General features: G+C 36.1%; 1 pseudogene; it reads right to left on the bottom strand.

Annotated features, from left to right (window-relative positions):
- Nucleotides 1–29,178: 29,178 nt before the first annotated feature.
- LOC105882964 (high mobility group protein B1 pseudogene) lies at nucleotides 29,179–29,804 on the bottom strand (annotated as a pseudogene).
- Nucleotides 29,805–72,089: the final 42,285 nt, after the last annotated feature.

The following is a 72,089-nucleotide window of genomic DNA, read 5'->3' on the forward strand; positions in this document are numbered from 1 at the left end:
GTCTCAGTGGTCAATGAAGGGTGAGGAGGAGGAGACCCAGCAGGGGGGTTCCATCCTGTACATCCCACTTTATCTTTTATCTGTTTATTAATTAGGGTTCTAGTACACAAAATTATCCTTTAAACAAGCATCTCTGCTGTTCAAAAGGTTGAAATCACTGTAAATCCTTGAAACCAAATCATAACCTGTGGTTGGCTACTTCCAGCATTGGGCAAGTCACTACCTAATGAGGCTACTACGTCTTTGGACCACTCTAAGGTGCGGAGTTCTGCCTATAATGGTTTGATAGTCATGGACTTAAACATCAGGCTCACCATCCCTAGATTGTAGCAAAGGAAATACTTTAGTTGTTTTATGCCCACTAATATTGGACAAATGAAGAAGTAAACATAGGACAGGAGTATTATAGATTATTGAACGTTATATACTCTGATTTATATTCCCTACGAACTCATGTTGACATCAGTGTTTATCAGACTGACACTGAGTATACCCCCAGTAAACATGTGTTGTGAGAACTAATGAAAGAACGCCTCTTTTCCACTATCTTCAACTAGTTGGAAATTTATCATATGTCACTCAGCCAAAATTGTTGTTTTCCTGTCACATGGACATAAGAGACTGTTGAAAATACCTCATGTAGTCATGACTATAACTATGAATTTGCATGTTCTTAGTGAAAATATGCTGCCTCCTACTGATGATGTCTAAGTGATCAGAATGTAACTTCATTAATAATTCTCTTTCTGAAATATCTACATTCTATATCTACTGGTGGATAATATTAACATAAGACCCTATTTTCTTCTGTTGTATTGATAATTTAGAGATTGTCAATGGCCAGGTTTCTGACTTCTCTCTGGTTCCTCATGCTGCTTTAGGATATTGAAAATGTGTTGCAACAGGTCATAAGACTCATCTATCTATCGATCTCTTTTTATGGCTTAAAACAATGTCACTTGCATATGATTTAAGTGACTTGGCTATTGTGATAGGGCTCATCAGTCTCAGCTTGCCTCTACCCACATGGCATTGGCCAGGCTCACTCATGTGTTCCTGGTTAGTTGGCAAGTTGGGTAGGGGAAATTGGACCTGGATAGTCTTACTCACATGTCTAGCACTGGGCTGAAGGTGTCAGCTAGGTTACTATGGCCGCTCTTGCAGGCTGGCTTGGCTTCTTTGTATGATGGCTACATTCTAAGAAGACAAGCATAGACATTGCAAGGCCTCTTGAGGCCTGGGTTCAGAAGTAGCACTGTTATTCATGCTGCACTCTGATGGTGAAAGCAAGTCACAGGCCAGCTCAGATTCAAGGGGTTGGAAAATGAACTCTTCTTCTTGATGGGAATTGCAAATAATTTGTGGTGATGTTTAATCTATGACAGTGGACATAGATATTTCTTGTTCCTCTTTTTCTCTTTCCATGTTATTCATTCCTTTTAGATAATGAAATGGATGAGGTTTTTGTTGGTTGTTGTTTGTTTATTATTATTTCCTTGATTTGTCTTTCTTTTTGAAGTTCATGTTAGAACAGAGCTTACTTCATTAAAGCATGTCGTCTGTGATTAATCTGTGTGGCCATGGACTGATAGTTTCAGAGACTCATTCAGAGCACCAAATGCCTTTTATAGAGTGAACATACACCCTGGTAATCCTGAGACAGTCCCAATTTATGTCTGTAGTCCAAGATTCTGTCCAGTTTAACCTTTGTTTCATCCTCTTTCACTCTCAGATGTGGTGAGTTTTGAACAACAAATACTTGTTACAATCTATCTTGAGTTTTTATGACTTTATGAATAGTTTTGTTCTTACTTTTTCAGAGCAAACATAATTTTATTGGATAATATATGTTGACAAAATATGAATTAAGTATATCAGTTATCTTAATATCTATTCAAGGTATTTATTCCAGACAATGGACCTATTACTTTCTTAACCTTCTTGCTTTTAACAAATTAAAATGAACTCTTTTGGGTCTTTCTAAAAGAAAAACACAGATTATATGAGACATTCTTATACTATTTATATGGTTTTAAGAAACACCTTTGTGGGCATTTTGAGTAAAAGTCCATTTTTTTCATATATTATACATGTTCTTTAATATGTATATATAGATTGATTTTGTGTTGGAGAGCCACCTCTCCCTCTTAAAGACCTTTGATTGAGATTTTATGCCATAAAATGATATTTATATTTTCTCTAAATCTTCTCAAAACAACTGAGGGTATGCTGATCCCTAATCTTTTTTACTCAGGTATCAATGAACTTAAGATGATATTTTTATATTTTTTACCGTATTTCCAATTCCAAGTATTTCTCTGGTTGTCAAAATCTATTCCAAGTAAAAGTTACTTTTCTTAATTTCACTACCTTCTGTAAATTATCATCAAGGAGTAAAATTAGTATATGTGAAGTAAAATTAGTATATGTTATTCTCTGCTTTAAATTAATGAGTCCTTCACTTGATGTCTGGATAGCATCAAATCAGATTCAAGGTCCAGAGTATGTAAGGTAATGCTTGCACTTAAGTAATATATATAATATTAAAATATATAAATTATTCCCTTGCATTTAAAAATGCATAAATTATTTGATTCCTCCCTCACAATGGCATACTCAATAGTTATGGTTTCATCTGGGCATTTGTTTCCTCCAGAAGCTTTGTCTTTCAATCTAGAGCAACCAAGGTTAGGAATCACTAGGTAATGTAGTTCTTCACTGTCTTGTCTTTCAATCTATCCCGTTGCATTAGTAGTTTATATTTGAGATGGGACTGGTAGAGTGGGAAAATGGTTACTCCAAAGATGGCAAATAACTTGATATAAAAAGGGGCAAAAGTCTTCAACACTTCTCAGAAAGAGACATGCAAATGACCTTTTACCATATGAAAAGATGCCCTAACTGGCTAAGGAAAATATAAACTCTAACCATAGAAGTATGGCATTTCATAGTCACCACATTGGTAAGAGTTATGAAGTTCGGCAGTTTCAAACCATCCCTTGCCAGGAAGCCTGTGTCTATGAGAGTAGGCTAACTGCATAACAAACAAACCCAACAAGAATATAATGGTTCAGGAAATACAGAAATGCTTTTCTTGTTTACATAAAAACCAAAAAAGATACCCTAATTTTCAAATGTTAGGGACCCAGTCTCCTTTCATCACATACCTCTGTCATTTTCAGGATGTGGCTTCTAAGACCATCCTGAAGCGGTTTCCTGTTGGCCAACAAGAAGAGGGAAGAAGTTTAGAGAGATTTACAGCTGGAAGGATTGTGTAGGCCAGGTTCAGGAGACACAATCTCTGCTGACTAAATCCCATTGCACAACATGTAGCCTCCTCTAATGGAAAGGGAGGCTGCCAAATGTGGTTTATCTGTGTGTACCGGAAGAAGAGGAAATAGGTAGTTAATCTCCATCACATTGGGTAAATCATTAGAACTACTTTCACAAAAAGATTTGGCATGGTCTAGTAAAGCTGGATTTGTACACAGCCCATCATTCCCTCTTGCATTTTTGTGCATCCGCAGACATGGATGAGAATGTTATATATTTACAAAATTATAGTATATTATATGTTATGATAGATAATAACCTAAATGTCCATCAACTTTATATAAATAAATAAATTATAGTATAGCCTTACAATTAAACATTATACAGAAGTAAAAAATAATAAATCACAGCTATTTTCAACATGTGGATAAATCTCAGAAGACACACAAATACATAAAACCCAAGCAAAAACGTGATTCTATTTTGAAAATCTTTTTATTTTTTAAGGTGGATAAAAGTAAATTTTATTTTTTGATTTTTTTAAATTGACCAATAATATCCATTTTATAAAGTGATCAATAGTAAAAACAAAATTTGGTTCTGGGGTACAAATCTATATGGAAAAACCATGAAGATAAACACAGGTGTAGAACAGGATGGGATGAGGAGGAAAGCAAAGCATCTCTCATAAGTAAGAAAAAGTACTGTTATTTTCTTTAAACAGGGTGCTGGATATATGGGTGCATATTATACCTTTATTCTTTAATCTTTGTATTTTACATATACTTTGTAAGTGTTGTTTTACAGTTACTCAATATTTACTTTATAAAAGCAGTATTTAATTAAAAAGTTATGGGTCTTAAAAACCACATTTATTAACAGATCACACAAATAAAGTGTCTACGTTTGTCAATCTATGGAAATGGGCCCTGTCTTCAGTGAGTATTTTATACATTCACAGGCATCTCTGTTCTGAAGGTTAATAACAACTGTCAATTTAACCATCATATTTTAATTTAATGCAATTACTCTTACACAAGTTAGCATCAGAGTCACCTTGCTATTAGAACTGTGTCCTTGTTTGACCATGAACTTGACTTTGATTAAAATCATCTCCTTATCACAGTAAGCCAACAGCATGTCTCTTACTTCCCTTTCATTTCATATTGCTTTACTTTAGTAGTAACCAGATTTTTCTCTAGAAAATTGTTTTTACATTTCCACTAAAACATTTTTCTTGTTTCCCCTCATTATAATAATTATATTGGCAAAACTATAATTATTATCTCCAGTATAGAATTTTAGCAAACAAAATCAATTTGAATTTTAATATATTTTGATATCTTTGTACTTTAACTGTAAAATTTAATATGATGTCTTGTTTTTAACAGCATGTTACTATATTATTTCTGCCACTAAATGGCATCATTTCTTCCATACAATCTCTCATTTGTCATGGTGAAATACTTTTCCTCCAATTAATTATTAATACAATTTTAGCATGAAGAGAGTCTGTTTTATACCACACAATTTTATAACAACTGCAGTCTCATGAAAATAATCTTTTCAGAAAACTAAAAATATTTTAGTGCATAGTAAATTATGCAGTCTTCCTAATTACAGACACTTTTTAGAAAACATCATACTAAAGAAAATTATAAATTAGGTGACAATAATTTTCTAGAACAGAAAATATATCCCTCATGTTTTAGCTGTCCTTGCTCTTAGTTTAGATATTTAAAATAACAGATATTTGAGAATTCAATTTAAAACTCTTTCTTTACTTCAATAAATAAAAAGGGGGAGGGAATTCTGCTAGTATTTCTTAGGTTATTTGTATTTATGAGAACTTAAAATTGCAAATAAATAAACAAATAAATAAAATTGCTACCTTAAGATGCTTCTAAGAGGACATTAAGTTACATGAGGGGGAGGAGGCAGTGACTTGTAAGAAAGGATAGATAGATGCATAGATAGATAAATAGATAGATGTTCTTATTTTGATTTTAGAGTGTTACCAGTCTGTAAAGGAATCAAGTGGGCTAGAAGACTTACTTCACTGTAGGAAGTTCCAATCACTCACCCCAAAATGTCAGGTCTACACCCAGTAGCATTGGGCGGCAAGATGATGAGAGACATTCAAATGCAGAGAAACAAAAGAGATCCAGTTAGCTCTGTGTCAATACCCCATTAACAGCCAGAGACAGCCTTGGGGAGCTATAAAGTTGCTTTGGTCAAGGAATACCCTGCACAGCCATGCCAGACTAATCCTGAAAATATTTATTCATATCTCTTAGTTGCAAAGTCAAATCAGTTTTTTGAGAGCCCTCCTTAACTGGACACAGCCTAGCACTACCAGGTGACCAAGTCAGCCTGAAAACCCTGGGCAGCCCAGGGTCTCTCAACTGGGTATAGAATACAACCATACTGATTTTGAGTGAGAAAAAGTCGAGGCTGGCACCTCACTGCCTGTGGCCATCATATGGAACACTGAGCTTGAGTTCCACTTTGACCCACCATCTCATCTCCTAGGGAAAAGTTCTGTGAAGAGTGATACCATCCTGGGAGATTTCCTCTGCAGCCTCCTGCTCTCCCAGGTTGCTATAATCTCTAGCAAGACCTCAGGAAAACACATGGAGTTTCTGCCCAGAGAGTAGGATGTCTTAGGAGACGCTCAGAGCAGAACTTACTAGCTTGTGACATTTTCTGAGCAATGTAAATGCTCTAAAAGTCTCCAGAAGCCAGAAAACACTATGACTGATGACCCTTCAAAAAGTTGCTTTTTCTCTAAGACTGGCCTAGAAGAGAGCTCCCTGTATCTACTGTGGGCCATAATTTTTTCGAATCAATCTTGAGAAAAGACAAAGAAAAGGTTGACTTGCCTTCAGATGCAACTTCTTGCTGTCTAGGTAATCTAGTCCTGTATGTCACCCATATGAAACAAATAAAGAAGACCATCTTCTTGCCTTTCCTCATACACACTTCTGAATAAGGGACAGAAGATTTTAGTAGGTATATGGAGACAGAACATACAGACTAGTTACACTTAAAAAGCCTTGGGTTCCTGCATCCTTATCCTATGTGATGCATGAACTTTTAACTTTTCCAAAGTTCATTTTCACCCTCTCTTATGCCTCAGGCTATAGAACATATTTTCAGCAAAGGGATATTTACATGATTCTTTGGATATGTGTCATTGTCCTCACTGCACATAGAAAATAATTTAAATGCTTCTGAAAGGTATGGCCCAGGGCACTAATTCCCTACTTATCATATTCACCTGCCTATAAGAGACCAGCACAGGCTGGTCTCGTTAATTTATGATTTTAATAAATGCAAACTACAATAAAGTGTTTTGGGTCTTGTAAGTTCGGCTGTTTCTGTTGATTATCCATTTATATATTATGTTGTAAACTACATGATTTCTGGAAGTAATGCTATTATACGTACACAACCTTCATTCGTCAGTGAGATGTCACATGACCAAGTACTTAATTTGTATGGCCCAAGAGATGCTGAAGGTTTAAGTAGTGAGAAACAGAAAAATAAAATGAAATTCAACCCTGGTTTGACCAAACTGACATTAGATGGCAATATTTCAGTACAGTTGCTAGATATATATCAATTTCTTGCTCTGTCTAGATGCATTGGTAAAGGTCATTTGCGTTTACTTACACATCTATGCAGGGTCCCCTGTGGTTTTGTGATACTCTTTTATATGAACTGTAAGCTCTATTTGTAGCATTCTTTAATTGCACATTTTACTCTGTTCATATTCTTCCTTCCTTTCTTTTATTATTGAGCATTTGCCATTAAATTTATAGAGTTCTTGTTCTTGTTCACTTTTTTTTTGTCCTAGACTAAAAAGAAATGGTTGAATTTGCATTACAGTTGGTTTTCCTGTGGAGAAATCTGCCTGAATTAAATATCTTGTAAAAAGTTATGTGCAAGAACCTATATGTTCATTATAGTTGACTTATAGATGAGATATTAGCAATGTGCTCATCCAAAGATTTGTATGAATATATTTGAGTATGTTACAACCTGTATAAAGTATAGAAAATATTGTCTATATTATTGATAGTAACTTAGACTCATTCTAATTTCTCTGGATTTATTTCAAGGGAAACAGAATTGTTAGATGTTATATATGATCATTTACCCACTTGAACTTAAAGCCTGGCTACAAAAATATTCAGCAGTCTTAAAAGGGTTAACTTCTTTTTGCAGAGCTTTAATTTCTTTGTTTTTAATGTTATTGGTTAAGCAAATCACAAAGAATATTTCTTATTAAAATAAATGTTATTGATAATAGTAATTATGCAGAAAATACTAAAAACAGATTCAATGGGTGGCAAAAAAAAAGCAATTTTAAGTAATACATCTGTCTGCCACTCTTTATGCTTTGGGGTCTGCATCTAAAGGAATACACATATAAATCTAATTAGTGTTAATAGCTTAGATACCTGAATTCCTTGGCATGTCTGAATATTTGTCAGATTGTAACAAAATCACATACCTATTCACTTTGCAAAGGTGCACTTGGAAGATAAAATGGCAATAACTTATTTTATCTGTAAGGTTTGAGGTTAAGCAATATTAATGGTTGGTTAATGGCTTAATGAGTGGGCTACAAAACATTTAAGCATGCAATGAACCTTAGCTTTCCAATGACTTTCCTAATGAAAGATCTATATGACTGCATGTCTCATGTCACAATAGAGATAGTAGGGAAAGTACCTAATCAATTGTGATGGTAAATCAATTGATCTGTAACCCTGTTTTCATACAGTGAGAAAGATATGGAGAGAGCATTTTACTAGCCTTATTTCTAACTGAAGATCAATAAATAAAAGAGACAGCTCACTATTTGAAAATGTTCCCTTTTACTGTGCTTCGAAAGCCAAGGCAGGCAGATTGATGTCCTATTTCATAGATGTGTCGGTTTCCTTTGTCACTTCTCAAAGATTTAAAGTTCTTCAAAATTAAATATATGATAGAGAATATCTGTGAGTCTAGATTTTATTGTCATGACTAAGATTCAGATTGAAGATAAAGCTGTGGCATGATAAAAAATTTGTTATTTGGTTTTATAATATTCATGGATGTCACTTTTAAATTGTCTATCAAAGAAAAGGTTCTATTGTTCTCATTAGTTGATTTTCCTTTTAAACATATAGAAGATAGAAAACTCATAATAATACTAGTGCTGTTAACATTTTAAAATATAACAGCTTGAGATATTGTTAAAAAAAATGAAATGACAAGACCTAGACTTGAAGGAAATATTTGCAAAACACATATCTAATAAAGAATTTGTTTCCAAAATATACAAACAACTCTGAAAACTAAACAATAAAAAAACCCCAAACAACCTAATTTAAAAATAGGCAAAAGTTCTGAGTAGATAATTCACCAAGAAAGATATATGGATTAGCAAATAAGTATATGAAAATACATTCAATATCATTAGTCATTGGGGAAATTCAAATTAAAACCCCAGTGAGATACTACTATCCACTTCCTAGTAAGGGTAAAATAAAAGAAACTAACAAAACCAAGTGCTAATAAGCAATTGGAACTCATACTTTGCTGGTAGAATTTCAACTGTACAGCTCCTTGGAAAATAGTTTGGCAGTTCCTTATAAAGTTAAACACCATACAACCTGGCAATCCTACTCCTATATATTTATCCAAGAGAAATGCAATCTTATATTTAAACAAGAATGTGTATGTGTTTGTAATAGCTTTGTTGATCTTAATAATTGCTCCCCAAATGGTGACAATCTAAATAACCTTTAATTGGTAAATGAATAAACAGACTTGAAAAAAATCCATGTAATGGAAGAAAATTTTAAAAAGGGGAAAACTACAGATACAGAAGATATCTTGGATAAATCTCAGATACATTATGCTAAATGAAAGAGGCCAGGCTCAAAAGGCAACATGGCATATGACTTCATTTATATGATATTCTTGAAAAGGCAAAACAAAGGGGACAGAACACAGATTAGTATTTAGCAGGAGGTGGGAATTCAGCAGAGAGGCTAACTGCTAAGGGGCATGAGGGAACTTTTGGGAATACAGAATTGTTCTACATCTTAATTGTGGTAGTATTTACACAACTATGCGTATTTGTCAACATTCATAGAATTTTAAGCTTAAAAAAGTAAATTATATCAAATTATTCTTCCATAAACCTGAATTGCAGTAACATAGAAATAACATATTAACTTATAAAGAAGTGTATTCTTTCAAAAACTAGATATATTAAATATTTAACTCTTTAATTGTAGATGAGATAGTTAATTTACGTTTGGTCTAGGGCACGGGTTGGCGAACTATGGCCCGTGAGCCAAATTTGGCCATCACATAGTTTTGTAAACAACGTTTTACTGGAACATAGTCAAACTTAACTTAAAGCTGTTTTCATCTTACAATGACAGAGATGAGTATTTGTGGCTGAGATCACATGGCCCACCAAACCTCAGATACATATTATCTGCCCATTTGAAGAAGTTTGCTGACTTCTGCTCTAGGGCTGAATGCTGCACTCATTGAAACCCTTGATCTTCTTATAAAATTTAGTATTTTCTTAAAGGTACCCACAATTTAAATACTTGCAGAACATTCATTAAGCATCTATCATGTGCCAAGATTATAAATGTGAAATAATCATTTTTGCCATCACAGAACTTAAAATTTGATTCATAAAATCAGGAATTTTTCTTAAAAAGTGAAAGTTCTATATTGAAACTAAATTTGAACGAAGAATTATTATTTCATTGAATATTTTATTTTTTATTTCCATTTCCACTGTTTCTATTCAAACTTTTGGTTTTTTTTTTTTTTTTTTTTTTTTTTTGAGACAGAGTCTTGCTTTGTTGCCCAGGCTAGAGTGAGTGCCGTGGCGTCAGCCTAGCTCACAGCAACCTCAAACTCCTGGGCTCAAGCCATCCTCCTGCCTCAGCCTCCCGAGTAGCTGGGACTACAGGCATGCGCCACCATGCCCGGCTAGTTTTTTCTATATATATCAGTTGGCCAATTAATTTCTTTCTAGTTATAGTAGAGACGGGGTCTCGCTCTTGCTCAGGCTGGTTTCGAACTCCTGACCTCGAGCAATCCGCCCGCCTCGGCCTCCCAGAGAGCTAGGATTACAGGCGTGAGCCACCGCGCCCGGCCTAAACTTTTGGTTTTTAATGGCTTCTGTGCTGATCAACCATTTTGCCCTCACACTAGTGCCAGAGACCTAGAGCAACTTATACCTCTCCTCAATAAAGTTCAACAATAAAGTTCAGTTTTCACGTTGAAATTGTTTCCAAACCTCTTAGCGTGTATGAAACCCTTCATGATCTGGTTGCAGCTTACTTGCATATTAATCTCCAACCCTTATTTTCTGTACCCCATTTTTCTGCCAGTCTAGGCTATTCCCGGGCCTCAAACATGCAACATTTTCTCCATTTATACACTTTCTTCTTCACCCTCAAAGATCTTTTTCTAGCTTTTCTGTCTCTGCAATGCCAATTCAACAATCTACTATATGATCTAATACTTTTTTGCAGTACACAATACTCAAAGCATTAACACATTTTACTAGATTATCTTTGAGATACTTTTATGTTAAAGCCATGTTAATGTTCATCTCTAAAATTCTTAAACCCTGTGGTTTTTCAGTTTTTAAACTTTTTTCAGAGTTTTTTTTTTTTTTTTTAACAGGTACTACACCTCATGCTCCTATCTCTATTCCTCCTAGTTCTCTCACCTCCTAAAGACCTCATTTTTATTAGTTCTGGAATGTTTTTATGCATATGCTAATATGATATATTCTTATCTTTCCTTGTTTTCACCTACCAAAGTGAGCATGCTGCCTGTCTGATCTTGCTTCTTCATTTAAAGATGTATCCTTGTATTTCTCTCATTTTGTATACAGATACCCCTACTTCTTCTTTACATTTGTATAATATTCCAATTGTGAATGTTTCATAGCCTATACAATCAGTTTTCTAGCCTGTTTCCAACCATTTGTTATTATAAGCAATATCACAGTGATTAACCTTGTAACTGTGTCATTTGAGTTGTGCAATGTATCACAACTAGCTTTCTAGAGCAGTATAAGTGTATCTGGGTTAAAGATTAAGTGCATCTGTACTCACACAGAAGTGGAAACCTAAAAAAAAAAAAAAAAAAAAAAAGATTAAGTGCATCTGTAATTTGAATAGCTATTGCCTACTTCCCTCCATAAGGGTTGTACCATACTACACTCTTTCCAGAAATGTCTAACAGTATCTGTTTCTTCATGGTCTCAACAGGGCAGGTTAACAACTTTAAAAAAAAAAAATTGCCAATCTGTTAGGTGAGAAAAAGTATCTATTTTCATTTTGCATATCTTTTATTATAAGTGAGGTTTCTTTTTTATATGTTTAATACCAGTTGTATTTCTTTTTCTATGAGCTGTCTGTATATGTCCCTTGCCCATTTTTTCTATTTGGTTATTGGTCTATTTCATCACAATTCCTGGTAGCTCTTTATATATTATAAATATTAACCCTTTTATCTGTTATGAGGTGTATATATATATATATATATATATATATATATTCCTAATTTGACATTTGTTTTTTAATTTTGCAAATGGAGCTTTTGTTGTTTTGTTTTGTTTTTGTCTTGGGTATATATATATATATTTAAATTTTACATAGCCAAAGTTGCCAATCTTTTCTTTTATGGCTTCTGTAGTTTGGAATATAGTTAAAAAGTTTTTTTCCTAATCCAAAGTTATAAAAGAATAAGCTCATATTTTCTTCTAGTACTTCCATGGTTTCCCCAGTTACATTTAAATCTTTTACTTATTTATCTTGTTGTACAATGTCCTGTTTAGTCAAGGATCTAATTTTATCTTTTTTCCAAATAGTTATCATTTTCTCCAATGGCATATATTACAATAGCTCATCTTTATTTCACTGATCTGAGCTGCGACCTTTATTATAATCTAAATTCTCACATATATTTGGGTCTATTTATATAATTTCTATTCTAGTTTCTCTATTGGTCTGTTTGCCTATTATACACTCTAATTGCATTTTAATCTCATGTTTATCTTAATTAAAAGAAGAAATGCTAACTGATGTGGAGAATATGACTTGCATTTCAAATGAACAAGTATGACAATTCTTGTTACTTGTTTCCAACTCTTCCTCAAGGTTAGACTATTTTCTAGTTTATGGTCTGGCATATATATCATTATAGATTGCACTGTAATATAGAAACATTCTTTGGAGCTTTCAGCTCTATATCACCTTCAGAGATCTGTAGGCAGGTGTAGGGTTTCTCTAGAGCAGACTAGTGTATAACCTCAACCTTCAGAAGTCAGACTGTAGGTCTATAACCCCATGCTGACAGTGCAATAGAATCAACGATGTATTTCATGTCCTCTTATGTGTTCTAAAAGGCTGGAAACATAATCTCTCCTCAGACCACTGATGATATGGAACAAATCACACAAAATACTATCAACACAATATAGCACAACTAGCTGTACCTCTCACATTCCCAGCAAGCCCAGGCTGGTTAATGAATATAAACCTCCAGGTGGAAGATAGCCTACCAACTGCCTGAACGTGGGCTCATGTTGACATAAAAATGTTTTAGTCAATTTAATGATTTAATGTATGTGCTTGGAGGCTGTTCTTGGCACTGTTCGTTTGACTGACATACTGCTCAAATCACATCACTATGACCATACTGATATTTAGCATCCCAATGTCAGTCTGATTTCAATAGAAATCATTTTGATACAAAGAATTCACAGATAATGTTTGCAGAAAGTAGAGAAGTATAGGCGTTTGAATAAAAAAATGCTTTTTCATTATTTGTTCTATTAGTGACAATCATAGTTGCTTTCTTAAAATAGATCTTAGAGAAGATGCCTGACAATAATAATGGTAGCCACCATTTGTTTACCTCCTATCATGTGCCAGGCCCAACTGTACTCATGAATATTGATTGAATACTGACAAAATGGTTCAGCATTGTGTAGAAACCTTAAAATTATGGATGTCTGAATTTCTTCATTTTTGTTTAAATTTCGTTTACTCGCCAGTAAGAATTATAGATTACCAACTTTGTATTAAACATGTTGCCTTGTAGTTTTTTATGTTGAGCACTTACTGAATCATCTTCAGTCTAAACAATTGGGTGTCTTAAAAGTTTTCTGACTTCAAATGTTTTAAGAATTAGAAGCATTTACCTATGTTGAGTATAAATTCTAATGTCACAGTATTATAATTTCCTGCAAAGCTAAAAATCAGTGTCATGACCTTTGAGCTTTTTATTTGAAACATCAAATTCTGTGAGCACTGAATATCTATAAGACAGTGACTCATATATTTGTGTGAGACAGTAAATGAGTAAGAGATAATTCCCTTTCTCCTTTAGAAGTTTAAAATCTTAAGCTTTCACTATGTTTTTCTTGCTCCTTACTCCTTATGCTACATGATAAAGAGATGACTCTCCCACCATATAGGATATTGTATATTGTCACAATCAAAAAAGATGTACTTCTCTTAAGTGTTGACTGCTAATAGTGCCAGAAACAATGTTGGATTGGTTCTCAAAAAGAACTTTTATATGTATTTAATCAAAATTTAAGAAGCTCTTTATAGATAAATCACTGTTTGGGGGACAACAAATATGGCTCAAGCTAAATATACTATAAGAACATTGGAGTCTTGTGTTTCTACAGCCTCTGTTCTGTTGTGAACAAAAGATAACATGAGTAACAGTGGACAATTGTTATAATCTATAAAGTATGCCTTCTGCGAAGCAGAGGTAGAAAATCCTTCAACATTTCAGGACTGCACGTCTCAAATTCCTTGTGATGCCTGTTGTTCCTGGAAGTGTCCAAGAGCAACACTCTGGGCAGCACTCTAGGGAGAGCTAACTTGGAAATAAGTAGCTAAGATCTGATTCCTAAATCATGAGCTCTAAAGTAGTGGCTACCTAATTTTTTAAAAGATGGCCAAAGTGCTCTAGACACATCCAATATTAAAATGAAATCTCACCCCTTCCTTTCTGAGATCATGTGTTGATGTCATTGTCCCCATTTTGCAGATGCATAAACAAGCTCAGGAAGGGTAAGAAATATGCGTAGTGTCCCACAGTTAGGTAGCATGGGAAGTTAGAATTAAACGTAAAGCATTAGGTAATGGGAAAGGGGGCAAGGGAACAATCAAGAAATAATAGAATTAAATATTAAGTAGAAATTTGTCATCTTGATAACCCAGTGATGTAGCAAAATCTCCAGAAATACTTCCTAATATTTAAATATGTAGGAAAGTAGAGATTTTTCCATTCTGTAATTCTTCCTAAATTTAATCTTTATTTATAGCTCTTATTAATATGATAGCAATATGGAAAATTAATGTTTGAAACTTTCTTCTTTTCTCTTTATTTTAGAAAGGGAACGGCATCGAGTGTTCAGGTGACTTGTATAAAAGAATGACAGGATGGAAGCCATGGAAATTTCCTCATGTCTTATCAGTAAGAATTATATTGCATCACCAATTATAGCTGATTTACAAAACAAGAGAATGTTAAAACTATTTTGAATGCTTTATCATGTAATGTAATTGGCTTAGTTTACAGATGAGGAATCTAAGGCTCAGAAATTAAAGTTACTTGAATAAGGGTACATAGGTATTAAATGACAGACTTAGAGTTTTATCCAGTATAAAATAATGACAATGTCTGATTTGTTTTTCTTAATGTTTTCTAAAATCCTCTCATTGGGCCACTCCTTATAGCAGCCCCTAATTTGCAAATGCTATATTTCATAATTAAAGTAAGTTAACTAAATTAAAATGTTCACCTTGACAGGAAGATCCTTACAAAAAACAAACTGTTTCCAATTAGCATTGTCTGTGCAGCCAGTGAAAGTATGAAAGTGGACAAGGTAAAAAACGGCATAATGACTATTTGAAGTTTAACAGACCAAAGCTGCTCTTTTGCTACCTTCCAGGACAACGTGGTTCTTTTCTCTTAGGAACCTAGAAGTTATTCAACAGTCATCCTCAATTTTTGTAAAATTTTTGTTCATTTGGTTCAGATTCACAAATGCTTATTGAAGACATGATGTTTCAAGTTAGATACACAAAGATAAACAAGACATAGTATCTACTTTAGCACTGATTTTTTGCAGGCAGGGATGCATGATATTTTCCCCCTCTAATCATGTCAAATTAGTAAAGAGAAGATACCCAAATCTATTGGGAAGGAGTACTTTAAAAGGTTAGATCCTAAAAGCATGAAACCAAATTCTGGATCTGCTACATTCTCATTGTATTTCCTTCATAAAATTTCTTAATTTTGGTGAAAGTCTTACCTAGGGTGGCTACATTTTATGATTTCACAGTCATGGCTTATACTTGTCACCTCGGATTAATTAATAAGGGCTTCTCTTTTCTTTCTCAAAAGTTTAACAGACCTCTAACCCTTCCTAGGGAGAGGTAAAGATATAAAATGTAATCAAAATGTCAAAAAAAAATATTTATTGGGTGTCAGCCAGGTGGGAGGGGGAGGAGGGGATGGACACATACATACATATTGAGTGTAATGCGTACCACTTGGGGGATGGACACGCTTGAAGCTCTGACTCGAGGGGGGAGAGGAGGCAAGGGCAATATACATAACCTTAACAACATTTGTACACCCATAATATGTTGAAATAATAAAAAAAAGTAACAGAAACTTTTGAAAAGAAGACAGAATAATGGCCAACAAACATATGAAAAAATGGTCAACATCTCTAATCATTAGGGAAATGCAAATCAAAACCACATGGGATATCACTTATCTCCATTGAAAATGGCCTTTATTAACAAGTCCCAAAACAATAAATGCTGGCGTGGATGTGGAGAGATAGAAACAATCCTACATTGCTGGTGGGACTGCAAACTAGTTCAACCTCTGTGGAAAGAAATATGGAAATAACTTAAAGCAATACAAGTGGATCTACCATTTGATCCAGCAATCCCATTACTGGGCGTCTACCCAAAAGAACAAAAGTCACTCTGAAAAAGACATCTGCACTTGAATGTTTATAGCAGCACAATACACAATTGCAAAGATGTGGAAACAACTCAAGTGCCCATCCATTCATGAGTGGATTAATAAAATGTGGTATATGTATACCATGGAGTACTACTCAGCTTTAAGAAACAATGGTGATATAGCACCTTTTATATTTTCCTGGATAGAGCTGGAACCCATTCTATTAAGTGAAGTATCCCAAGAATGGAAAACTAAGCACCACATGTACTCACCAGAAAATTGGTACTTACTGATCAACACCTAAGTGGACATATAGGAATAACATCCGGTGTCGGGCAGGTGTGGGGGAGGGGATAGGTATATACATATATAATGAGTGTGATGTGCACCAACTGGGGGATGGACGTACTTGAAATTCTGACTCGAGGAGAGAGAGGGGCAAGGGCAATATACATAACCTTAACATTTGTAGCCCCATAATATGCTGAATAAATAAATAATAAAAAAGTTTCTCATTTTGTGTAAGAAATTAAGTAATGATACCACAATTCACTTCATTTTTAAAACTGGGATTGATCATGCCAACTTCAGAATGGTTGTAAGAATTAAATAAACATATATATATATATATGTGTGTGTATTAAAAACTTGTCAAAAAAATAAATAAAATAAAAACTTGTCAAAATGTATATAAATTGTATTTTAAAATAATAAGTCAAATAAATGAATATAAGATTAATGAGGAATGGAGATTTCATTGGTGTTTTAAGATATAATTTTTTCAGCATAGGCCTAAGCTCGGTCCAGGATCCTGGATTTATTTTTCATAGTATGAATGTATGGTAAGTGTTTTTTCCAGTATCTCTATGTGGCAGAAATAAATCCCATGTCCAGATAAATATATCTCAGGTATCCAATGGCATTGATTTATTTTGTATTTATTTTGAAGTTATTTGAGTTCTAAAGAAATAAAACAATGCCACATTAGTTTTTTGCAAACCAAGGGGCTTTGTAATCATTTATTTCTTCTTCCCACCATACCATGGGTGGCATGTAATATTCTCTCTGAATCACATGTGAAAAAACACAGAGCTCACTTCTGCAGCCAAAGAACATCACAGGATTATTCTGGTAGAATAACAGCTTGTGAAAATATCTCCACAAGATAATGCAAGTTGAAAAGGAAGACCCAAGATGACCCTTTAGATTACCAACATTAAAGCTCAAAGCTCTTGGAGATCTAGGGGCTTTTCACCTCAGTACTTAGCTAAATAGGTTAAGATTATGGAATAGACTAAACAAACTCAGTACTGATGTTTGTAGAATATGGAAAAATAAGTTCCAAGTTAGTAAACATGCCTGTTAAGTGGACAGCCTCAAAAGGCTCACTTAGATAAAAGGCAAAATAGACCCCTCATCTTCTGACCTGTATAGCAATAACCTAGGTTTATGGCTTAACTACTCACCTCAGGAAGTGGTAATAAGAGCTATTATTTTCTGTGGAAGCAATGCCTGTAACCATGTCATCCTCTGATAAATCATACCAATTGCATCTTATTATACCACCAGTGGTTCAATTAACTCACATCACCACTCAATTTATCAAATTAAAAAGGAAGGGTTTTGTGTGTTCTAATAATTGTTTCATTAACATAAAACTAGTTAAGAACCAGGAAGCTTCAGATCTGGATTCATATTGTCTTTATGTAGTTTTGTTTTGATTTTGTTCTGATGGTTGTGCACTGACATGATTCTTGTGTTCTATTAGTTGTCATGATTATTCTTTCATTAATATACATATGACTATTGAATGTGGCAGGTTTTCACAGAAGACAAACACAATAGGAACAAAATGGTAACCATAATTTTGAAGGTCTGCACATGATTTTAAGCATTATAAAGGCTTTACAATAAGGGCTGCAGTATGAGGTGTGGTCCTAAGGAAAGAGCTATGTTAGCCTAACATAGTCAAAGAGATTTAAGATTAAAGAATTTCGGAGTAAACTTTAAATGATCCTTAAAACTTTTTGTCTAACCAGAAGAGACAATTCTGTTGTTTTGCATAAATAAATCAAGTGGAAGAAATATCTGAGAGGTATTTATCTAATAAAAATTAATTTTGGAAATTTTAAGTCAGATTTTTAGTATAAGTCAGCCATACTTTAATCATTTCATAATGGCCTCTTCCCTGTAAGGTTGTACTACTGCATGTTTAAATTAGTATACTGATCACTACACACTAATAATAATTAATGTTGTACAGCACACATCAATTTACACAACCCTTTCATATTATTTTATCCTTACAGCAAGCACTTAAGTTAAATATTATCATTCCCACCTTATAGTAGTAGGAACCAAAATTCAGAAGGGTTTGCTTGCCCCAATTGAGTTGCCAAAGTATGTGGTCACACTAAGACAGAGGTATAGATGGTCTAGTTAAAAGACAGTGGCCCTTGAATCAGAAAACCAGCTTCACTGCTTATTAATTAGAGGTCTCAATTCATTTAAAATCTATGATTGCCATGTTTCTCATCTCTAACATAAGGATTCTACCACCCAACATAAGGATGCTCTTAAATGAAATGTGTGAATAAAAGCACTTGGTACATTACATATACACACAATAAATATCCTTTATTTCTCCTTGTGTGATGCCTTACTGCCTACCTTATTTACCTAACTACTATTAAACAGACTTGGACATTCAGTCATATTTCTGGTAATGTTCACAGCTATCTTCCATGCTGGTCTCTTTGCCTTTCATTGCTAATAGCAGAAGTTTATATTTATGCTCATGGAGGTCATTGAGAATGACACTTTTGACCATCTCCACTTGGATAACCATTAACTCAAGATTCCTCATACAGAATTCATCTCCTTCTCACCCTGTTGGTTGTTGTACAGACTTCTCTAATCAGGCCACATCTTGATATGACTGTGTAGTTTTAAAACAACTTCCCTATATTTTTGTTTAATTGTCACAACTTTGTAAATGCAGGTATTTCTGTTCTCAGTTTGAACTAATTTTGGTCTTAGTCTTAGAGACTTAGTCTTAGAGGCTCAGAGCATTCATGCTATTTTCAACTCTCCTCCCTGCCTGACTACCCAAATCTAATTACATGCAAAGTCTTGTCCTGCCAATTTCAGCTTTGAATTGTTTTTCACATCCTTCTCTTCCCTTCTGTTTCCACTTTCCTACTTTATTTCAGGCTATTTGGTTACACAGCTGGACTGTTGTAAAAACTTTTCCATTTGTCATCCTGCCTATAATTACTCCCCATATCAACCACATTATGTTTATTTCTAAATTAATCTTCTAAAGCTGTATTTCAACCATGTCATCTCTATCCATAAGGCCTGTGAGTATGTTCTCATTGCTTCCAAGACTAAGCAACTCTTTGGCATGACACTAAAGGTCTGTCCTCACTTTCATAATTTTACCTCCTGATGTGTCCGTATGAAGTAGGCCTACTATTATTTCTAAGACACATCTTACAGTTGTGTAACTCTGAAATTTCATTGTTATCATATTTCCTCTTAAAATTGCTGCTTCTCCCACACTTTCTAAAACCAACCATTTCTTCAAAGTCATTTTAATTTATCTTAGTTTTTTAGAGATAGGGTCTCACTTTGTCACCCAGGCTGGAGTGCAGTGGTGCAATCACAGCTCACTGCATCCTTGAACTCCTAGGCTCAAACAAAGTGATCTACATACCTCAGCCTCCCAAATAACTAGTATTACAGGCACACACTACCACACCTGGCTATTTTTTATTTTTAGAGATGGAATCTCGCTATGTTGCCCAGGCTGGTCTTTAACTCCCTGCCTCAAGTGATCCTACCACCTCAGCCTCCCCAAGTGCTGAGATTACAGGCATAAGCCACTGTGCTTGGCCTGTTCTTCAGTCTTAGACAGATTCCATGTCTTCCTGAAGTCTTAACTAGTTCAAATGCTTGACTTCTTGTCAGTTAAACTGATCTACATAATTTTTTCTGTTGACTATGCATGCTTCTGTAGGCATGTTTTTTATCTCTCTATCCAGGGTCTTAAACTAGGCTTTCTGGAATCCTATCTTTGGTTCCTCATAGAGTTGGCTGCTGCATGTCTTTGCCGGGCTATCTTTACCCACTAGGTTCTGTGCTGGGAAAATAATAAAAAAGTTTATTGAATTTTTTATTCTGCCCACATTCTGAATAATCATAACAGAACCTAAATTAGCATCCTGGTCCACTGATTATTTACTGTTTAATTGAAAATCTTTCCTTGTTAATAATAGAAAATACTTAAGTTCACAAAACACTTCTGCTTTCTGACATATCTGGAAATATTTGTTTTCTTTATTTTATAATTATCAAATGCAAAAGGAGGAAAACCCTGAGCCTTTATTAAGATCCTACATTGGAATTATACAGTTGGTAGAGAAGTTAGTTATTATCTAATCCAAATCTTAATAGAATATGTTACTCTTCTAAACATGTGCCTTCTATGATTCAGAAACACAGCTATTGACTATAGAAACACAAACTGTATAAACTAGATTATATTTCAGCAAAGTAAAAACTGATCTGATATGATATTTTTTTCATTCTTCCCTGTTTTTTTTATTTTTTTCCTCCCTCTTATCCACTTCCTTCTCTCCTCAATATAAACAAACAAACAAACAAAATCTAAGGACTATGAGTTCCACTAATTTTAAACTCTCATACTACCTAACACATAGTATGTACCCAACAAAACATGCTAATTAAATTACAACAATGCACCTAGCTAGATAAATAGAGAACAGAGGCTGAATATGCATTTTCAACTTAATTTAAAATAGGGTACAATGCCTTTACAAAAGACGAAAAAGCAAATTTTACTTCTTTAATGTGTACCCCAATTATAAGAAAAAATAATCAACATCAAGATCTGCTACTAGTCTCTTAGTTTGTGCCAGAAATTAGTCCAACACTCAGCACTGTCTAATTGATTTAATAATGATATAATAGATGGTTTCACTGAAGTGCTGGTATTCACAAGTAAAAGAAAGAATAGTCAATGTAATTATCTAGTCAATTTGAGAAAAGACCGATAATTTTATGTCACTTAGCCCTCATCTCTATCTCGAGCCATGAAAGAACCCCTGTTAATTGCAACCAAAGTGGTGGCCAATGCCCAGGAAGGCCCATCAGATGAATCCTAGAGCCTCCATACGCAGCGACTTGCTCCTTCAAGGGTCACTGCCAGATCAAATACTTGGTGGTAATATTTCCAGTAGCTTTATCAAGATCGTTTTTAAAATAATTTTAAGCCTGTATGATAGAAAGTATTTTGACAAGTTGCTACAGCCTTGCCATTTTCTTCACATCTCTCAAGTGGGAAATCACCAGAGATCTAACCGGTGATTTAGTGCTCGTCTGTGCCGGAGAGAGGCTTCAATGGTTCGTTAATGTAGGCTGATTCCCACTCCTGCTGCCTTTGATTCTGGTTTTAATATAGGTTTCCTACTTGTGTGACTGTCACGGGCAGAAGCCGTGCACAGAGCTGGCAGCTGAGATGCTAGAAAGTTGTTTTTCAATCATGGATAGGCAGCCTCATTATTTAGACCCAAAATTATAATAATAATGAATGTAACCTCTTCGTATCACCCGAGTGACTGTCTTAAGTGTATTGTTTATAAGGGATTGTCAGCCTGTAAAGATCTCTCCTGTTACATATGGAATTAAAAGTGATTTCTTATAAATTTACACTAAAATTCTTTTTCCAGGAGAGGTAACAATTATTTTGTTTGACCAGTAGAGAATTGCAACACCTTTTGTTTTGTTGTTACTGAATGACTCATGCTTGCTAAAAAACTAGCAAGGAAACAAAATAAGAAGGCCAAAGCAAGGATACCTAGATTTTATTCATCAAAAACATTTGATGGTGTACAGACTTCTTTAGTAGTCTCTCAAAGAAGCAGTGAGTCAGTTACTGAATAAAGCAAGAAATAATGAAAAGGAACAGCTTTAAAAATCCATTTTTTTTCCGTTTTTTTTTTATTTCAGCATATTATGGGGGTACAAATTTTTAAGGTTACGTATAATGCCCTTGCCCCTCCCTCAAGTGTGAGCTTCAAGCGTGACCATCCCCCAGACGGTGCACATCCCACTCATTATGTATGTATATACCCGTCCCCTCCTCCCCCCTCCCACCTGCCCAATACATGATGCCAAAGTACTGCTTGGAATTTTGTTTTGTTTTTTTAACAGATGGAATGAAAGATGTCTTTTTGGAGTAGCTCAGTGAGGTGGAAAAGCAGAAAAGTTGGGAACAAGTGCCAGTACCCCTAACCTAGGTCTGCACAAGCAGGGTTCCCACTAGCTCAACACCCAGGAGATTTGCATTAGATCTCTGGGCTGTAAGGTGGTTCACATCAAAGAACATAGGCAGCAAGAGATGGAACACTAATTAGATAAAAAGAGAAGGGCAAGATATGTACCATCGTGTCCTGCTTTGGATCCTGGAACTGAGAAAGGACATTAGTATAAAGACTGGTGAAATCTGCAGAGAGTTTGTGGTTTAATTAATAGCAGTTTACCAAAGTTAATTTCTTAGTTTTGGCAAATATGCCATGTTAAGTAACATGTTGACATGAGAGGAAGCTGGAGGTAGGGTTGATAAGAACTCTCGTACCATCTTTGCAACTATTTTCTAAATCTGAAATTATTCTAAAATACAAAGGTTACAAAAAGAGGGAATAAGAACAATAATTATTGATTCCTCTTCAGCTATTGGCCTGTTGTTAGAGGAGAAATGTAAGATCCAAGACAAAATTATCACTCAATAACATATTCCAAAAACATGGACAGAAATTATAATAACAGTGATTTATATAATTGAAAAAATTAACAATTGACTATCATTAAACTAGATTCACATAATCATTCATATCAGAATTTTATTTTCCTTCTTTAGTTCTATATTCACAACAATCTAATCCATCATCCCACATTTGTCTGGAAAAGATAAACCCTAAGCTCTAGGTCATAACTAATTAAATTAATTAAGAGTCCATGGTGGACCGGGCACAGTGGCTCATGCCTGTAATCCTAGCACTCTGGGAGGCCAAGGCGGGTGGATTGCTCCAGCTCAGGAGTTCAAAACCAGCCTGAGCAAGAGCGAGACCCCGTCTCTACCATAAAAAGAAAGAAATTAATTGGCCAACTGATATATATAGAAAAAATTAGCCAGGCATGGTGGCGCATGCCTGTAGTCCCAGCTACTCGGGAGGCTGAGGCAGTAGGATCGCTTGAGCCCAGGAGTTTGAGGTTGCTGTGAGCTAGGCTGACGCCACGGCACTCACTCTAGCCTGGGCAACAAAGTGAGACTCTGACTCAAATAAAAAAATAAAAAAAAAAGAGTCCATGGTGTATACTAGCCCTTACTCAGATCATACATAGATTCAGTACCTATTTATTTATAAATTATGGAAAATATAAAATTGACTTTATATGCAACCTTTAAATAGAGGTATAATGTTTGTGATGTTGGAACTCAACAAAAAGAATAAAATATTTTGTTCGATAAACAAACTTCCAGGGGAATATTGAAATTTTTCTGAATTATTCTGTCATTCAATTCTACTTTATCATTACTTGCTGTTGGATCTTTGTCAGTTTCTTAACTCCTCTATATTTCCTTTACTGAAAAATGGAGTTTCTGAGAACACCTGAGTCCTAGGTTTGATGAAAAGATGAAACGAGGAAGTGTAGGTGCATTCCTGACATAGTAAACATTCAGTCACTTTTTATAAGGCTTTCAATGTCACTTGGAATCCCAGGGCTGTTGTCACAAAGGCTCTCCTACCTGTAAACCTAGAGAGTATATAAATGGGCACTGGTCTCTACTTCAGGCTCAGAAGTACTTCGAGTGCCTTCTAAATAGTGCCAAATTGCTGACAGATAAAATTGGCTGCGTGAAATGAATCAATACAAGTGGGATGATGTTAGATGACCCCAAATTAGAGCTGAACAAAATTTAGGGTGCATTTTGAATACTGAGTTCTTTATATCTTCTTCATAATGTTTATTTCAATCTTGAAGTACTTTTTAAAGCTAATGACTGCTGACAGTGCAATAAATAACTTGCCAGTGTAAACTTGAGCCAAAACTTGAAAAATAATCTGCCCACTTTCTGTCTCTTGGATTGAGCCAATTTGCCATAACAGAGCATTTAGGAGTTTGCAGGTAATATATTCCCTCAAAATAAGGGATGATGCCAGTATTTTGCTCCGGACATTAAGCAACAGGTGTTCAGCTTTCTGGGTGGGTGGACATACTGTATCTGGGAGGCCACCACTTCCTGAACTAGAACCTTAAGAGGCATCTCTTACCTCTGGTGGACAGCATCACAAAATATTTTAGGAGCTAACTGGCAGACACTATGAGGTCACCCCCTAAAGTGCCACTTCCTTGTAGAATGTAAAAACTGTGTGCCAGGACTAGCTCAGAGCACCTGTGGGCAGGTGAGGCACAGTATTGGGGGGATCTGTGGAGTCTCCAGATTTTAGAGCAATCTCTTCCGATAGTTTTTGTACCTGGAGTTCACAGCCTTAACACAATATACTGCTTAATCAATTCTGCCATCTAGTGGATACTTTCTATCCTACTACTTTTCCTTTCTGGTTTTCCCTGTCGGATATCATTGAGGAGCGGATAATTATGCTCAAAGCCTGGGGTGCCAGGTGGTAGTGGGTGGGGAGGAGGGGGAGGGAAATTGTAACCCTCCTGTAAGAAAAGTAATCACTGGATGAAAAAAAAAAAGGAGAGATTCCTGGGGCCTTACCTCCAGAAAACCAAGCAGGTAGGCGTCGTGCTGGGCTGTGTGGCTTCAGATCAGCAGTGAGAGCAGCAGGCTCAGAGACCACCTGTTAAGCAAAAATCCAAAAATCTTCAAAGACCTTCCAATGCCAAAAATCTGTGATGAAAATCCCCCTGGGTTTCAACCATCTTTGAAGGCAGCCCCTTGTTAGCCCTGCCCCCTCCTTTCCCTGAGAGCTCCTGTGCCCCCTCCTCTGGGCTCCAAAAAGAAAGGTTAAAAATAAAAAGAAGAAAAAAGAAAGGTTATTTGTAGTCCTGCGGACATACAGGGAAGATAGACGATTGTTTCTAGCTCAAAACTCTTTCCTTCCAAATAGAATTTACTTACCTTATTTACAAACTCTGGTATTAATGAATTATAATATAGTTTAATCATCAAATTAAGACAATGTACTAATAAAAATACAATCTTATAACTGAGACTACCACACACTTTATATTTCTGTCAGAGAGTAGGGTATAGAATTCTTTGGAATGTAACATTGAGTTAGGAAAATAATTATTTCCATGATTACTGAAGCATTTCCAGAATTCCAGTTAAAAACACAAGCCATGAGAGGTTTATTTAAAGATAAAAATAAAATTTCATTATAAACTAATATATTAGGGTTGCCCACAACATTTAAAATAAATCTAGAATTTAATGGGAAATGTGTATGTTTGTGTTACTCCTGACTTGAGAGCAACTTGAAACTTCCCCCCAAAATCAGGACGTTGAATGCTGCAAAACAGAAACCTTCACAACATTTTTCTTGTTATAAAATAAATACCAGGTACTGGTGAAACATTTTATAAACTAGAAAAAGTATAAATTAAAAATAATAATCTAGAAAATAATCATAATTCCCACCATCTTGATTTAAATCTCATAGACACATATTTTCTACCAACCTTTTGATTGACTTGTTATTGAGATAGCTCTTCTTTGTGAGTCTGCTGACTTTCCCTTATGGTTGTTATTTCCTTATGTATTTTATAATTTTTAGTGTGAGCTCATCTTAAGTTGGTATTTGTTATTGTTATTGTTTTATAAGGTGGTTTCCCCATGAGGGAGTCTTGTGTACTGTACATTATGGAAGAGTGCCTATATTTACTTTCACAGAATGCCCTAGAGACTTTGCTGGTTTAGGACCAGATATTCCATTAGCTTCTCTGCTCAGGAATCATATACAACATGGATGCAAAAATCTGAACTCCACACTCGAGGTGTTTATTTCTCCTGGGAGGGTTATTTATCCATGTAGAGACATGCTTTCTTAACTTTTCCCAGGACTGTTGAAAGAGGCAACCCTTCCAGGCTCCTGACGTTATTATACTCTACGTCTCATGGAAGCCTGATGCTCACTCTGTCTTTCCCTCTTGGACCTACATTTGACTGTCAATATCCCCAGGACCAGAGACCTAATTCATATGCTTGCCCTCTGCCTATAGCTAACCTTCTTGACTGCGCAACTAGGCATTTCCCCTCTAACTCATCTTTGTATTTTTACTAAAACAATATTGTTATATTTTACACAACATTTCATGAGTTTTAGTGGGAATGTGGCTCACATTAGGTCAGTTTCCCATATTGCTGGAACTCAACTATTCGCCTGCTATAGGCACATAGTACTCCTTGTTTTCACACCAAATTACTTCTCAAATTAGAGGAAAAAATAAGTCCTGTCATTCAACCCCTTCGAAGCTTCTAAGGCTAGACTCTACGTCCTGCTCCATCTGTCCTTTTACTTAGAGATACCCAGCACTGCCATCTGTTTCTAACATGTTTGATATTATGGTGTGGTGGCCATTGCTTTTTAATGTTAACCTTAAGAACCATTATGGTGTGAAAACACCAAAATGTACAAATAACAGACTTAATAACATTTTTATACAGCCAGGCATTCACCACACACTTGTAGATATTAATATCCGTGGACTTAATATTTTAGATTTAGAAACTAGCTTAGGAACCATCTTAGTGTAACCAACATTTATAAATGAGGAAACTAGGCCCTAAGAGTTCAAGAATAACATCTTAAGGTCTCTGCAATACTTCTACCAAAATGGCACAAGGGCACTGAATCTACTGTTCAGAATTAACATTCGTGTGGGAAATAAGTTTCCATGTAATCTCCTCATTAAACCTATCAACAAATCTTAAAGCAACTATCTGGGAGTGTGGACAATTGTCCATGTAACCTATAACAATTTTTGTTTTCATTTTGTAGTATGTAAGAGTCCACTCACCTTGTAGTTAATTCAAATAATTCCAAAATTTACTTTTTAAAATTTCAACATAATTAAGGGAATCATGACTAACAGTCCTTATAAACTAATACAAGCCATTTTACATCTAAACGTGTGTTCTATCAACATTTTACTATATTATTAAAAGCTCTGCACATATGAATATATGAATCACATACATTTTTCCTCTCATTTTATTTATAGTTTTACTTTTGTGTCACTTATGTTTCCTTTGTTTTTTTTTTATCTTTTGTTTGTTCCAATGTGCATTTTATGGGAAAATAGAATCTTATGAAGATGGCTTGACAAGTAAGAGCAGTATATTTTGCTAGAAATATTACTTTAACCTCTGTTTCCCGGCCTTGAGGAGATCATGGATGTCGAGTGAGAGAGGTTTTTGTTCATAAGGATCTCAGGATAACATTTAATCTTTTCTCCCAAGTGACATGGTCCTTTTTATCCTGGGAACTTGAAGGTAATGTGTTTAAAACTTTTTATTGCTAACTTTTTCTCTACGAACAGATGTAATAACTCTGTGCACATTTACCTAATCTGTCAGAAATACAGATGTAATGTTAGCAACAAGGTTTAAATAGATTGACTCTTAATTCTCAGTATCTGAAAAGAATACGTAAACAATGATTTTCCCAAGGGCCAATGCTAATGCTGGGTTAGAATGACAATCTAAAATTCATTTGGTATTTAGATTAGGGCTGATATTAGTTCCCCCCACAAACACATAACCCCCTGGCAGGCATTTAAATTGACACTCATTCGAGAGGTGATATTTAGGATGTGGTGTTTTCAAAAACTGGCACAAACATTAGATAACGAATATGTGAAAAGGCACATTGATATTAAAATGCTACAGGAGGTCTGGCTCTCTGAGCTTTGGTTTTACAAGTAGTACGTGCCAGATGTTTCGGAGAAAAGCATAAAATCCACATTATGTGCCTAATTGTACTGTATTGCATCACAGGGAGGAAGATTTTTTTCTTTTCCCCTGACCGCAGCTGGTGATAACAATATGCCCCGGAGCATGAAAGCATCAGGCACCCAGAACCTAAGGCAGCTCCTCTTAGTGCTTTTCTTCTGGAAGGAGGGGAAACAATGTAGCTTCACAAATCTCCATGTACACAAACAAGAACTAACACCCTCAATATAACAAAGTCTATGGGTAGGGACTGAGGTACTCAATGAACTAGACTAGAACACTCCTGTTGGGAATGAATTAGAGAAAGAATAATCTGTCAGTGAAGTCCATACTGTTGCAGATCCAGATACCGGACAGACTATGTTTGTAAGAGGATATAACTGGGGCTCCATGAAGTCCCTGGCCTTAAGGTGGATCTCGCCTAGTTAAAACATGTCCCAGAATCAAGCTGGTCCCAATAGGCTTCTTTTCTCTCATTGTGCCAGAAGCTGGTCATGCAAAGGAAGGAATGAAAGAGTGAAAACTGTTAAAACGTAATAGTCATGTTTTGCCCTTCTAAACTTATGTCTGCCATTGGCCTCTCAGTCTGGTATCCTTCTTCCTTCCTACCTAGAAATATAGTATTTCTTCATCAGAAAAGAATGCTACCTAGGCACCCAATCTATTGTTAAGTGTTTGTACCTTATGCATAATTTTGGGATGTAAAAAGTTTGGAGTTATTCTCTCAATCTTTTTCTTTCTTTTTGATTTTTATTTTTTACACTTCAATTTTTTTCTTTAAAAGGAGTGAGTTGTGTACAGGGAGGTTAAATGCTTTATAGAAAAGAAAAAACTTCACTAGAACCAAACTATTCATCACCATCTTCTACATCATCTTCCTCCTCTTCATCTTCCTCATCTTCCTCATCTTCCTCCTCTTCCTTCTTTATCTTGCTTTTTTATTCAGCCTTGATAACTCCGTTTTTTGCTGCATCAGGTTTTCCTGTAGCTCAGTATGCAGCAACATCCTTTTTGTACTTTTCCTTCAGCTTTGCAGCCACCTTTTCATAAAGCTGCTTGTCACCTTAGCAGTGTCACTCCACATCTCTCCCAGTTTCTTTGCAGCATCGCCAATGGAGAGGCCAGGATGTTCTCCTTTGATTTTAGGATGCTATTCACAACAGAACAAGAAAAAGGCTGAAGGAGGCCTCTTGGGTGCATTGGGATCCTTGAACTTCTTTTTTGTTTCCCCTTCAGGAGGGATATAAGTTTTCAATTCTCTTTCATAATGGGCCTTTTCCACCTTTGTCATATCTTCAAACTTTCCTTTCTCTTTAGCAGACATGGTCTTCCGCCTCTCTGAGCACTTAGAAAACCCTGAGAAGTTGACTGAAGCATCTGGGTGCTTCTTCTTGTGCTCCTGCAGGCAAGTTTGCACGAAGAATGAAGATGATGACATTTTGCCTTTCAGCTTCTTAGGATCTCCTTTGCCCATGTTTAGTTATTTCTACTCAGCGAGGCACAGAGTGGCCCAGTGCCCGTCTGGCTCTCGCTTGTCCCAGTGCTGTCTCTATGGAGCTCGCTGTACTGCAATGGCTGTGAGGGCGGGAGCCAGATGCAGCCTCCTCACTCTCTCTGCTCTGTAACCTTCTTCTTTCTTTCAACACTCATCATACAGGAAGTCTACTAAGCAAGTCAAACCTTCAGAGCAAATGACATTCCATATATTATACTCAAATTTTGTGTAGGATAATACCTGTCTCCAAAAAGGAATTGGATTACTAGTATTAAAACAGATGTACTCAACTAAAATCTTTCCTTTAAAAGGTTATTTTTTGGGGCATGGGGGAGGGGAGAGAGTAAAAAAAGTATTTTTTTCATGCTAAATCACTATAAATCAGTGTAGTACAAAATTATACCTAGGTAAATACCCAGCTCTTAGAAACTCAAACTTACCAATCTCTACTCATCAAATGATAGAAGAAATATGCATTTCTTTTTATTGTGAAGTTAGAGTGAATATCACAGAGTGATGACTTTTAGTATTTTTTTAATAAAGTAATATTGATAAAAAGAAATTTATCAGACTTTTCAGGGCTATGTATGCCATCCCACAGTAAGAGAGCCAGCATAGTAGACAGCAGTCCTGTTGGTCTTCCTTAGGTACATCTTTTAACCTGTCATTGGCTTTCATGGTCTTACGACTCTTTCCCATCCTTTCTATTTTCATTCTCTCTTAAGTTCTGTCTCATTCTCTTATATCAGAATATCCAATTTTCATTTCATTATTTAAATTTTACAACTAATTATCCATGCAATCTGTAGTGTATGTAAACTATATTGTAAACTAACTTTTTTGGCAATTTAAAACATGATTTTTTTACAGGAGGGACACGATAGTTTTGTGTAATGCTGCCATCTAATGGTGTCCACGATATTTGACCTCTTCCATACTTAATTAAATATCCTCTTTAATGGAAGGACAAGATATGAATTAAGACATAATTCTCAGATTTTAATAATTTTAGGAAAAAATGTTATACACTGCAAAGGATAAACACATTTGAAAACAGTTTTATTAAGTTGTTGTCATATTTGAATGGTGGATTCTTTTATAACTGATTTTAATATCAATCCAGTTAACTCAGGCCATTTACTTTTGTGGCTTGTAGTCTGATCATTTCTCTCTGAGCCAGAGCCAAAGGCTTTCAATAATTGTCAACTTACCCATTACTTCTCTAATTCACAAGTTTATTTTTTCATTTGTGTATATTTCCTGAGGTTTACACTGGGTGTGGCTACAGCTACTAGCTATTCCCTCTTAAATAACAAATGTGTATTTCCTTCAGTTTGTCTATAATTTGTAGGAAGCCATGATCTCATGGAGGGAAAATAGAATGGCTTTATTCTAGTCCTGTAGCTGCTATTAGCATACTGTAATACTTTGGCTGAGATATTTACTTCTCTGAACTTCAGTTATCTTATTCTTGATTGGAAGGATAGAGTAGCTGATTTCTAAGTTTCCATATAGTTTCACAGGTATGTAATCTTAAGGGCATATCCAATGAAAATGCCTATGGGTTTACAGTTTAATTCCATGTCATGGGCTAAAAGTTTTTACAGTCATAGCTCTGCTTCCAAAACCATTGGATACAACTATAGGTAGAAAATGTGACTATTTATCAGGTAAATGAATTCTCCCTCACGATTAAGAATGCTGCTATCCCTATGTTACTAATCTAGTCTATCATAGTATCTGAAAAAATAAGCAATTGCAAATGATTTTTTAACCAAGAAGAGAATGTACACAGAATAAAAATGAGCTAGGTATGATTCAAATAATATTTAAGATTATGTATTTGATGTATGTGTCACATCATATGCATGGAAAAACAAAAAAGTAACCTAATTATTCTTACCTATTATATTTTAGGTATAACAGAGCTTCGCTGTAAATCACCATTGATGTAAAATAGCAGGGAGAAGAAGAAAATAACATACAATCAAGACAAAGCAAATCAAAGACAAGAATATGATAATAACAAGCCAAAAATCACACAGACACTCATTAAATCTGATGGAGAGAGATAACTACCCAATTTACAACAAATTGCTAAACTTGAAACAACAGTGACAATGTTCTCTTTAATTTTACTCAAACTACTAATTAAGACTTCTATTAAGAAATGAACTTAGTATCTCTGTGTTCATCTTATAAGGGTCAAAATTTCAGTAGTCTGAAAAACACAAAACTTTCTCTTAAGGCAATCTACATGTCTTCAATTAATCCCTCTCCTTACTAAGAAGGCAAAAAGGAGAGATTTCACCGCACAGTAGCTTCAAAATTTTTCGCCCAAGGAGGATCCAGGAGGTTTTGGTTAAAAAAAGAAAAGAAAGAAAGAAAAAAAAAAAAAGCCTACTGACTACGATGATAATAGAAAATAGCTGGGAAAGTTTCAGTTCAAAATCAGGAACAAGTTCATATGCTCTCATGTTTTTTCTCTCTTCCTCCCTTCCTCTCTCCTTTCCTTTCTATTTTTTTCCTTTTCTTTTCTTCTTTTTCTTTTTCTCTTGATACATTAAGGAAAAAAATTAAGAAAAGTTCTTAAGGAAAATATAAAATGAGAAAGTCCCATTCATTTAGTCTTCTCTGCCAGGAGGTAGCTAATGATCAGCTGGGAATAAACAATCAATCATTCCACAGTTCTGTATGCATCATAAACTCTCATGTATTTATAGTGAAATAAAAATGTTTACTGCTCATCTGGTTGCATTTCCCAGAAAGGGAGAAAGCCGTGTCTAACTGAGAGTGGTAGGAATATTATCTGATACTACAGAGGAAAGAGCAATTTGTTTTACAAACACACACGTAATAAAATACTTGAGTAAGTTCTGAAGAGAGAAAGGAGAGCCAGAGGGAAGAGGCAGGGACCAGAAATCATTAACAAAATTTAGGTTATAAACCAGAGCCTCATCTGCACACCAGAGGAAGAAAGACTTCCAGAATGGGAAGATTAAAGTATCTCAGAATTTGGCAGTCATTAAAAGCACAATTTTGTGTTCTTTGAGTGTTTGTGTGTCCTATTGTGCTTTTCTGACCTAGATTAGTCTAGTTACTCAGAACACAGCAGTATAGCTTTGCAATAACATTGCCCCATGGCTTAATTTCCCAATTAAACTTAAACAAATTTCTCAAATGCTCATAAAACCCTTGGTGGCAAGATCAGTGCACCTGAATATTTAATTATTTGAATGTCAGTCTGAGACACAGATAATTGGCAGCTAATAGAAAATGCTTAAGACCCAAAACAAAAGATTCTTCTATGGTTGATCAGGGAATAAGTAAATTTACTAAATTTACTAAAGTAGAAATAAATTTTTATTTTTATCCTAAAGAAGAGGAAAGATATAATACTAGCAAACTGGAAAAAATATTTTAAAAACAAAAAATTGGAAAGAATAAAAATATCATTGAAATATAATTGGATTCTAGATGATGAACTTTGGCTGCAGTTAAATGATAGAATTAATATTAACAGACAGTCTGTGTATGTCTCTAGACTAAGTGATCATCTAACAAAAAATGTCAAGGTTAGCCTGACAGAAAATATTCTTCTCTTCTTTGGCTATAATGTTTCAATGTATGTAAATGCAAGGCTAAGTAAAATAAATATATGTATCAGACAACATTTTATACAATAAAATTAATCTTGTGACCCTCATAAATCAACTTAATTATATACCTAGCAAAATAGCTTGAGATTTGGCTGGAAGAGGATAAACCAGAGGTGGTGATAAAAGAGTTATGGAGCTCAGGAGAGGTCCCAGTGGGAAGCCCAGGGAATTAGTCTTGGGCTCAGTCTTACTTTACATCTTAATTACTGATTTCAAAGAAAGGCTAAACTGCGCATTAACTGATTTGCACATGGTACTAAACTGGCAAACACTGGGAATTGCAGATTAAAAATCCAAAGGGATTTTAAGAGGTTAGAAATAAAAATCAGTAAAATCCAATCCTTCGAGTAATAATAACAATGATGATGATGGTGATAAAACAAAAATTCGGATTAAATTCTTTTGTGGAGGCATCATACAGAGAGGTGTGAAAGAAAACATTCTTCTTCAAAACACGGAGTCCAGCAATCTAAAGTGTAGAAAAAAGCTCGAAATAGAGCAAATGCTGTAACAGATATAGTCCGAAGGACAGGAATAAAGGATTCCAAAAATACAAGTATATTTCTTGATCAAAAATCAGCTTGGCCCACATTTTTTCATGAGGCTGAGAAATATGATCAGTAGCCCATTGCCATTGTGTGTGTGTGTCTCCTTGTACCATGTGACTTTTCAAGTAGCAACCTCTACTTAGCCTTCGTATTGAACCTCCTCTTAGACCCTACAGATTCTTTCATTAGGGCTTCTAAACTATGGGGTGTCTCTAAGAAAACAGAAGACAATGATTGACATCCCTGTTTGCCTCCCATCTTTTCTGAAACACTAATGAGAGTGGGGCAAGATGAGGTAGTACAAAAAGAATATACCCTCAAATATCTGCAAGAGCAAAGTAAGGTTGGGAAAAGTTATCAATGTACAAACATTTTTTAAAAAATCTAAAAGCCAGAGAGAATAGAAGTGAATCTTTAAATGAAACAATGAATACATTCAGCCCCAAATAAGCTACCAGGGAGTGAGAAATATTTGTCTAAATAGGACCCTCTAAACACTCTGAGTTTAGACTTAGCAGATGACCAAGCGTAAGAAAGAAGTGGAGTTGAAACAGAGGAGTCAATAAAAGACATTTTATGGACGATTGCACCAGTCTATGTGCCCATCCCTCCACCCTAACCCTAGCACTGAGCCCAGCCAGTTGGCATTCCCTCCAGGAAAAACTTTTTGTGTTACTTCCCCAAGCACTGAATGTCCTCCACATCTTGGAATTTGGAGAGCTGGAGGCAGACAGGATTTCTGCCCATTTCCCCTACAGCTAAACTTCCTAGCCCTAGGTCTACCTGAACAGGCTTATTTTGGTGGAGAAAAAGAAAAAAATTGTAATCACTATCGCCTTCACCCATAGCAAGGAAGGGTAGAACTGTATTGATTTGCAGAATTGAGCAGGAATCAGAAGCATCCCACACTCAGAGGTGCCAACTGTAATTCCCTGGAAGGGTAAAATGCCAGGTACTCCCTTCTTCCATGAGAGCCCCCAATGCATGCCCTAATACATAACTGGGCAAATGAGGAAAACCAGAAGCAGGAAAGAGAATAACAGCAAGGACATATAACCTGAATAAAATAAAGACATTCAGAAGGACTCATATTTTTAGAGCAATCAAGACATATTACATGCATAAGAAAAGAACAAGAAAAAAAAAACAGGTTATAATGAATATGACCAATGCAAGTTAAAAACACAGGCAATTAAAAACCTCAAAGAAAACAAGTAAAAAGCCCTGGTCATGAAATTCATTGTCTAGATAAAAATCAAATTAAATATGACATTAACTTAATAATTGATGAAGTATTTAAAAGGGGAATTGAGTTGACTTTAACTCTAAAAATGATTTTTTTTCAGGATGACCAAGAGGTGAAGGCATTGGGCCTCTAGAGTAAAACTGGTTTGAACAAACTTGAACTTGGCTCAGCATTGAATAATATAGTTGTGGTCAAGCCAGCATAGATAGTAGATATTAGTTATTGATTTTACTTTTTATCATCACTGTATTGTCAAAACATGAAAGACTTGGCTGGGCTTTCTGGAGAGTAAATTTTAATAATCTTGACAAGATCAAAGTAAAAATGTAGCTATGAATTGGATTTTTAGGAGAAAGAGAATCTGTGGAGAGAAAGACTGAAACACTCACTTTTTCATCTCACAAAGGCAGAGTACAGAAGTGTTGTCAGAAGTTGATTAAAAAAATAAGAAGAGGTTAAGAATATTACTAAAGGTAATTAATAAAAACCTAAAGTAATCATATAAAAACATCAAATTGAGGGAAATTGGAGTAGTATAAAATAAATCCTAATATTTAGAATTATGAAGTCAAGAGATATGTTAGAAATTTTATTAGTCAAGAAATAGAGGCACAAGCACATCATTTAGAATTATGAAGGTAATTATCACCTTGAACTAAAAGAGATAGCTAAAGAAAGCTTACCTGTTAGGAGTAGAACAGAGGGTAGAGATAAGTTCTTTTGCTGCATTCGATATAATCCTGTTTAATTTGCATATCTGTGTCCCTCCAAAAATTCATATGTTGAAATTTAACCTCCACAATGATGATATAAGAGGTGGGGCTTTTAGGAGGTGACTAGGTCACAAGGACTTCACCCTCATGAACGGGATTAGTGCTCTTATAAAAGATGCTTGAGGAGGCCATTTTCCCCTTCTGCCATGTGAGGACGCAGACAGAAGGTGCCATCTATAGGAATGGGGCTCTCACCAGGCATGAAATTGACTGTTACCTTGATCTTGGACTTTCCAGCCTCCAGAACTGTAAGAAATGAATTTCTGTTGTTTATAAATTACCTAGTCTAAGGTATTTTGTTATAGCAACCTGAACAGAATAAGAGAAACCCATAAGCATGTATTGCTCTAATAAAATAATGTTCCACATATTTCATTATGACATTTCATTTGTTTTAACTTGAATATGAAATCAAATAACAGACTAGAATAAAATAAACACTTTTAACAGATAATACTTTTTTGAATAGGTGAATAGTTGGTTCATGCAAAATTTAAGAAATCATGTCTGCAGACATCATAGAAAGATTGCCATAGATAAAATAAGATGTACATGAGTACCTGTGTGTATGTATTAATGATCCCTCTGCCTGGTCTCTCTGCCTGTATCTCCTTTATGCAGTACCTAAGGTATTTCACTAACAGCTCAATATTCTACAAACATCAAGGGCATCTTTCTGCCTATAAATACACATTTCTTAATAGGGACTGTATTAGTCATAGTTCTCCAGAGAAATAGAACCAACAGAAGATATATATTTATATTTATATCTATGTCTATCTATCTACTTATCTATGTGTATATATAAAAGGTCATTTATTATGAGGCATTGGTTCACATGATTATGGAGGCTGAGAAGTTGCACAATCTGTAATCTGCAAGCTAAAGACCCAGGAAAGCCAATGGTATAATTTAGTTTGAGTCTGAAGACTTGAAAACCAGAGAAGTCAATGGTGTAAATTCTAGCACAAGGTATGGAGAAGATGAGGTGAGATGACCCAGCTCAAGTAGTGAGGCAGAACAAAGAAGGATGAATTCTTCTTTCTCCACCTTTTGTTCTATTCAGTCCCTTAATGGATTGGATGAGGCCCACACACATTGGAGATGGAAACCTATTTTACTGAATTTACCTATTCAATTGCTAATCTCATCCAGAAGCACACTCACAGATACATCCAAAAAAACCACTTAATCTGGGTAATCATTCCCAGTCAAATTGACACATAAAATTATCTATCACAGGGACCTTCATAATTTGGTGGCAATTATTCATACCTCCTTCATCTCACAAAGTTGAATAAGTTCTCTGTTCCAGCCAAACTACATTACTCACTCTTCTTAGAGATGCTGTGTACATATCCATGTATCTGTGCTACTCTATGCATCTGAAATACCCTGTCCCAGTCAATACAAACTCTGCCCAGCCACCAAGTTTATGATGAAGTCACATCTATTCCAGCCTTGCCTGACTATACAGTAGGGTGGGAATCTGCAGTGTAATCCTATCTTTTGTCTTCTTCACTGGTTCTTCTCCCTTCATTCCTTCCTGATCTCCCTTCTTCCTTCTCCCTAATAAACATTTACTGATCACCCCTAATATATGAAAGGCTAATTTGACAACTAGTCAGGGACTATTTGTAAAGTCTCCTATATTGCTATTCAGTTTTCTACATCACTTTGATTGGTCTTCCTGGCATGAATGTAATTTCTATGAAGATAAGGACCACATTCCAGACTTTTAAAAATATATCTCACAATGCTTAGAACAATGCTTTCAACAAAGTAGACTCCTAATAATTATTTTTTGTCATATACAAAAATTAATTCAAGATGGATTAAAGTCTTAAATGTAAGGCATGAAACCATAAAAATTCTAGAAGAAGACATAGGAAAAAATTTACTAGACATATACCTAGGCAAAGAATTTATGACTAAGGCCCCAAAGGCAAACGCAGCAACACCAAAAATAAATAAACGGGACTTAATTAAATTAAAAAACTTCTGCACAACAAAGGAAATAATCAACAGATAACCTACAAAATAGGAGAAAATATTCACAAATTATACATCAAAAATACCAAAAAGACTGATATCGAAAATCTACAAAGAACTCAAACAAATCAGCAAGAAAAAAACAAACAATGCCATGAAAAAGTGAGCAAGAGACATGAACAAAATTTTTTCAAAAGAAAATAGACAAATGGCCAACAAATATATGTAAAAATGTTCAACATCATTAATCAACAAAGAAATGCAAATTAAAACTAATGGATATCATCTTACCCCTGTCAGAATGGCCATGATTAAAATGTCATAAAACAATAGATGCTGGCATAGATACAGATAAAAATTAACACTTATACACTGTTGATGGGACTGCAAACCAGTACAACCTCTGTGGAAAACAGTGTGGAGCTTCCTCAAAGAGCTGAAAGTAGACCTACCATTTGAACTAGCAATCCCATTGGGTATCTATCCAAAGTAATAATTTTATCAAAAAGACCTGCACTTAAATGTTTATCACAACACAATTCACAATTGCAAAGTTACGGAATCAACCTAAGTGATCATCAATTCAGGAGTGGATAAAGAAAAGATAATGTGTGTGTGTGTGTATATATGTGTGTGTGGGGGGGTGTACACACACACACACATATATCCATATATATATACACACATACACACCATGTAGTATTATTCAGCCATAAAAAAGGAATGAAATAATGTCATTTGTCGCAACTTGGATGGAATTGAAAACCATTATCCTAAGTGAAATATCTCAGGAATGAAAAAACAAGCATCACATGTTCTCACTATTAAGTGGGAGCTAAATCATGGGCACAAAAAGGCACAAATGACACTGAAAACTAAGAAGGGGGAGGTTGGGAGGGGAGTGAGAGAGAAAAATGTACCTATTGGGTACAACAAACACCGTCCTGGTGGTGGGCACACTGAAAGCCCTGACTTCAGCATTATAGAGTATATCCATGTTAAAAAAAAAAATTTTGTACCCCCATAATATTTTGAACTAAAAAGAAAAAAACACACCAGTAAAAATATAAATAAATAAAAAATAAAATACTGGATTAAAAAAGTTTCTTTTTAAATAAAATGATGATGTCCAACTTGATGTAATTAACCTTAGATAATTGTGACATTTGGTTTATGGAACAGCATAGAGTAGAAATAAAAATTGAAGAAATTTGGAGTCAGAGTTGATTCCTGGTTCATCACCTCCTAGCCATGTGACCTGGGACAAGTTACTTAATCTACCTTTCCCACAGTTTTGTCATTTATAAAATGTGGCTAATAAAATACATCTAAAATAATTCCCAGGACAGTTGTAAGGATCAAGTGAGACATGCAAAGTGCTCAGGATTGTGCTAATTATGGTGCAAGTGTTCTGAAGACATCAGCTTCTTAGTTATTTGTGGGACACATGAACTTCAAAATCTCAACTGCTTAACTCCCTCCTAACAGGTATTTCGCACTCACGCATAATCTGCTCTAGGTCAGCTACGGGAGAGGCACACAGGGTGTCTTGCTCAATGCAGGCATCAGAGTATCGAGGCTGATGGACACTCCACTGTCTGGAACATCTGCAGTGCCCACAGTAGCAGAGGAGACAGGTGGGGGTCGTGGGCCGTGTCCTCTGTGTGTGGACCCATATGTGACACATCATTGCTGCCCAATGGCAAGGACAGCACAGGTGACTGGAAAGAGTGGGAGAGAAAATTAAGTGATTGGTGAATCTCCTGGATTTGCCACAGATAATGATGGGATCTCTAGAGAGAATGGTAGCAGGCAGAGATACAGTATAAAAGTTCAAAAGATCACAAAGTCATTTCTGGAGTCAAATTTCAGAGTTATAAATTTTCGAAGCTGTGTTATTAAATTCAGTATTTTAACTTAAGATTCATTATTGGTCTGACTTCTGAAAAGTATATCTCTGAAAAGTATATCTCTGAAAAGTGTATCTTCTGAAAAGTAGTATCTCCAAGAAATTTTACAATTAGTTTTCATGTTGTGAATTTATGTCTCAAACTTTTTCAGAGATTGAGGAGGGAAGGAAACTTGTTTTTAGAATAAAAAGTTGATCTTTGGCCATCATTTTCAGGATGAACACCAGGAAGTTTTACGTATTAAAACTGTACTTCTTGTTGAATGTCAGCAGGGGGCGCTGTAAGAATTCTTAAGCTTCCCCACTAAGATGCTAAAAAAGAGAATCTAAAAGGGCATGCTGGAGACTCAGACTTGTGGGGGGAGGGGGGGAAGGGCATTTATTGAAACTTTAAAATCTGTACCCCCATAATATGCCGAAATAAAAAATAAATAAATAAATAAAAGGGCATGGAGAAAGTTACAGATTTAAATTAATCACTTCCTTAAAACCACCAGTGTTTTCTGCAGAGGGACACTGATTATCTTGGAATACTTTTGAATATAACATCCATTAGAGTAACAAAGACACTTTTAAAAAATCTTTGTTGTGTAAAGATACCCATAAGATGTTATCTAGTTTTGTTTTACTTTTCCTAAATAAAATGTGTGAATATAGACTGACTCACTTTTTGGGGGATGAGGTCCTGTTTATTTCTGAGATAGAAATACAGAAACACGCTGTCTTTATCAGAGCCTGTAAATTCCCTGACTCCATTAAGGAGCTTGAGCCCTTCCCTCTATCCTCCTGGTCTTTAAACTTTCTTAGGCTTCCCAAACAATAGCTCCTGATGTCCTGTAAGTGACTGATCAACCGCTGTCCTGCTGACTATTCATCAGTGCCCATTCCCTGACACATTGTCCCACATAGTAAACTTCCTGACTCTTAACTCAGGAGTTTAATGGGTGGGATTGTTTGGGTTTTTGTTTTGTTTGTTTGCTTGGTCTCTCTAGCTCATAAGAAAAGATATCTGAATTATATGTAATTTTTACTTTTTCTCATTAGTTAAATTTGGAAGTGTGTATGATGTGAGGAAAACTAGAGTAAAGAGAAGCTAATCAAATCTGCATCTAAACTAAGAATAATTTTATTGGTTTTTTTTTAATTTTTCTTTTTTTTTCCTGTTTGTCATTTTGTGCAATCAATCCAAATAATTCAGCTTAAAAAATCATCTTTCTCTTGGATTCTTCCATGATATAGCACTTAATTAACACTTTGGCATTTTGATCCAAATGCTTTCTAAAGCCTTCTGTCTGATTTTGCCTATATAGCCATGGCTATATACCCTACCTAGAACATGACATATTGCTCATCTTTTGCCCTCAGTGAATGGGATTCACTAATTCCTTGCTAATTCGTTCACTAGGGATTACCTAATTCGTTGCATTAATATATAGGGAAATATCTTCATGCGAACATTGCAAAATGTTATGCTCCATTATGTATAATTTTAAAAACTTACTTTTAAAAAAGTTAAGCTGACTGAATAACTCTAAAGTCTATCATGTATAATTTTGGTGAAAGTATTATCAAAATAATTTTAGTTACTAACAAGTTTACTCAGATTATCATTTTAATTGGAATTTTCCACAACTTACTTTCTTTCTTTCTTTCTTTCTTTCTTTCTTTCTTTCTTTCTTTCTTTCTTTCTTTCTTTCTTTCTTTCGATGAGGTCTTGTCAGTTCAAGTTTGCTGGACTTGAACTCCTGGGCTAAAATGATCCTCCCTCCTCAGCCTCCCAAGTAGCTGGGACTACAGGGATGCCACCACATCCAGCTTCTACTTTCTTTTAAAAAGGTTGCTTTAAATACTTGCTACTGGGAATGAAGTCTTATAACACACACATATTAACTTTTAAAAGAAGGGATTAAATTAGAGTCTCTTTAAAGTTTATATGGTCCTCTATCAGATGTAAACAGCTTCACCAATGTGGGAACACCTGTTCGTGCAGCTGGGGCTGGCTTGTCAGGGTTCACTCTACGACTATCGCCATGGCATCAGGAATATCTGTTCTACCTTCTTAACTCCTTCCTCCATGCTGACTCTTGTTCCCCAACCCCCCAGCTCCAAGACATATTTATGCATAAATCTGCATGCAACTTTTCACACCCCTCTCTTTGGCATTCTCTCTTCCTAATATATCCATATTAAAGAGAAGAAGGAGGAAGAGGAGGAGAATGATAGTAGTACTGGTGGAAAAGGAGAGAAAGAGGAGGGAAAGAGTAGAAGGCAGAGAGTAGAAGGGGGAGAGAGAGAAAGAGAGAGGGAAGAGAAGAGGAGGCAGGAATCTTCATCTGTAACCACCCATATCAGTGGTGTTGAGGCATCTCTGGTATTCTCTGATTTGGTGTGGTTCCACCCATGCTGGTGGCCTCTGCTGAAGTGCTGTCTCAATATAGATTACGTCTGCGGTTTTTCTGAAATGGCACACTGCTCACTGCTTCCTGCCCTTCTCGGAGAGCTACACCCTTTTGCCCTCCCTCCTGGGAAGCACCGTTTATGTTGTGTGATGGCCACTTGGTTAACTTTGAATCTCCACTGAACTCAGTCCTCCTTCATATGGAGCCGCAGGAACTGAGGTCTTCCAAGTGCTGTGGAGAACAGGACTGGGCATCCTCTCCTTCCCTGACCCACTACCCATGCCAGCATGGTCTGCACCAACAAGCTTCAAACCTCCCAGAGTCTCCAGAAGAATAGCAGTTGCCAGTGCTTTGCTTGCAAACATTTAGGACTCCAGATGATGTGGAACCCCTACACCATAATCTATTCCACTCAACCATGGCAAGGGGATGGATATATATATATATATGGAGATATATATATATATGTATATATATATATATATACACACACACACACACACTGCCCCTGGTTCCTGACACAGGGCTCCTAAACCCTTATAACCTCCTAAGTTATAACAGTGCTAGAATCATCTTTTGTTCTAATATTTGGTCTTTGGCCCCAATTCCTGACACAAAGCTCCTAAATTCCTTGGAATTTCCTGGGTGATAGAAACATCTTTTGTTCTAATAAGGTGACTCTTGGCAGCCTCCTGGATTAGGGCTGGTCACCAGAAAGACTAAGCCATGATTACAAGCTTGGAACTAGCAACTCCTTATCCCCATCCTCAAGGAAGCAGAAAGCAGCTGGAGACTGAATTAACAAATCATGCCTATATGATAAAGCTCCCATAAAAATCCCCAAAGTATGGGGTTTGGAGAGCATCCAGGTTGGTGAACACATCAACATGTGGAGGAGATGATGTACCCTAACTATACAAGAAAGAAGCCCCTGCACTCAGGATCCTCTGGACCTCATCCCATGCACCTCTTCTTCTGGCTATTCATTTGTATTCTTTATCACATCCTTTGCAATAAACTGGCAAACAGAAGTAAATGCTTCCCTGAGTTCTGTGAGCCATTATGACAAGCTATCAAACATGAAAAGTAGGTCTTAGGAATTATCCATTTGTAGCCAAGTTGGACAAAAGTCTGGGTAACTTGGAGACCCCCTTCTTGCAATTGGCATCTGAAGTGGGGGAAGTCTTGTGGGACTGAGCCCTTAGCCCATGGGGTCTGCACTAATTCCAGGTAGATAGCATCAGAATTAAATTGAATTGGAGGATATCCAGTTGATGTCTTGGGAGTTGGAGAATTGGTTGGTGGGTGGGGAAAAATTCCACATGTCTGGCATCAGAAGTGTTGTAATGGTAGAGAAAAACAGTTTGTTTTTCCTTTTTTAGTTGGTGTCAGAAATAGGATTTGCTAGAACAGTCCTGACTCCCAAAAAGTTTAGTTTGAGAAGAAAAAGGATAGAAGGGTCAGGGATGAAGAACCTTTGATTCCTGGGTGGCCGCGTGGTCATGTGGTCACCCATGGTGTGGAGCAGCAACTGTGCTGTGCTCAGTTATGAAAGGTGAAAGGTACCAGTGGAATTTAGAGGTGGCTCCAACTCCCAGAAAATTGTCTCAAGGGATGCATAAGAAAATACAAACTAATAAGAAAAATGTAAACTATGCAACCCCTTAGTAACTGTTAGCTCTAAAATGAAGTTAAAAGAGAATGTTGGGTCAGATCTTAAAGCTAGACCAAGCTCATTTTTCACTGAATCTGAGCTTTGTCCATTAGTCCCAAGCTGTCCTCCAGCAGAAAAATTATGTAGAAACAACAGAAAATACCTTCAAGACCTCTGGTCTCCAAGAAGGTAGTCAATGGTGGAGGGGGGCCAAGAAACTATAAAAACAAGGGAGCACAGTGTTAAGGAGTTGTTTCATTTTGTGAATTGTTATCATCAGCTTCCCAATGAACTTTTACTAAAATGGATCGTGAGAGTGATTAACTCGAGGCTATGTTTTTGGCTTTGGATGTTACAGAGTGGAAAAGCATTGTTGGTTTGATACAGGACCCACGGCTCACTATTGAACAATCACAGATGGCTACACATGACCTAGACATACAGGAGGCTATTCCTGAAGGAACAGCCAGCCTGTGGATTAGATGAAAACCACTATAAAGTATGTTAATTCTGAGAAGCCAGACTGCTCAATGCCCCTATAAGTGCCAGATGAAGTAACTGATATTCTTTGTATGCAAGCCATATGGCATTGGCATTACGATTGACTGGGATATTCACCTATTAAATACACCCATCACCAAGGTTATGGTAAATGCTGTGATTAAGGGGCCCCTTTTGCATGGGCACCCCATATAACCTACTCCTTCAAAATCAAACAACAGTCTGCTATGATCTGAATGTTATGTGCCCCCCAAATTTATGTTGAAATTCTAACCACCAAGGTGATGGCATAGGAGGTGGGGCCTTTGGGAAGTGACTAGATCATAAAGACAGAGTCATCATGGATGGGATTAGTGCCTTTATAAAAGAGCCTGATAGAGAGCTCATTTGTTCCTTCTACCACGTGAGGACACAGCAAAAAGATGCCACCTAAACCAAAAAGTGTGCCCTCACCAGATATCAAATCTGCCTTGATCTTGGACTTTCCAGCCTCCAGAACTGTAAGAAATAAATTTCTGTTGTTTATAAGCTGGCCAGTTTATGGTATTTTGTTATAGCAGTCTGAACAGACTAAGACATGGTCCAAGAAGCCTTATCAGATTTCCTGTCTCAATGTCCTTCTGTGGGTCTTAATGCTACCCAGGACATAAAAGTAATTAAAATTAAAATGAGGAAAGATAGAAGGGAGACTTAAGGAACTCAGTAGGGTGAAAATCTCAAGATGGTTACTGGAGAATAGGATGAGTATGTTGGGCATTGTTGGTGCAGATACAGCCCCATCAAAGGTTGATGGACCAAGGAGAAGCTCTGCTAGTCCCCCAGTATTAAAAGGCCCCAAACAAGTTCACTCAATTTACCCCAGTTTGGAGAAATTTAAAAAGCTGAAAGCCAAGGATTATAATGAGAAACACACCTTGAATTATCTGGGTGATGGTTAGGCAAATAATCAAAATAAAGACGAAGGAGATGCCAGAGACTTCCCAACCTCCTGCTGGGTACCTGAAGCCATATACATATGTAGGGATTAAATGGCCAGAAAGAGGAAAAAAGGCTTTTCTGGATTCCTCAACAGGAGCACAATGCACTATGATTCCAAAACCTGTTGGTGTAGTCTTCAGGGGGGCTAAAGTCATATTGTGAAGATATGGTGACACAACAGTTTTTGGGATTAAGGTGAAAGTTTGGATGGAAATTGGAATTTTTAAACAAACGATATGTGAGCTGGTCTCCTTTACCTGAATGTATTGTTGGAATGGATACTGTGTTTGACTGTGAATTTCTTCCCCTACCTAATAATGTAAAACAGAAGGCATGTAAGTCTGCCCTCAGGCTAGTCTTAATTGGACAAGCTAAATGGGAACCACTAGAACTGCCTGAGCCCACACAGGTGATGAATTTAAAACAATATAAGATATCTTGTAGGCAAAAAGAGATTGCCACTTTAATTAATGACATACTAGAAGCTGGAGTGCTGGTCCAACAAATTCTCTGTACAATAGTACTGTATGGCCTGTGAAAAAGGCAAATGCCTCCTGGAGACTAATGGTAGGCTATAGAGTTTGAAATAATGCTGTACTTTCCATAGCCTCAGCAGTCCTGGACATGGTTCCAAACATGAAAAAAATACAACCAGCTAAAGGAGAGTGATACTCCATGTTTGATCTTGCAAATGCTTTCTTCTCTATCTCAGTTTTGGAAAAGAGCCAATTGTAGTTCACTTGCACTTGGGAAGGATCCCAATTTACATTTACTTTACTGCTACTGAGTTATCTAAGCTCACCAGTTTATGGTCACAATTTGTTGGAAGAGATTTGGAGTTGATACAGGGCTCAAGTATAGTAATACACTATATTGATGACATTATGGTAATATAGGAAACTGAAGAGCAAGCAAAGACTGATTTGAATGCAATGGTGACTCACATGACCAACTGAAGCTGGTTAATAAATTCAGCACATGTCCAGATGACCACCTGAATGGTAAATTTCTTAGGAATAACCTGGGTGAGAGCTACCTGGGATACTCTGCAAAAAAACTGCTTTTGCTGCCCGGCCCTAGGAACAAATAAGAAGCCTGGTGTTTTGTTGGTATATTTGGATTTTAGGGAACACAGAATCCACATTTGGGAATTTATTGCTGGATCCTATACATATGACCACTCAAAAACCATATTTGAGAGAGGACCCGAAACAAAGGTAGGCCATGTCTAAATCACAAAATGTGGGAACTCCCTCAATGCCTTTGGGTCCTTATAATCCCCACTCAGATATAATTTGAAAGTGTCTGCCACGGACCTCATACAGACTGGAGTTTATGGCAAAATCCTGTGAGCGCCTCCCAGTGGTGACCGTTGGGATTTTGGATCAGAACATTTCCAGGTGCTGCTGCCCTGTACACACCATTTGACCAAAGATTACTAGCTTGGTTTTGGGCATTAACTGAGGCTGCCTCAATGATTGAAGAATATAAAAAAATCCTAAAACCCAAGACACCCATAATATGTTGGGTGATGTCAGAGAAACCCTCTATTAAAGAAGGCAGTGCCTAGAAAAGTTTCCTAATAAAATCAAAATGGTTCATAGAGAAGCATGCTACTGGGGGGATGCAAGGATGCACCCACCATATCCATGAGCAGGTAGCCTGTTTCCCTCTGAGATTGACTTTGGAACCACCTGAGAAGCTGCCACAACCTTTTGCCACGTGGACAGTGCCCTATGACTAGCTCTTGATTCGCCAACAAAGAGCTGCTTGGTTTACATGGCAATTCTAAGATAAATGGATGATGTCCTGTTTGGAAAACTACCACATTAAGGCCAGCAGATGGAAAGAATTTGATTGAAGAAAGTAAGAATAAATCAGTTTAATGGGCTTAATTGCATGCCATTTTCTAACAGTGATGGAAGAATTGCACACTGGTAAAGGTCCCTATGTTTGGGCTTTTACAGACTCAGGCAGAAGCTAACAGTCTGGCCATATAGTTAGGTAGATGGGCAACAGAAAACTGGACTATCAAGGGCTTTATGGAAATCACTCTGGGAAGTTAAGGGATACAGTAAAGTAGGACATGTCAATGTCCATCAGAAGAGCCCCCTTCCAGGTTCAGAAAGTGATTGGAAGAGTCAACTGTACCAATTGGTGCCCTCCTTTGAAGTGGCCACCTGAGTCCATGAAATAAGTGGACACAGGGGAAACTACTGCCATGAAAAGATGGGCTGAACCTATACATACTCCTCTTGCACTCTCTGACCACAAAATGCCAATAAGAACTGTTCTATCTGTCAACAATGGAGGCAGAGACTGAAGATTCCCCAGAGGAAGGTCCTGCACATAGCTGGCAAGTGGATTACATTGGACCAATGACAATACCCCCAATAGGCTATGAATGGATCTTAGCAGAAATGAATACTTTGGACTGGGCTTTACATACTTAGTGGTAGATGTAAATGTTCCAAATACTATTAAAGGACTAGAACAGAAGCTACTGTACCAATTTGGGCTGCCAAGTTACATTTCTTCAGACCAAGGGATGTACTTAACAGTCCATAGTGTCTAACAATGGGCAAAGAAATACCACATCAAATGGGCATGCCATGCTGCAAATCACCCTCAGAATAATGGTTCAATAGAGAATTGGAATGGACTGTTGAAACATTTTTTTCCTAGCATGGGAAGAGGTAAAGGCATGAAGGGCTGGTTTACATGCCTTCATAAGTGTGTGCTCATATTCAACACGAAGGGCATTAAGGGAGAGGCCCCACTGCATAGATATCTCTGCTTTGCTGGGGAATCCAGTGTAGAAAGAGTGGGGGAGGAGGCTAGTGCAACTATGCAGTTCTTCCCTACATCATCTCAACTCTCTTTTTTCCTACATAATGCAGTGGTCCCAGGATCAGGGATGCAACTGTGAGTACCAGAAGGAGGGGTGATTCCTAAGCAGGGAACTGCAACTATACATTTAAACTTTTGTGTCAGAATTACTAAGGGCTTGATAGGGTGGATTGTGCCTTCACCCTGTTTGGCAAAGTTGGGTTAACAGTGAATGCTACTGTGTTGTTGAATGGTCAGGTTATCTCCCTAGTTCTGTACCTGTGTAACTCTACCCTTCATGAATAGGACTGGACTAAGGGAATACACTTTCCAGAATAGTATTGCTGCCAGCAATTTGGACTAACATAGCAGCCAAACCTAGTGTCCTTTCCCAAGGTGAAAAAGTTTAAGTAAAAATAAGTAACAAATTAAGAGAAGGAGAAATAACACCTGAGGGTAAGAGATCGAATAAGTAGGTTATGTAACAAGAGAAATTTAACATTATGAGGCTCAGAGCCAGACAATAATGGGTTATACATTAGTAGAATTATATCTTTGTGCAATAATGTGTTATATCTTAGTAGAAAAGAGTGAAACTTTGTTTGCCAAAGCCCTGTTTTTAGAACCTAGCAAGGTTGAACAGCAGTCTGCAAACCTGAGTAGCATCACTCTGAAAGACATTCTGGTCCTATGATATTATAATAAACTGGACTAGTTATTAATGACTAAATCAAACTCTAGTAACATGCCAGTATCTTTTGACTCCTATTTTTCAGGCTACATGTACTCCAAAAGATAGATATCATTTGAGAAGGAATTTTTGAGAAATGGTATCTGGCTCCCAACAGACTGATCACTGTGTAACTATAAACCTTGATGATCAAATGCTTAGAAAGGTCCCTGGTTAAGATGGGCAAAATATAATGGCAGCACATGCCATGTACCACTGTGTGTTATGTACAAATGCATATCACCCTTGTCTTTGTGGATGTAAAGTTATTAAAGTAAAAAGGAGAAATACAATGGGTCCCTGATGGAATTAAAGCAGTGAGCATCACCTGGCGGACCCCCTAGGGAACAGTCCCTCTCTGAGACAAGAAAAGCTGTGGGAGGGCTCATGGCATACTCAAACTAAACCACTTCTAGGTGTGACTGCCTCTCATCTAACTCTTATGTGGGGGACCCAACGTTTTTAGGTGCAAAACATGTATCCTAACTGCACTCAGACGCAATGGCAACAACATGCATTGTGGATTAAACAGCATTATACAGAAAAGGACCTTAAGAGAGTGTAAGTGCTGATCTAGGTTTCCTGGGACAGGCTAAGTTTGCTTTAAATGAGTATCAGCTTTCAGAGGAAAAAGATTTATTAACTAGAATAGGCAGATTAGAGAGAGTTTTCTTCCAGGAGGAGGGCAAAGGATGAGAGTCAGCCTAGAAAGATAATGAGGCTTTAGCAAAGTGGGTCAGGCAGACTCAACAAATAATGCCGGACACTGCTAACACTAGCATCGGGAAAGGCCTGTACCCTGAGCCAACAAGGCTTGTGGCTATTTAATACAAATGGTAGCTGAAGTGGGCATGGGGTAGTGGCCCTCTATTCTAGCTGCATAGGCTCAAAAGGCACTCCTGTGGGAGTCTTGCAGCCTCCTAAACTTGTGTGGGAGCACTTGTGATTTACGCTCATGTACTATGCCTGCTCTAGGGCCCAGAATAGTTTGCTAAATATCACTTGTGATTTCCCCATAGGAGAGAGGTGAGCCCTGCTATACAATAACACACAGTGAAAACCAATCTTATTATGAGCCTGTGAGATAAGATGGGGCGATTGTCTTTGTCCTCAATTATAGCTTCTGTTGGAAAGGCAAAGTAAATACCTCTCTAATTCTTACTGATTTGTCCTATAATGAAACTGAATTGTATCATGATCATACTGCATTTTGGGGTAATATTGACATTGTTGGTAAGATTCAACTACATCATGTAAATAAGTCTTATTACAATACTAATACTGATGATCAAAGGTATTGGGAGATTGAGTTAAAAACTTCTTCAGGACAAAAAAAAAAAAAAACAACCCTATGTATTACCATTTCACTGTGTAGAAAATGACTGGCCTGAAAATAAGTGAATGTAGCTATCCATCAACTGATTTCTGTGTTAAATAGTTCTGTACAATCTTATCATAAGGTACAAATAGCAGTAGATCAAGAGGGGAAAATAAAAATCAAATTATTACAAGCATATGAAAATGTATCTAATGGCTTTATGGGACAAATTAGTTGTTTCCTTAAATCTATTCCTATACTGGCTTCTCCCTTCATTAGGCATATTGGTGTTGGTACTATTGCTATATGCATTCTATAAATGCTGCACCAGCTGTAAATACTCTGACAGATATCATCATTTTGCTGTAAGGGGTTTATGGCCAGAGACCAAGGATGGAATTTTCCATTGTTTTTTGGCAATGACTGTTAACATTAAGAAACCAAACGCTGCCTATTTTATTTTTTCCCTTGAGGTAAATTGCTTTGCTCGTCTATTGCCTGAAGATTTTTCTATCCTTGAAGTTCAACAAATTAAATGGGACATATTTCAGTGTTGGTTGCTTGATGATGATGATGATGATGATGTGCATGTTTCCTAAAACACACTACCTTCATTCAAAACTAGAGATTCAATCTTCTCTTTATCTCAGAAAAAAAGTATTATTCCATTCTTCCTTTGAATACCTTTTGTATTTTATTTATTGAATTATCTTCTATTTCAGATGCACTGATTTTCTTTATTTTGGGTTATCTTTGACTTCAGAATTCATCAGTCTTTCCCTAATTTTTAATTCTCTTTTTCTTTAGCAATCTCTCTGATTATCTCAAGCCCTTCTAAAAAAGTAAGTTGATTGTCAGCCATCTATTCCGTCCCTTGGTGTTATTTTTCATACATCATTTCTGTAATAGCATTACTTGCCTCCTCAATTCAACAATAACTTCTTGTATTATTCAACTTATATTATTACTAAATTATTTTATTGTGGGCTAAATTTGAGAGAAAATGTCATTTGGTCTTTGGACTATGTTTTCTTACAAAATAGTCCTATGGGATTTTTTTTTTTCTTTTACTGTAGTATATATTCACAATTGCCATGCCAATTTTTTGTGTGTTCTTTCTGGGTGAGACGAGTAACTCCAGACCCGTTTCGATTTTCAGCCAACCTGGCCACCATGAAGGCTCAGTGTAGCTGTTCCATCCACTTCTCTGTGCCCCAAAGGGAGTCCCCAGTGAGTGCTGTAGGAGGAAAGTGGCAGTGAGGGTGAGCTCAGTGGAGACTACATGCATCTCTGATTGGAGCTCACTACTTCTGCTTCCTCCATTGGGATTTTCTTAAGTGCTCTATATCATTTCACCTATTTGGGAAAGGATTCTAGCCTTAAAATGGAATCCACTGGGGCTTTGAATTTTTTCCAAAATTCATCAGGAAGTCCTAGAAAATGTCAACCCTTTCCAGAGGACCTTTTGTCCATTTCTATTGGCTCTGTTGGTGTGGCCTTTTCTCTACAGGGCTTGTACTTGACACTTCCTGGGATAACTTCCTGATCCTCTTGGCTTCAGCTTCCTTTCTGCTTTCTAACCTGGTGGTGGTGGGTACAAACCTTAAGGAGAACACTGAGAATGTTGCTGATCGAGCTCTTCTCTCCAATTCTGCTACTGGAATGTGAGAGCAAAGATAGGAACATTGCACTCAGCTCCATGCCAGAGATATGATTTTGCCTTGACCACCACATTTTGTACTTGTTGACATGTGGTCGCTCTTCTTTTCTTGTTTGGTTGTTGGGTAAACTTTAAATTACTTTATTTATATGATATTTGGTTCACTTTCTTACCTACTGAGTGGGAGAACTTCTGTGCCACAGCTTTATTCTGCCCTTTTCCCCTGAAATCTATAATATTTTAATATATTTTATGCTATATTATATTTTATAACATATCTATAATATATTTTATTTAATATATGCTTTATGGCATAAGCCATGCATGTTCATAAATTAACACAAACACATATTCTACATGTAGGAAAGAGAAAAATTCCATAATGCCACCATAAAGTGATAAGCCTTATTAACATTTCAATAGTATTTTTGCATGACAACATAGACAGAACTGTTAATATATATTAAATAATTATATTTTAATAAACCTTGTATTGTATATTTGTATGTATTATTTTGCCAAATTAATGTATAGTTTTGGTTTGCTACTATTTTCTTCCTTTAAAGTTCTTTTAAAATAAGATTTCATGTCAATAAATATTATTTTAAATTAATCCAAGCATCCCACTTTATGACTCTAATATAATTCTTTTAACCAGTATTACATTGTAGCATACTTAGATTTTTTTCCTTTTTGTCCTATTATAAACAATGTTGAGATGGACATGTTCATACATCATATTTTGTGGCATTCGTTTTATTCACACAAAATTCAAGAAGTAAGACCAAAAGATTTTTTGAGAAGGAATCTATATTCATACTGAGGCTGCAAACAGCATTATCTTTTTCCCATTATAGTTGGCCTGGATGATTTAACCACTCCTAGAATAAATACTATTATTGCTAATATCTATGATTTCTATAACCACTAAGTTTTTTGAGCTAAAAAAGACTGTATTTGAATATTGGAGCATGTGTATAGTTATAGCATCTAATAAGTTTCCAAATGGACATATATATATTTTATTATATTTATTATATTTTACATATATATATATTTATATCAATTGCTTTGCATCCTAAGTCCTCTTTACCAAGATCCTGAATTTTTGAAAGAATTACTACACAGCTCAACTAACATGTTTTGCTGGATCAGGAGACATCAAGTTTAGTCTTATGATTAGCAATTTAAATTTAGAATCTTAAAAATTCTAAGACTGCATTTACGTGACCAAAACCTGCTGTGTCATACTGAGACTACTAACCTAATGAAGGACAATGTTTGCTGTGCCAGTTACCCGTCAAAAAATAGCAGACTCATGACTTGTTTCTTGTTTTGCTCTTACCATCAAAACACTTCTCTTTCTCCCCAGCACCGTCAGCTACCAGACAGGGGAAGGGAAGGGAAAGAGAGAAACCCATATGCTCACAAATTTGCCCTGACGCAGCCATCTGCAGGGTCATCCCACGTCCACTAACATCTGCTGGGACTTGGGTGGAGCTGCTCAGAAGGGAAGTCGGGGGAGACAGTGCAGGGGGGTGTTGCTCAATCTTTACTTTCTTTGGCTGCTGGTGCTGGTTCATCTTCCATAAAGCACCAGCAGTGGAACAAGCCTCAGTTGACCAACATACTGTCCTGTTGACCCCCCCCCCCGGGAATCTGAAATGGATTCACCCCATTCCAGGCTGGACTGAGTCATGACTAGTAGCAGTCCCAGGGCCACTTCCGTGCAGTCCAGGTGCCTAACAGAAAGAAACAGCTCATGTCCTCTACTTCCTAGGGACAGGGAGTTCCGTTCCCAAACCACAATCAAGCTGGACAGGATCCCAAATTTCCGTCTCTTAAAAAAAGAACCACTTATGACCCTGACTAAAGGTTGGTTGTTTTTTTCCTCCACATTGGAACTCAATTTTGTTCACTGCATATGACTCTGAGGTCTTATCCTACATTATTCTCTCATTCCAAAGTCCTGATCCCATACAGGAATGCTCCATAAAGTGGATTTTGAATAACTTCTTCAGTGAAACCACAAGATGGGCAGATGCATCAGTGACTATCCTGAGAATGTCACGTGCACTGATGCATCTTTATGTTCCCACAACCTCAGATAAAACCAAGCTTGTTGAATGAACAAAGCAGAGAATCAAGAGACCAAGCAGTTAAATTTGCTTCCAAGAAGAGAGAGAAGTGCTTATTCAGGGATACCTGCCTTTTCCAACCTATGATCTTCCTCTGTTATTCAAGAGAACACCTTACTTCAGCTCTGGCAGATGTGGGAAGTTGGGTAGCCTTTGTTCAATTAATCTGTGAATTCACATTTTATTGAGTTCAGCCAACCCTGTGCTAGGTAAGACACAAACACACAAATACACATGTGCACACATACATTTCTGTTGTCATCAAGTTATTTGAATGATGCTAAGCAAATTTTGGAGGTACTCTTGGGTGTTTGAGATGCTCTTCCTTAAAATAGAGGCTCTGCAGCAAACGCAACTTTTGCCTTGGGGTCCTTGGATAAATTTTAAAAAGATAAGTGATCATATTAAATAGAGTTAAACCAAAGATACAGGTAGAATCCCATGAGATCACTAAGTAGGAGAGATTTGCCGTGCATATAGAGATGCTACACACAGAGCAAACAAGCAGCTTTCTGTATGTGTGGCCCAAATTAGAGGACAAATGGACAGATAGTGCAAGATAGAGGTGCTGACTTGCATCGAGCTGCTTCTCACGTGCATAATTCATAGAGCTCCTCATTGTGAGTAACAGCTGGGTTGTATGAACTCCTATAACAAACAGACTCAAGACGTGCACTGTGGTTATGCAATAGCAGTTTATTTCTTGCAACCTGACACAACTAACCAGCTAGGTAAACAGTTTGGAGTGGTGGGCAGGCCGACAGCGGCTCAGCCATCTTCAACATCTGGCTTCCATGTTCTGTGTCATCTTCATCCCAGCTGGCTGGGAGCATGAAGGAGGACACGTGGAAGGTTGTTAACGAGTTAGGCCCGAAATGGCACATGTCACCCCTCTCAAATTTTATTGGCCAACACTCAGTCCCAGAAAGAATTGGGACATAGGGTTCAGCTGAGGGCCCAGAAAGAAAAGGACATATGTTTTAATGAGCAGGCTCCATCTCTAGGGTGTTCCTTAATTATACAAGGTTTGATGAATATTCTCCCACACAATGCTGACTAATGCATAGAGGAGATGGTAATAGTAACCCTTGCTGAGTGTTCACGATGTACTAGGTATTATTATCTGTGCTACACATATATAAAATTAATTCAGTCCTCACTGACTAATATATATAATGTAATTATTTCTACATACATGCAGATGAAGCAACAAAGACCCAGAAACATTAAGCAATATTTTTCAAGATGACATAGCTAGCAAGTGGCAGAGTTAGGCATCCAGTTAGACTCACTCCAGAGCCTGCACCTATAGGCAAAGGTAGATGAGTGGATAGGTGGATATATCCTTCTCTCAGAACATTTACAATCTAGTTGGGAATATAAAATCAACATGCATGGAAAACTAACATGCCATATGTATATTAATAGCCAGGTCTTATGTACTGTGCTATGGAAATATTAGCAGAAGTTAAGAAAGTGAATGTAACCTGGGGATCTGTGTAGACAATGATGGCTCCAGAAGGACCCAGTGTTGAAAAAAGTAGGGGTGGGAGAATGTACGAGAACAGGAGAACTGTGATGAGGGCCCCATGTTTACAGGAAACTTTGTGCTGTGAGGAGGTAGGATTGGCCACCACAGGGAGGGGGTGGGGAGGACACAGGCCTAATTGGGATGAGTAGATGTCAGCTCAAGGTTACAACCAATAGCCACATACCCTGTGTCTGTTGTTCAGTCTAGGCTCTCCCTACTCTATCAACAATGGGAAGAATCCCCAGGGCCACAGCTAAATGTTATGGCCTTAGCACTTGCTTAAGGAGTTTTGGTTTGGGGGGATTTTGTTTGCTTGGTTGTTTTTTAATTTTATTATTACATATATTCAAGAGACACAACATAATGTTTGGAGATATATATATATATATATATATATATACACATACATATATATACACACTTATATATATATATATACTCTCTCTCTCTCTCTCTCTCTATATATATATATATATATATATATATATATATATATATATATATATATACACACAGGAGGAGGAGGAGAGAGAGAGAGAGAGAGAAAGAGAGAGAAATGATTACTATAGTAAAGTAAATTAACCTCTTCATCACCTCACATAGTTACCTTTGGGGGAAGAACACCTAAAATCTATTCCCTTAGCAAATTTTCAGGATTTTATTTGGTTTGGGTTTGGTTTCTGTTTCTTGTTTTTTTAACCACCAACACAGTTTACACTATGCGGTTTTTGTAAAACACATTAGTAAAGAATTAATTTTATTGTTAAAGATCATTAATTAAGAGTCACAAAATAAATTGCCCTCAGGATTTAGTCCTAGCATAAACTTTCTCTTTCTTTGTCCTGATGATCCAATATGCTCACTTTATTTCATAGAAGCTAACATAATGCATAGCAGTGCCCTTTTTGCTAAATATGTGACAAAGCTGAGATTAAATTCCTTTTCAGTCTTACCCTACATCCCTCTCCTAAAAAAGGCTTAGCTTTTTAAATGCAAGAACTTTCTTCCATTTCCCTCTGCCTGATTATACAATTCTTGGTTTTTATCGTTATTTTAATGGGCTGACTCTGGGTGTGATCTTTATAGATTGGCTTAAACTATTTCCAGAGGAAGCTGTTAAGATAGTGGGGAATGAACAACTGAGACTTGAGATTTGAAGGTCCTTAAGAATTTGGCCAAATGATAAATCTTATAGAAAGTTGAATGAGAGATCCTGGTCTCTCTAATTTTAAGACCCCTATATCTCTGCCTGTCTCCTTGCCTTCCATGCATTCTAAACACAGGGACAGCCAAAGGAAGTATTAAGGATTTAAATAACTCAGAAGAGAAACGTGCAAATGAATCAATGGAAGTGGAAAATTTTTCTCTTTGTGCTAGTAATTTTCCTATCTGTTCCCATCCATAACAGATGTCTGCTTTCTGTCTGACAATTTTTTACTTATACGTTTTAATACAAGTCTAGATTCACATGCAACTGTAAGAAGTAATACAGAAAGATCCCCTGTATGTTTTACCCAGTTTCTCCCAATAATAACAAATGGTGAAACTATAGTATAACATCACAACCAGGATATTAACATGGATACAGTCAGATAAAGGACATTTCCATCATCACAAAGACCCCTCATTGTATTATTCAGCATTCTCCAGAAAACTATAATCAATATGTTTTAGATAGATAGATATTAATAGATAAATAAAGAGATGGCTAGGAGAAGATTTATTATGGAAATTGGCTCATACTATTATGAAGATCGAGAAGTCTCACAGAATGCCATCACCAAACTGGAGAACTAGGATAGCTGGTGGTACAATTTAGTTTGATGACAGAGGCCTGGGTACCAAGGGAGCTGATAGTGTAAGTCCCAGAGTTTGAAGGCCAGAGAACCAGGAGTTCCTATGTCTAAAGGCAAGAGAAGATAGATGTCCCCAGCCCAAGGAGAGAAAAAGAATTCACCTTTCCAACAGCCTTTTGTTCTATCAGGCCCCTAAATCAATTGGATGGTGCCCTCCCACATTGGTGAAAGTGGATCTTCTTTACTAGCCTACTGTTTCAAATGCTAAAATCTTCTGGAAACACCCTCACAGATACACCCCAAAATAATGTTTTCCCAACTATCCAGGCATCCCTTGACCCAGGTAAGTTGACACAAACAATTAACCATCATTCTCTTGTTGCCCTTTTATAGCCACACCCACTTCTTTATGCCCCTCCCCATGCACTCCTTAGCTCCCAGCAACCAGCCACCTGCTCTCCATTTCTGTGCCCATGTCACTTCAATAATGTTTCAAATGGAGTCATATAGTGTATAACCTGTTGGGACCCGCTTCTTCATTTCTAAGTCTGGAATATGTGAAGCAAAAAGAAAACCCTGGGAATTCACCACTGTATCATTCCTTGGGTCATGAGATCCCTAGCTGGTACCCATAACTTTTAAAGTCATCTTATGTTTGTTTTATATAGAATGTCCAGGGTTTTTAGTTGTATTGATTAGAAGGGCTAGGAAAAATATGTCTACTTTGATTTCCTGGAAGGATCTTGCCATACTTTTAAACATGGATTAGTATCTTCTATAAAATCAGTAGAAGTTTAATATATTATCGTTTTCATCTACTTCACTAATTTTTACCCTGTCAAGGTATAATAAAGATATAAGTATATGCTCTTTAACATCATGATATACCATATGTTTCCAAAGTCCCACAAAATCCCAACTATCTAACTAACCTATTGGTGCTCCATTTGGGATAGTTAATTTACTTTGAAGGAAACTGTCTTTGGCAGTAAAAATGTCTAGTTCAGTGGATTCAAAACATGTTGGATATATTTACTTGCAAGATTCCTTTCACAAAAACACCCAACGTGAAGAATGCACCCTATTATGTCACATACTAATGAGTTTCTCTTTTAGGCAACCCTGTGTAATTAGATAATAGCTGCAGGCTGTCAAACTAAAATTAACTTAATAAAAGATATTTACTTCAAACTTTGCTTCCTCTGACTCAATTTAATACTATATTTAAAGTTAAGAGGTACCTTTTTTCAGATAAGCACATTAAGGAGATGATTAAAATGTTTAGAGTCCAGTCATTGGAAATTTACAACCACTAAGAAATGTATCAATTTTTAAAGATAACACACAATGAAGAGTAGAAGAAAAAATGTAAACAGTAATTAAGAATAAAGTCATAGAAGACAACCTCCAAAGTAATGTCTACATTTAATACTATTCATGAAAACAAATAAGATGCATATATTTGGGAATTAATTTTATTTACTTGGAAACCACAGTCCTATTTATTCTGAAATCCTATATTTCAATCTTTTCTTATTTGAAATTAAAAGCAATTTAGAAATTTAGCTGAATATTCTCCCCATCTAAACACCATTTTCCCCCTAGTGTTCAACAAACAGCTGTTTTAGTATGTTCTGAGAATGTATAAAATACGTTTGAATTTCAATCATTAGTCTTATTTTGATAGTATTCAAAAATAGTTCATATATTAGTAGCCAATTAAAGTTCAGGTCATAAATCACTATAGTTAGAGTACATCCTACACAGGTAATTCACTTATCCATCTTCATTTGTTTATTTAAAATGTATTTATTGATCTCTTTTTATATGCCAGACACTGTGCCAAATGTTAAAACATCAAATAACTAATGACTCTTATCCCTGAAGAATTCATGTTACAAGATGTAAAGAAAAACATGACATAATCTACAATGGCAATTTCAATTTCTAGAAATAAAACTTAATGCTGCCACATTTGTCTATTGTTCAATTATTTGCTTGAATAAAATAGATAATTGCAGTGTCTTTATGCTATTTTGTTGTGTCAGTGTAGCCAGAAATTTATAAATAAGGTCAAGTCTTCCTAAGAACAATGTAACTAAAGATGGCATAAAGTGCCTTAACATAGTGGCATATACCCTTTTAGACGTGTGCCACAAAATACGTAAACATAAGATACATATGGTATACTTTCTTGACAAACCAATTTTACTTTAAAAATTTGAGAGAAAAAGTTATATAATTGTATCAATAACTAATTTCAGTGTTATATTTGATTCAAAACTCATAGATTATATTAGAAAAGTACATTTCATGCAAATTTGAGATTAAAGAAATAAGACAAAAATTCTTCAGTTGTACAACAGGCAGCTTCTGTCTATTGTAGACATTTACATTTTGGAGGAAAAGTTTGATAGGGCACCTAAAAATTATTTTCCCCTATTATAATTATTCCATCAGAATTGAAACCATCAGAAACATGTCCTGTGATGATATTCAATCTGTAGACTTGAATCTGAGAGACGTTCATATTCTCCCCTATTTCTTCCATCCAATCTTAAGGGGCTAGGGTGCACAAATACAAATTATGCCTATAAATGCTGTGAGAGGATGATGATTTGATGAACCAATTATCAACATGTGCACTATCAAGCTTAGTCTAGAGTTTTATCAAAAATTTTGTCATGACCAATTAAATTAAATAATGTAGAAATGTGTGATCCTCCTTTATTTGATCTGTTTTACTAACTTTGCTTCTGATTTATTCAAGAAGTTCCAGACTGCAATGCTGGACATTTTCCATTGTTATCAAAGTCCATTTCTTTGCAAGGGAGGTTTTCGCAAATTTTAGTACTTTAAGTAAGGAGTGCAGTCAGTGCTACAACACCTACAAATTTGTATGTTTAAAGAAATGTTCACATATCAGCTAAAATATGCAAGAAGATAGAATATGGAAGAGAAACAGGAAATTATAAATCTTTATATTAATATCACCCCCTGAGCTAGTCGAAAACGGAAAAGAAATGCAGCAGAAACTATGTACTATAGATCACCAATCAGGATAATGCAAGTTAATGATATTAATAAGTCATTTCTTAAAATGTGTCTATGGCAGAGTTTTGGTGCATAAAACTTTGAAAAATATAACTTCCTTCAAATTACTGATTTTCCAAAGTGCATTATCAAGGGATTATCTAAAGGATCTTTAGGACTTAAAAATAATGTAATATTATCACATGGTTTTACAAAACTAGAATGACATCACTATGTTGAAAGTAATGAAAAAAATGACCTATAGGGTAATCTTCAATGGGTTAATCAATGACTATTAAAAATGGGGTAAGGAAACTATATTTAAGTGGTACTTAAGTAAGTATAGTACTTATATATAGTATTTTATATATCTACTTACATATAGTGATACAATATTTCCATAAACATACACTTAGAAGTTATATGTTTATGTAGTACTTAAATATATTCATACATCATGTTAAGAAGAAACATTAAAGATACAAAAAAGACCCAAATTGGATTTCCACAGAGAAAAAATATGCCTAAGGAGAAAGCATATGGAAATTATTTTAGGAATTTCTTGGCCTTAATATGGAGGTTTTATTGATTTAAAGGGACCTGTCCTTAAAATAAGTGAATCGAAGTGTATGGTAAGGGCAGATTTTCTTTTTTTGTTCTCTACATTTTCTCTTACCTTTCTCTCCCTCCAGTGAAATTGTCTCAGAAGACCCTTAAAACAGGGGTCCTCAAAATACTGCCCACAGGCCACATGCGGCCCTCCGAGGACATTTATCCGGCCTGCTGGGTATTTTTGCCACCGCTGCCTGTCCTGCTTAGCAGCTGACTCGTCCTGGGCCCACTGTGGAATGTGCGCCGTACTCTCCAACGGCCATCCAACGGTCTGAGGGACAGTGAACTGGCCCCCTATTTAAAAAGTTTGAGGACCCCTGCCTTAAAACCTCATCTGGGCAGAGGGAAGGTGCAGGATCTCTGTGGATCCACAGTGGGGACCTGTGCTGCTCAAGGAGGTTCTCTGGCCTCTGCAGTGATGGTGTCACTGGTTTTCTTGGTCTCTGCTCATTGTTCTGGCATCTCCTTCCCTTGAAAGCATCTACCCTCACTGCTTCCTGAGCATATGACATTATGGCTTCCAAGGAAGATGATTTGTGGAAGAGAAGAATGCAAAGCATCAAATTTTTGCTTTCAAAATACTGTCCTGGTCATGGAATAATTTGATTGCAAAGAGTCTCCACACTCAACTCTTTAATTTAGGGATATTACCAGCATGATATTTTGTAAACTGATCATGGAGTTGTCTGCCACCTCCTATGGAGTGCTCTAGACAATCCCTCATTTTGCTCCTGGCTGTATGCAAAATGCATGATTCTTGATTATGAAATAGCTGCAATCACAAGACTCCGTTAATTGTAAAGAATAAGATAAAATTTTGTTTACTTACCCAAAATACTTCTTTTTTCTTGCCAAATAAATTTAATTTTGTTTTAATTGGCTTGAATTCAAGTTCATGCTCTAGGCATTGAAATTTCATTTGCTAAAAGATGCCACCTCCTCCAAAAGTTCACATGTTACTTTAACAAACAGCAGAAGATAACTCTGGAGGATTCTAGCTTAAAATGTGAGATCCCAAGGGACATTGAACTACATTTCACTTTTGAGTTTTTAAAAAAGGATTTCACATTCTGACCGGAGCCTGTCCTGTTGAAGAATGTCTAAGAGAAAAATAAATATTTATGTAAATTTTGAATTATTTATGTGTTATGATAGATATATTTATGGGACAGGATTTTGAAGAAAGAACTAGTTTGATGTACTTTGGCATCAACAATTGAGCCTTGAGTACAAGGAATGAGTTTTGTCAGTTTTAAAACTATTTCATATGGGCAAAACAAAGATTTTCTTGTATTTTATGGTTAAATATAAATAACACAAAGTGTTTCTTTGTTTCTTATAAGTCAAGATAAAATTAAAATAGAATTTGGTCTAAATATTTCAAAATGGTTAATATTAGCCAGGAAAACAGTTTTTGCATGTTAGAATGTCTTATACATTAATGCTGTTATGGCTAAATCCCATTAACTGATGATTTAATATTAAAGAAATGACTGATAACTGACCTCTTTCACTCTGCATTCTTCAGACTTCATTATTCATCTGGATCATGAAAATGACCATAAAATACACCTAAATAAGTAAAAAAATAAAGTTTAAATAAACCATCAAGCAAATTACATCCAACAAATCTGCTTTCCAAGCAAGCTAAATTCAACTAACATTTATAGAACATTTACTAAGTGCTAAGCATTGTTCAAAATCTATTGCAGACATAGATATGACAAAAGTATATTTCCTGCCACTAAGACCCTTAGAATTAATTAAAATAGGCATACAAATTACCAACTTTAATACAATGTAAGTACAATATAGTTACACAGCAAAATTGTTTATTGAGAATATTACATGTATAAGCTACTTTGATAAATGTTGCTTATATATTGATAGATTTGATCTCCCAAGAGTCCCATGAGATAAGCAATCTTAATAGTCTTATTTTACGAATGAGGACACTGAGCCTTAGAGTTAAATGACCAAATGTCAGAAAAGTCAGGGGTAGGATTTGAATCAAGTCAGTGTTTGTAAAGATATGAACAAATTGCCACAGGTAGCAAGTATAGTAAAACAAAACAAAAACAAAAAAACAGGTGTGCAGAATCTAATTATATTGATCTGAGTTTCAGTTACAGCTCTATTTTTTCTAGCTGTGTGAACTCAGTCAATTCTCAAATATACCTTTCTGAGGCTTCCTGTCTGTAATTTGTGAAGTGGAGATTATATTATCTACTGCATGAGGCTATTATGGGGCTTATACAGTTAATTGTTTATAACAAAGCCATTTTAGTGTACTGCATTTGGCTTCTCTCCCAAGAAAGTATAATTATTTGTATCTTAAAAACAGTCTTATATCAGTTGGGAATGAAAAGAGCCTCAAAATAACAGTGGCTCAAACACTCAAGTGCTTATGTTCTTATGTAAAGAAGACCAACAGTAGAAAGTCCAGGATTGGTGAGACAGCTCCATGAAGTCTCAAGACTCCCCTCCCAGACTCTTCTGTGTTTCTGTTCTGCAATTTTTAGTGTATTATTTCCACAGTCAAGTTAACCACATGATCTAGGATGCTGGAGTTCCAACATGTCACCCACATTCCAGAGAACAGAAAGAAAAATAGGAGAAGGGAAAACAAGTTTGCTTCAAAGTTCCCTTTAAAGGGCCTTCTTGGGAGTCTCTCACAATACACCTACCCTCACAGCTCTAAAGTCAATAGGTACCACAGCCCCAAGCTGCCTGGAAATTGTCATCTTTATTCCAAGTGGCCCTATGCTCAGTTAACATTGACATTCTGTTAGCAAGGAGGAAGAGAAGGGATATTGGATTGCCATCGGCACTCTGCATCATGACTTTGATGAAAACACATTAACCAAAGATAAAGTAAAAGATTGAGGAAAGAAAACACGAGATCCAATTCTTTCTTTCTTATGTGAGAAGGTGGTAACATGCTCTCATGCAAAGATGAGAATGCTTTGTCCTATAAGCATGGAGAATAGAGAAGTCACAGAACCAGACACCAACCTTTGTATAAAGAAATTAACCTTTAGAGGCAGAGCTATGAAACACTGAGGAAGGAAATAGCAGAGGACGTAAACAGATTGAAATCCATACCATGCTCATGGGTCGGCAGACTCAACAGTGTTAAAATGTCTATACTACACAAACTGATCTACAGATTCAATGCAATCCCTATTAAAATCCCAACATCATTTTTCAAAGATATAGAAAAAATAATTATATACTTCGTTTGGAACCAGAAAAGACCCCATGTATCAAAAGTAATTCTAGGCAATAAAAATAAAATGGGAGGTATAAATATACCAGATTTCAAACTATACTACAAAGCTGTAGTAATTAAATCATTTTTGTATTGGGACAAAAATAGGAATATTGACCAGTGGAACAAAACTGAGAACCCTGATATAAAACCTCATATAGCCATCTAATCTTCGACAAAGCAGACAAAAACATTCACCGGGGAAAAGAATCCTTATTTAATAAATGGTGCTGGGAAAACTGGATAGCCACTTGTAGAAGGCTGAAGCAAGATCCACACCTTTCACCTCTCACAAAAATCAATTCACACTGGGTAACAGCCTTAAACCTAAGGTATGAAACTATTAGAATTCGACAGAACAATGTTGGAAACACTCTCCTAGACATTGGCCTAAGCAAAGAATTTATGAAGAAGACCCCTACGGCAATCACAGCAGCAACGAAAATAAATAAATGGGACCTGATCAAACTAAAAAGCTTCTGCACAGCCAAAGAAACAGTCATGAGAGCAAACAGACAACCCACAGAATGAGAGAAAATTTTCACATCCTACACATCTGATAAGGGACTGATAACTAGAATCTACTTAGAACTCACGGAAATCAGCAAGAAAACAATCAAACAACCCTATCAAAAAGTGGGCAAAGGACATGCACACAAACTTTTCAAAAGAAGACAGAATAATGGCTAACAAACATATGAAAAAATGCTCAACATCTCTAATCATTAGGGAAATGCAAATCAAAACTGCAATGAGATATCACTTATCTCCAGTAAGAATGGCCTTTATCAAAAAGTCCCAAAATAATAAATGTTGGCGTGGATGCGGAGAGATAGGAACACTCCTACACTGCTGGTGGGACTGCAAACTAGTTACTGGGCATCTACCCAAAAGAACAAAGGACAATCTACAATAAAGACACTTGCACTCGAATGTTTATAGCAGCACATTTCACAATTGCAAAGATGTGGAAACAACCCAAGTGCCCATCAATACATGAGTGGATTAATAAAATGTGGTGTATGTATACCATGGAGTACTATTCAGCTCTAAGAAACAATGGTGATATAGCACATGTTGTATTTTCCTGGATAGAGCTGGAACTCATGCTACTAAGTGAAGTATCCCAAGAATGGAAAAACAAGCACCACATATACTCACCAGCAAAGTGGTATTAACTAATCAGCACCTAAGTGGACACATAGGAATTACATTTATTGGGTATTGTGCAGGTGGGAGTGGGGAGGAAGGAACAGGTATATGCATACATAATGAGTGAGATGTGCATTGTCTGGGGAATGGTCACGCTTGAAGCTCAGACTTGGCGGGGAGGGCGGGAAAGGGCATCGTATGCAACCTTAAAATTTGTATCCCCATAACATGCTGAAATAAAAAAAAGAAAAAGAAATTATACCACCCCTAAAGATGACGTCAGAGACAAGAATTTCCTCATGGAATGTGATACTTGGCCAACTATTGCCTAAGTGAATTGGGTGACAATAAGTCTTGGAGTACAATTTTGAAGCAATTACAGGAAAGAAAGTATACTGAGAGTGAGTCAGGTTTTCAATGGCCAACTCAGGTGGAGTTAAAAGTGAGTGCATTCTATTTGCTGTAACTAATTGTTTTCTCACTCTGGCCTGTTCAGCTAAGGTGTTTAGGAAAGGAAACGATAATTCACAGGAATTAACATTCAAAGCATCCAACTAAGCCACTTCCCTAGACAGCTTCAAAGCTAATTGCACTATTCCCACTCCCAACCCCATCTCTGGGCCTTTGCAGCTAGCCTGATCACTGGAGGAAAATCAAGTGTTCTCTGCACAATGGGGTTCTAAAAGCCTAGGGATTCTGTCTGGACTCCATCACAGCCTAACTGTGCAAACTTTAGCAGTTAGTTACTGTTAGTTACTCATTTTAAGTCTTGGTCTACTCATCTGTAAAGCAAGGATGATAATATTAATAGTACCTACCTCATGAAGTTGTTTTGAGGATTAAGAGCTTGGTACTTAGCTAACACTCAGTAAATATTACTTTTTCTGTACTTTGGAGTCAGATTAGTGTATGGTGGAACTCACTAACTAAATTAAACCTCAATTAAACCTAAATTAAGTCTCAATTCCTTGTGTATCTGACATCTAGCAGGTTTGCAATAAAATGTAACTGCTTTGTGATGATGAAAGTGTATACATAATCAAATGAAATATAAAATATATCTTTATATAGAAATATATAAAGCCAAACACCTTGTCTTTCTTCTTGTGTATAGATAACTACCAATTACAGTAGAATCATTATAGAGCTCAAGAGCTTTTGCAATTTATATTTTGTCTTTTGATTCCTCCATTTTCTCTGTACTGTCCAAAGAAGAGCAATTGAGTTTTCTCAGTATGAGCTCTGAAAACTTTCTCTTACAAATTGTTTACAGTGTATTTTATTATAATATAGCAATGAACTCATTCGATACACATCCTCTGTCTTTATACCCTCTCAAGTGATGATGTAATATGATATTTAGAGGGTGAATATGGATTTGACTTGGCCATAAATCAGTGTAATATAAGGTCCTTGCTTCTTAGATCTGACACAAACTGCTCCTTTTAAACAGTAATACAGAATGTTGAAATAATTCCACATGTGTAAACTTATATTTTGATTCCATTAGAACATGCAAAACTCACTGTATTTAACCTACAGTCTCAAAAGGGATCATCTCTTTTCTGTCAAATCTTAAAGTCTCCAGAATTCTGAATTCCAGAAATGAGTTTACTGACCCAAATATTTGAGAGGATAAGAAATGCATTGTCCCAAAAAGGGAATAAATTCTACCAAAGTAAAATTGCCAGGAGGGAGAAAGATTACCCTTGGAATAAGCACAGTTGGATTTATACTAATAGTAATTAGTAAAATAATAATAATAATTTATACCATAGTGCATTCTACTATAGTGCATTAGTAGATTATGTATTTTAGTGCATTGTGATAGAAAAGGTACAGTAAGTCCAGGACTCTGCATGTAACAGTGTTAAGCAGCTATCTTCAAGTGCCAGGTTATTTGACCAAGTTGATTCTTTTGCTTTTGTTTTTCATGTGGTCAAAGCACCAACTGTGTCAAGACCAACAGCATGTGTTCGTTGTAAACAACAAGATGTTAGAAAATTGTTTGAATTATTTTGCAGATAAATTATAAATCCAGAGTTTGACAGCTTATTTCAGTGCCAGGAACAGTCTACTATATTTAGGATTGGAGTTTCAAGTTAAATTCCCTTCCTATGCACTAAGTCTGAAAAACAGTAGTCACCAAGTGACAGGTGACATCTTCTGGTAGTGGTATTTTCTTACAATAGTTTTAGGTTACTTCAACATCAGAAGATACTGTTCCCATAGCTTCAGTTCCAAAATAATATGTACTAGAATTATTTAGATGCAAATAATACCTCACAGACCTCTTCAACCCCACTCTTCAGTAGATATTTAAGTTATAAGCACCACAAATGGGACAGTAAGCCGAAAACATATCAGCTTTGCATTTTAAAATCTCAATACTATCACTGATTATGGATTTCTCCCATCCCTAACCAAGCACTTGCTTTCTTTCCTCAAGAAAAGTTTTTCAGAATTTACACAACTAAATACTGTGACATCTTTGATAGTAGAATGATCACTAGGTTTGAATTAAGAAAACTAGAGATCAAATTCTGCTTCCAGCTCTCACAGGATTTGTGACCTTGGGTTACTCTTTTAGTTTCAGTTCTTTGTTTATTAATTCATTCATTCACTGAATGCTTAATATATTCTAATCACTGTTCTAGGCTGTATGGAAGAAAAGTAAAGAAACAAATATCTTGCTCCTTTAGAGCTTAGAATCACAAGAACAAGGAAGACATTTAAGACATACCATATCAGGTTGTAGTAAGTGCCACGAATAAAAATACAGCATGAAATATTGGACTTAAACTGCCCTTGAGACCCAATGGACCTAGCAGACATACACAGGACATTCTATCCAACAGTAGCAGAATACACATTCTTCTCAAGTGCACATAAAGTATTCTCCAGAAGAGATCATATGTTAGGTCACAAGACAAGTCTTAACAAATTTAAGAAGATCAAAATCATATCAAGTATCTTTTTCAATCACAAAGGTATGAAACTGAAAATCACAGGAGGAATTTCAGAAAATTCACAAGAACGTGAAAAATAACTTTCATTCATTCATTTTTTCATTCAATGGGTCAATGAAATAATTAAAAGAGAAAATGGTTTTGTTTCATCTTGAAACAAATGAAAATGGAAACAAACCATAGCAAAGCTTACAGGACACAGCGAAAAACATATGAAAGGGGGAAATCTCTAGCAATAATCACCTACATCAAAAGAGAAAAAATACCTCAGATAAACAACCTAATATTACACCTCAAGATATAAGAATAAACTAAGCCTAAAGTTAGCAGTGGAAAAAATAAAGATCTGAGCAGAGATAACTTAAACAAAGACTAGAAAACAATAGAAAAGATCGACTCCAGTTCAATTCTCCACTGTGGCAGTGTTTTATATTCCTTATTATTTTAGAAATTGCTTTTCTCAATGACTTTTTCATGCATTAGTAGACTTCTAGGGCATAGATGGTGCTTTGAGAAGTAATTTAATTTCTCATCACTTTGATTTACTTCACAACTCCAGGGTTACAAGATATTTTTACTTAGTTTTTCAGAATATTTTGACATTACAAAATACTGAAGAGTATATTGTACAAAACAATGCTGTTCTCAGTACATAGACCAACGAGATGACCTAATGTGTCTGTTCAGTTTCTAACTTCTATGATATCTTACAGTATGGAATCTCTTTATAGCATAATAGTCCTTTATATGAAGAAATGAATATATCATCTAATTCTTCATTCTCTTTGCTTTGAGCCACAATGTAGCTTCTGATTAAACTACACACTAAAGTTAGAAAACAGATGAATATTTCAACATCTTCTGTATTCTTTTGATCATGAGGTGGAATCAAATTGATGAGATCTGTACATTTTATAATTATCTTTTTTCTTATGTAGGCAACCAAAACTCAAGAGCACATGCTCCTCCTTTTCTAAATTGTAGTTATTTTTATTACAACCTTTCACCCAATCTAAAACTAGGTCTATACTAAGAAATCATTGGTATCTTTTGCTTTAATACATCAGTCTTACTCTATCCACTAGATATAGTCTCACTCAATCCACTAGATCTATCTGTTTTTTTCATTATCAGGTTTTACTTTTGCTAGTTTTACCTAGAACTTTATATCTTCAAAAATATTTATAATTATTAATTAAAATAATATAATTAGAAACACAACAGAATTTGACTGATTTGGGTAGAACTTTCTTGCCACCAGTTTAATTTTGTTAATATTTTCCAGGCAGTTTAAGAAATTTTCAATTCATATTTTGAAAAACCATTACATTTACTTGGGCTGCTGTTCTATATATTAACAGGGATAAAAACCCTAAATTTATTCATTGCTCAATGGTATGGCGGATCTTTGAAGAGGGCCCATGTGTCTTTTAAGTACTACATGAAACAAATGTTCATCATAAAATCTAGTTCCCAGAACAGCCCCTGACAGATGGTGACATGGTTATATATACAGTCATGAATAGTGGTTTACTGAATAATTTCCATCAAAGTCATAAAAGGAAAACTACTTATAGTAGATGTTTATTAATAATTTTTAATAGATTTTATTTTTTGGAGTTAGTTTACGTCCACAGCAGAATTAAGCAGGGAGTATAGAGATTTTCCTGTATCAATTTTTTATGCTAAAGAGACTCTACTATTAAGGTCAAATTGGAAGACAAAGGAGCCCAATATAACAACAAAGACCCAGAGTGTTTACAGAGGTTAATAAGAACCACTTCTGCAAGTTCAAAAAAGTCTTACAAACTTTACACCCATTATGTGAGTAAAGGGAAAACAAAGTCTTTTACAAAGACCCATCAGTTCCCCCCAGCTTGAGGCTTTTTACCACTTTTTACCACTTACTCTGCCCTGGTTTCCTGAGAAAACACTGCCCATCTGAACTGTCCTTATGATCTCTGGCCCTATCAGAAGGAAGGAGGCCTTGGAAAAGATTTCAAATGTTCCTTATATAATCAATATCTGTGTTGCAAGTACACTGAGATTTGCCATCTGTTAGAACCTTTATATCTTGGATTCCTTTAGGCATTATATAGTAGCTTCTGTTCAGAAATTAGATGTGCTCTTTCAATTCTCTTACACCAAAAGCAGTGTTGTAGCTAGAAGTCTGGAAAAATTCTACTGTCCTTCAAATCATTCTGGCCTACACTTAATCCTCGAAACATCTTACCTCCCAATAAAGTTTGCCTCCTAACTCCTCCTGTTTTAGCCCTTTTGGAAGCACAGTGCCCCTGTTTATATTTCCCACCCTTGAAGTCTAGAAGCCATCTTAGAAATACTAAGGAGATAAGAGTACCTATGAAAGCTCTTAAGATACTCTTAAATTTAGAGCAAACAATGGACTATTTGCTTGCCTTATCTGAGGATGGGTGTTCCCTTTGGTTACTAGAGAAGGCTAGGGCAGAGGAAATTTACACAAGGGACTCTGGGTCTCACAAATCCCCTAGGAAGTGGGCAGACTTTCAGGGTACCAGCCCCTCTGACCTCAGCCGGTCCAGCCTGACTCTAAATATAATGCATTGTTTCAAACAAAACTCTCCCTCCTTCTGTTGAAACTGCAAATTTTCTATAACCGAAATAACATACAGATAGGTTGATCAGGTAGATTTAAGCATATTGCATCATTCAGGTGTGGAAATAAACAAAGAGTACCCAAAGAAGGAAGAGCAGAGGCTATTTATTAGAAGCTCGCTATTGCAAGAGAGTCAGACACTACCACTTGCACTTGGCAGAGACTCAAGGACAGGGAGAGCAGTTAGAAAACTTTATAGTGAAAAGAGGAAAGGCTTCAGGTATGCTGTGATTGTCAGTTTGGGGGATGGGCAAGCTGGAGGTGAGCTAACTAGAAGCAGAGCATCCTATGTAATTGGCTTGAAGAATACATTTGGCTTTCTGTAGTTGATCTTGATTTGGAAGCAGGGTCAAAAATTAAGGAAGCTGGCAGTTGTTGAGCAAGTTCTGACTGTTGGTGGTTAATTGCTGCAGAGGTTGTGGTTTGGCTTTCTGGGCTGGTTGTTGTAGAGATTGTGGGTCAGAGTTCTATTTTACATATGGCCTGGCCACTGTCTGTCTGCATATGCAGTCTGTCACAGGGTTTTACTTGTTCATTTTTTAATCATTCTAAGATGAAATAATATTCAGGAAGTCATTGAAAACTTAAGAGTAGAAACTATAAACTTGTCTCTAAATATTAACTCAAGAACAATTTATATTTCAAAGGAAAATCTCGGTTTTTCTGCCCCCAGAAGAGTCATTGTCTTGAAACAAGTTTCATCAAATTAGTATCAAAATTTTCCATTGAGAAAAATTCTTGGATTATGAGCTGGAAACAAAAGCTGTCTAAATAGTATCTGTTTTTGTTGAACCAATTTCAAAATAGAATTATAAAAGGGTAAGTGATTTGTTAGGTCAATATTTTAACCAAATTGTTGCTGAAAACAAAAATATAAACACATGAACTGATGAGTGAGAGTATGAGACAAGCAGAGACTTAAAGGTGGTTG

This window comes from Microcebus murinus, chromosome 13, assembly GCF_040939455.1.
Source record: "Microcebus murinus isolate Inina chromosome 13, M.murinus_Inina_mat1.0, whole genome shotgun sequence".
Classification (NCBI taxonomy): Eukaryota; Metazoa; Chordata; class Mammalia; order Primates; family Cheirogaleidae; genus Microcebus; species Microcebus murinus.